The sequence below is a fragment of the Ceratotherium simum genome, chromosome 22 (assembly GCF_057802395.1).
Source record: "Ceratotherium simum simum isolate JZ-2026a chromosome 22, ASM5780239v1, whole genome shotgun sequence".
In the NCBI taxonomy this organism is placed as follows: Eukaryota; Metazoa; Chordata; class Mammalia; order Perissodactyla; family Rhinocerotidae; genus Ceratotherium; species Ceratotherium simum.
In genome coordinates, this window is record NC_141921.1 from 35,427,377 (window position 1) to 35,497,646 (window position 70,270).

At 50.9% G+C, this 70,270-nt stretch overlaps 2 protein-coding genes across 2 annotated transcripts; both read left to right on the forward strand.

The window, feature by feature from the left end:
- Nucleotides 1-11,235: 11,235 nt before the first annotated feature.
- Nucleotides 11,236-19,198, forward strand: MUL1 (mitochondrial E3 ubiquitin protein ligase 1). The gene is made up of 4 exons (XM_004425666.3): nt 11,236-11,400; nt 15,299-15,386; nt 15,805-15,925; nt 17,184-19,198. Exons 1-4 carry the CDS (start codon nt 11,281-11,283, stop codon nt 17,911-17,913), a joined length of 1,059 nt encoding a protein of 352 aa, XP_004425723.2. The 5' UTR covers nt 11,236-11,280; the 3' UTR covers nt 17,914-19,198.
- An 11,726-nt stretch (nt 19,199-30,924) lies between these two features.
- On the forward strand, nt 30,925-34,859 carry CAMK2N1 (calcium/calmodulin dependent protein kinase II inhibitor 1). The gene is made up of 2 exons (XM_004425665.2): nt 30,925-31,985; nt 33,561-34,859. Exons 1-2 carry the CDS (start codon nt 31,820-31,822, stop codon nt 33,629-33,631), a joined length of 237 nt encoding a protein of 78 aa, XP_004425722.1. The 5' UTR covers nt 30,925-31,819; the 3' UTR covers nt 33,632-34,859.
- Nucleotides 34,860-70,270: the final 35,411 nt, after the last annotated feature.

The following is a 70,270-nucleotide window of genomic DNA, read 5'->3' on the forward strand; positions in this document are numbered from 1 at the left end:
ATGATGACTGGTGTACGTCTGTGCCCAGGATCCGGGCCCGTGAACCCAGGCTGCTGAAGTAGAGCACACTGAACTTAACCACTACACCACGGGGCTGGCCCCCTGAGTCTCCATTTTTGAGGAGGCAGATCTGAGACTCGTTCTGCTTCCTCACTTGGCTGCCTTGTGATTAAAACCCTCTCTCTGCTGCAATCCGTCGTCTCAGTGATTGGCTTTCTGGGCGACAGGCAAAAATGAATCTGGATCAGTAACATACTGTGTGTCAGGCACTGTTGAGCTGGAGATGTGGAAGTGGACAAAACAAAGTCTCTGCCCTTGTGAGCTTCCATTCTGTGGCGGACTAGTGATAAATATGCAAATTATTAAAATATAGTACATTAGATGGTAATAAGTGCTCTGGAGAGAAATAAAGTAGGGAAGTGGGTAGAGAGAGCCAGTACAGGGGAGTTAGGACAGCAGTTGAGGTTAGGTTCAGTTGGGAGTAGCAAAACAGCCAAAACAACTGTGGCTTAAAAAGACAAAAGTTCACTTCTCTATTATAGATGTCAGAAGTCCAAGGTGGCTTCATAGCCACTGCAGACCCACGTCCTGTTTATCTCGTTGCTCTGCCATCCTCAATACCTGGCTTCTACCTCATGATCCAAGATGGCTACTGGAGCTCCAGCTATCTTGATTGCATTCCAGCCAGCAAGAAGAAAGAAGGGAGTACAGGAGGATGTGCCTCTTTCTGTTTAAGAACATTCCCTAGAAGTTTGATGTGACACTTCTCTTTCTTCCCCTTTATCCAGAACATAGTCACGTGGTTATACCTCTGCAAGGAGGGCTGGGAAATGTAATTTTTATGTGTCCAGCTAAAAATTAGAGGTTTTATTACCAGGAAAGAATGGATGGAACGAATATTGGGGTACAATTTGCTGCCTCTGCCACAGGTTATCACAAGGATTTGATTAGATAATACATGCAAAGGATTTGGCATAGAATAAGCACTCAAGAAATATTAGCTGTATTTTGACCAAAGCTTTCTCAATGTATGTGTTCTTGGGAGCTATTTGTACCTAGTAAACATGGAGCAGATGGGGAAATGGGGGCTCAGGGGTCTTAAGTGACTGACCTGTGGCCACAGAACTGGAAGGCGGCAGGTCCTGTGTGGTGGACATTGAGTGGGTCTGCCTGGAAAAGAGCAGAGGGTCATATGGGGCTGAGGGTGTGTCAGGAATGACTCTGAGGAGTCCCCAAATCCTGGGGACCACGCCCCACATGATGCCGTGGTGGGCGGGGCGTGGAGGATGTGCTGCGTGAGTGCAGTCCTGTCTGGCACGCAGGCCTGGTTGGCTCTCTTCCAGGCCTGAGAGGTGATGACCACACCATGTGGCAGCTTTTCAGAGAGTTTCTCTTACTCTGACATGCTCCGCTCAAAAACTCCTTGCTGGTTACTGAACACAGTCCAGCGCTCCACAGTTCCTGCACTTTGTAGGCTTTTGATACAAATTTATTAAAGTGATTATTAAAGGACCGCCATGGTCTGGCTCTAATTTATCTTTTCAGCCTCTTTCCCCCCTACCTCTTCCTGCCCTCCGAGTAGAATCCACTCTTCTGTAACTCAATTGGTGCATTTTTTAGAAACTTCAGATGATCAAACTGTGTTATTTAAAAATAATTGTTTCAGTAGAAGAGACAAAAAACAAAAACCAAGGGCCAGAGTATTTCAGACTTAAAATACTAATTGTCCTTGTCTGCCCATCAGACCCTCCCCTCTTCTGGTCTCAGCCTCCAGCCCCTAGACCACAGGGGTGAGTACATGTCCTAGATTGGGCAACCATATTATCCCACCCCTTGGCCACAGTGATTGGTCCAGGCATGGACGTGTGACCCAAGACAACCAATGCGAGGTCTTCCCTGGGATTTTTCCTGAATGGAACTATTGGGAAACTCTCTGAGTTTTTTCCTCCCCGGTTCTGCTTGCAAGATGAAGAGCTTAAGTTTGTGCTGCTTGCAGCTATGATCTAACTGTAAGGAGAAAGATGATGGTGGTAGGAGAGAAAGCAAACAGGCAGAGATAAGCAGAGGAGTGGAGGAAGGAGGAGAGAGAGGAGAAGGGGGGAAAGAAGAGAATGAATAAATACTGGTGCATTTGAGCCCTGGATCCACATGTCCTAGAGGCCAGCTCACCACTGTGCCTTTCTTAATTAGAGTATTGTTTTCTAATTTTTTCCTTTTTGGCTTAAGCTAGTTTGAGTCGGGTCAGGGCTGGGACTAGAGCAAGGCAGGCTTGCTTGTATGAACCTGAGAATGAGTGTCTCCTTAAATTTGCACCCTAGACTCCTCACTGGCCACCCCTTAGTCTTGGCCCTGAGTTGAGTCTCAATGACTTGTAACTGAATGGATTCTTGGCTAATAAAAACTCTACTTGTATTTTGTAATTGCAAGTTAAAAACATTATATAAATTGATCAAATTGGCCAAATACATCTAAATGTTAATGAGCATATCCTGAAGGACACAGACAACTGGATCAAAGCCAGTGGGTTTCTAGGCTAAGAAAGTAAATCGTAGCCCATTTCACAACTGCCAACAACTGGCTTGGCTATAACACAAGCTATTAATTAGGGAACATGGTTGTGTTGGTTATAACTCGGTCAGATGTCATTTGTAACTTTCTCAGAGCTCCCATCACTCTGACTTGTCTTACGACTGGTGGAATGGACACTGAGAATTCGCTCTCCTTTCTTCGGGTAACAGAGCCTAGAGCTGTGCTTGTTGTATAGCAGGCACTCAATAAATATTTGTTGGATTGAACTGGACAGCACTCGGATCTCTGACCATCCCTCACCCCATGCTCATCTAATAGTGGGTACATCACTGCTTCTTGGCTAGTCAGTCTTTCTCCTCCCCTGGCCTCAGTGATGGGTATGTGACCCAAGGGAGTTCATGAGACTCAAATCCCAGGACTTTTGTTGAAACTATTGGGAAAGAAAAGTCTTCTTCCATTGGGGTTGCAAAGCTGTGAGGACATGGGTCTGGGCCTCCCAGTGGCCATTTTGTGACCTGGGGAATGACTGCCTAACAATAGAACTAACAGAGGAGTGAGATGGAGAAAGGTGATCCTGATGACATGATTTGAGTCCCTTGACCCAGCCAACCCTGAACTTTTCAGTTATTTGAACTAATATGTTTTATTTCTTGCTTAAGTGCATTAGAGTTGGGCTTCTGCACTTGTCACTGAAAGAGCCCTCATTAATGTAGTTATTTTTTGTGTGTGTGTCTGTTAGGATGCTCTTGGTGGTGGGACTTACCAATGGCCAATTCACTGGGATTACACAATAAGTTATCTCATTGACAAGAAGTTCAGGGATGGAGCACCTTCAGGCACAGTTTGATCAAAGCTCTGGCTCCAGTTCTCTATGAATCTTTTAGCTTTGCCCTTCTCCATATATTGGTCTTGGTGGCAGCAAGATAGCTTCAACAGTTGCATTGCATCCAGATACATGGGTCAGAGGCAGAAATGCGACCGTCCCTTTCAGTCTGTGTTTTTTAAGAGGAGACTTCCTTGAAGCCCTCAGCAGACCTTCCCTCCCAGCTCATTGGCCAGAACTGGGTCATGTGCTCATTCCTAAGCCAGTCCCTGGGAAGGGGAACGGGACCAGCATGATTGGCAGGGCTTAGGACAAGGTCCACTTCCCTGCAGCACATGGTCCCACAATGGACCCTACATTTGTCTCTGCCTCTCCAGTATCTACAGTCGGTTTTCTCGTCAGGTTCCACCCCACCTGCCTCACACAGAGACAGCTTCCTCCCATCTTGAGGAAAAGCTCTTTTTTTTTTCTTTTGTGAGGAAGATTAGCCCTGAGCTAACATCTGTTGGCAATCCTTCTCCTTTTGCTGAGGAAGATTGGCCATGGGCTAACATCCATGCCCACATTCCTCTATTTTGTATGCGGGATGTGGCCACAGCATGGCTTGATGAGCGGTGCCTCGGTCCACACCAGGGATTCAAACCTGCAAACCTCATGCCGCGAAAGCAGAGTGCGCGAAGTTAACAACTATGCTACCGGGCCGGCCCCAGGAAAAGCTCTTCATTTGACTTTGCACCCTTTCTAGCCACCACACTGTTTCTCTATGTCCTTCTGTCAGAGTTAGGTGGGCTCAGGGTTGGCAGAACTCAGAGGAAGTTGCTGAGGTGTGCAGAAGGGCTCTATATTCACCTTTTCCTCAGAATTGACAAAGGCTCAGGATGGCAGAACCGGGACCAAGGAGGTGATGTGCCAGAGATACAGATGGCCGGCAACAGACTCCTTATGAGGCAGTGAGTTTCCCACCAAGGGAACTGCTCCAGTGAGGGCTGGATGACCTTCTCTGAGTCAATGCAGAAGGGCTCCTCCTACTGGGAGTGAGTTTGGCCTGGATTTGTTCATTCATTCATTTATTTATTCAGCAAACATTTATTGAGCACCTACTATATACCAGATACTGGGCTAAACACTGAGAGGGCAGCAGTTCACAAGACAGATAAAGCTCCTGGGCTCATTCAGCTTAGAGTTTAGCAGGGGAGATGGACCCTAAATGAAAATTATACACATAAATGTATAATTACAGCTATGGTGGGATGGCCCCCAAAGTCCCTTCAGATCACAGATTTATGTTCTATATGTAAAATGCTTAACCAGTGCCTGCCACATGGTAGGTTCTCAGTAAATGATATTACTATTGTTATTCCCTAACCAGAGAAGCCTACAACAATGTTTTCCTCCTCTGAACTTCTGTATTATTTATGTCTGTGTATTACTCATTTTTCATTCAGCCATAGTTTTATTTTATCATTAAACTTTTAATTTGTTTACCTTGTGACTACAGTAAACATTTTTTTTTCAGAAACTACAATATTAACCCACCAAATGACAGTGAACAGATTCAACTAGTTAACAAACAAGAATTGTTCAAATTCATCAACTTCCTGGCCTATATTTTGCAAGCCAAGAACACAAATAATAATTAAATGGAGAAGAATTCCTAACGTGTCTACAGCAGTTTCCCGCACATCATCTTATCTGGGTCGATAGTGTCCTGTGCAGAAAGCAGGGCTATCGCCCCCTTTTTCCAGCTAGAAAACAGGGGCTCAGAATGGGGAAATGGTTCACCAAGTACCTGGGGAGGAGAATGTTTCTTTCTCCAATTTTCAATAGAATCCCGACTAGAAGACACCAGGGAGTCATCTAATTCTGTTTTCCCATTTTACAGATGAGAAACTGAGACCCAAGACGGTGATGGGACTCCCAGAGATCACATGGCTTGTAAATGGCAGAACCATCTAGGACTCAGCACACCTGACTCCCAGGCTGTCCTAATTCACCCTCTGTCTATACACAGGATGCTATGTAGGAGCTCCTGTACTTTCCAGGTGAGGCTGGAGGTAAAGGGAGTAAATAACAGGTGACAGTCACAGAGCCTGCTGACAAATAGCAAGCCTGAGGCTTAACTGGGCCCCTGGATACAGCCCAGCGTGGGCCACAGTTAGCCCAGCGCTCTCTTTAAATCTCCAGACCCTCACCTCGCCTTCCTCTCCCTCCGCTAGGCGCCAGGCCCTTCTCCCTCCCTCTTCTGCCTTCTGCATGCTGTGCTTCTTGTGCCCCCTGGTGGCTAAAAGTATCCACTGCAGCATTGACCACCCCTGTTCCCAGAGAAATTTCCAGAGATCACAGAATTCCAAGATTGAAGGGCCCTCAGAGATTATTTTGCAAATAATTTCCATTTTTTCTCCGGTGGTAAAACTGACCTGAATCAGGATTAGAACCCAAGAATCCTGGCTTCCAGATCAGTTGCCCAAATGGGCTGTCATTGACTAAATCTTTGAATAGGAGTAACGTGTGTGGTTCAGGGTAAGAAATGACCCCAGTCAACCACTAAGTTGTTTTTAGCGAACAACATGAACTAAATAAAAATCGGTATAGTTTAGTGCTTAAGCATATAGCTCTGGAGAAAGATGAAGTTGGATAAACCCTGCAACTTCACCTCACTGGGCCTCAGTTTCCTCATCTGTAAAATGGGGATTAAAATGGTACCCAACTGCTTTGTAGGGAGATATGAGAATGGCATGGGATGGAGCATGGAAAGCAGAGTGCCTGGCGCATCATATACAAAAATGAACTCAGAATGGATCACAGATCTAAATGTAAAACCATCAAACTTTCGGGAGAAAGTCTTTGTGATTTTAGGTTAGACAAAGATTTCTTAGATGCAACACCAAAAGCATGATCCATAAAAGAAAAAAACTGATAAATTGGACTTCATAAAAATTAAGAACTGCTCTTCAAAAGACAATTTAAGAAAAGTGAAGCCGCAATACTGAAGAAAATATTCACAAAACATATATTTGATAAAGGACTTGTATCCATAATACATAAAGAACTCTCAATAATTAGAAAACAAAAAAATCCAATAAAAAATGGGAGAGAGATTTGAGCAGATACTTCACTTACAAAGATATGTGGGTGGCAAAGAAGCACATAAAGGATGTTTGACCACATTAGTCATTATAGAAACGCAAATTAAAACCATTATACACCGATTAACTGTTTAAAATCGAAAGGCTGATCATATCAAATGTTGGTGAGGTGTGGAGGATCTGGAACTCTCAAACGCTGCTGGTGGGAATGTAAAATGGTACAACTATTTTGGGGAACTGTTTGGCAGTTTCTTAAAAAGTTAAACATACATCGACCATATGACCCAGCCATTCCCGTCCTGGGAATTTACCCAATAGAAACGAAAGCATATGTCCATATAAAGACTTGAACATGCATGTTCAACGCAGCTTTATTTGGAATAGTTAAAAACTGGAAACAATCCAAATGTCCATCAACAGGTCAATGGATAAACAAATTGTGGTGTATTCATACAGTGGAATACTATTCAGCAATAAAAAAGGAATGAACTACTATTGATATACGTGACAGCATGGATGAATCTCAAAACAATTATTCTGAGTGAAAGAAGCCAGAGAAAGGAGAGTATATACTGCATGATTCCATTTATATAAACTTTTAGAAAATGCAAACTAATTTATAGTGAGAGAAAGCAGATCTGTGGTTGCCCGGGGATAAGGGGGACAGGAAAGAGGCATTACCAAAGGTTACTGAAAACTTTTTGAGGTGATGGCTATGTTCACCACCTTGATTGTGGCAATGGTTTCATGGGTGTATACATCTGTCAAAACATCAAATTGTACACTTTAAATATGTGCAGTGTATTGTATGTCGGCTAAGCTGTTAAAAACAGAAAATTATAGTGCCTGGTCCATAACACACTGTCTTGGGGAGTTTCAAGATGACAGAGTGACAGGTCAGTCCCACTCAGGCTGGCCTTCTCCTGTGGTTCGTGGTACTGGTGAGGCCAAGGCCCACCCCTCCATCCTCACAGGCTATTTTGCTTCCCACAAGATCTCCCATCTTTGTCTGCTGCTGGAACCTTTGGCCAGTCAATGGTAAGTAGGTCCCACTGGTCCAGAGGAGACTGAGAGAGAAAGTGAACCCACTGGGTGTGACATCCCCCCACCCCGGGTGCAACCTTCTTTTGGGAACTCCTCAAAGCCTACATCCTTTTATGAGCTTCTGACAGCAGTATCCGCAGGGATGGATGGTGGATCCGCTCACTGACCTCTAGACAACTTGGTCCCTTCCTCTTCATCAGACTTTTCACAAACTGCCTTGAATTGTAACTGTTCTGGTGCTTACCCCATCTTCTCTACTAGATTGTACCCTAACACATTTCCTTTTGGCTAGGGCTGTTGGGAAGCTCACAGCCAAGGATGGTGCCCGATTGTAATGATTAACTCATCCTAAGTGCCTAGCCCCAGGTATTTTCCTGCTCCTTTTAGCTGGTTCTTGTTAGTGATTGAAACCAATGGCATAAGTCTGGAACTCATTGCTTCCAGTGGTGGCGTTGTCCTTAATACTCCCATCTCTCCCAGGTTTACTCTCCCTAGATTCTCTGCCTGGTGCCTTAGGAACTTACTCACTTTCTCAAAGTCAGAGGCTCATCTTTAACTTGTGCTTCAGTGAGGACAGCCATTCTGAGCTGGGAATGGTTCCCTAGGGACATCTGGCTGCAGCTGAAATTGCCCATCTCTCATCACTCCTAACAAGGTCCACTTGCTGTAAATTTCAAAATGTCCCAGTAGGACTGTGCTCAGCATGGCTAATGAAGGATTTCAGCCTTTGGCAAAAAAATGGCAGAGTTATTTACCTTTTTTTTGTGTGTGAGGAGGATCAGCCCTGAGCTAACATCCATGCCAATCCTCCTCTTTTTGCTGAGGAAGACCAGCCCTGAGCTAACATCTACTGCCAATCCTCCTCCTTTTCTTTTTCCCTTTTTCTCCCCAAAGCCCCAGCAGATAGTTGTATGTCATAGTTGCACATCACTCTAGTCGCTGTATGTGGGACGCCGCCTCGGCATGGCTGGACAAGCGGTGCGTCGGTGCACGCCTGGGATCCGAACCTGGGCCGCCAGCAGCGGAGTGCGCGCACTTAACCGCCAAGCCACGAGGCCGGCCCCTGGCAGAGTTATTTAAAACCAAACTGTTTCGTTTAAGAGTATTGGTCTTTTAACGAGCTCCCAATGAACCCATAAAAGGGCTTGGAGAATAAAACAAGAGGGCCCCACATAGTCAGAACCCATAAACCAGGACCCCTAGCAGTGGAGACACCCCACCAGTTTTCAGTTTTATGGCCCTCTTTTGTTCTTTCTCCTGCTGTGATCTAAGTACACAAGGATTTTGATGATTAAAAAAACAGGTTAGATCATGCCCTGCTGGTTCTCAAACAGCTTTACCAGATCTCATCCCCAAAATGATGAAGTTTAAATTTTCGGTTTGGCATTTAGGAACCTACAGGATCTAATCCCAACCTCCCTTTTCAATTCCTTGCTCCCTGCTCTCTGTCACACATCCTGGGCTCAGGCTATTCCAGCCAACCCTTGGGAGCTTTGCATTTTTGCTCATCTTGTTCCTTCTGCATGAAAAGTCTTTCCCAGTCCCGTCCCACCACTCCACCCTCCATTCTGTCTACAGAACTCAAATTCCTTCGCTAATGAGGAGAGTAAACTGCATCCCCCTACTGCACGCTGCGAGGCACTTTGTTGCCCTAATTCCGTTGGGCCTGGGACAACAGGTAACTCTGCCTGTGTCTGCAGCAGACCGTCTACAGCCAGAGGGCAGAGCCTGGCTATAGACAGTTGTATCTCCTAGTGTCCAGCCAGAGCCCCAGACGCAGGAGGCCCTTGTAATCGTTGGTTGTGGAGTGCCTAGCATGTTCTTCTTCCTCTTTTTTAAATTCAAGTTTTATTAATTCAAAATATGCCATACATTCACACTCAGAAAGTAAAAAAGAGTGAAAAGTGGTTCTGTTCGCCAGCCACTCAGCTCCCTTCTATGGAAACAACCAACATCATCAGCTGTTTATGAATCCTTCTGGAGATACACAGACGTATATATTCTTCTGCTTTTTTTTAAAAAAATAAATGGGATCGTACTCAGTTTTGCAGCTTGCTTTTTCACTTTGTTATGATCACACACATATTTTTAAAATTTATTTAACCCATTGACTGTTGATAACATTTAGTTTATTTTCATTCTTTTTCAGCCATTATTAAAAACAATGCTGCAATGAATAATCTTGTATATTGGTCACATTCATATGTATGAGTATTTACATAGGAAGAACTTCTAGAAGTGGAATTGCTAGGTCAATGAGTGTGGGCGCTTTTAATCTTGATCAGCTTTGCTTAATTGTTCCCCATAAAGAATGTCCAATTTTACACCCACAAGGAAGGTACTATCGGAGCCTGTGTCCCCACACCTTTGCTAAACAATGTGTTATCAAACTTTGACAAGTTCCATAAAAAGAATTTTTAGATCTCATTTTAAGTGTGTGTGTGTAACAAATTCATGATCATCCCTTGGTTTGAAAATCATCGAAGGTATCAGGGGGTGTTAACAATCTGAAAATTCTAACCCTGTGTTCATAGAAAGTACTTCTTATTTGACTCCAAGCATAATTAAGGAATGGGGGAGAAAAATGTCATGGAAAGCTGCTCTAATAAAGAGATTTTAGTTTTGTGGAGCACTTTACAGTTATTTGTTTTTGCTGGGAAAGATTCACCACGAGCTAACATCTGTTGCCAATCTTCTTCTCTTTTTTTTTCCTCCCCAAAGCCCCAGTACATAGTTGTATATTCTAGTTGTAGGTCCTTCTAGTTCTTCTATGTGAGCTGCCGCCACAGCATGGCTACTGACAGACCAGTGGTGTGGTTCTGCACACAGGACTGAAACCAGGCTGCCAATTTTGGCCAACGGATACATTCCTGTATTTTCAATTTAAAGCATAACCTGTAGGAGACACTAGATGAACACATGCTTTGCAGGTTGATGTTTTGGATAAAATTTTGGGTATCTCTTGATTACTTTAGGAAGATTAGTAGAGAGGTCAGAAAACAGTCTCTGAAATCTGCTTTATAGCTGTGTTGTGAGAATTAAATAGGATGATACTTGTAAAACTTTTGTCAAAGTACCTAACACATAATAATCACTGAATAACTGTAGCTATAATTATTAGTTAATAAACAGTATGTTATACATGGGGATGGCAGATTAAGGGGCTACTTGGGTGATATAATCTGCCCTCTTGGAGGTAAAGGCTCCGTAGTCCGGTAAATTCCTCTCTAGCACTCATTAGCAGTGTGACTTGGGGCGCATCCCCTGGCCTCTCTGGCCTCAATGTTCTCATCTGTAAAGTGAATAAAATCCAAATCTCAAAGTTTGCCCTGAAGCTTAAATGTGTAATACTCCTAAGGGCTCACTACACATTGATTCTCTTCTTTCCTCCCAACCTAATGGCGGAGACATCGAACAGCCCATCATTCAACCCAATAACCCCAGGAAACCAGAGGGGACCAGGGCGACGAGGGCGAGTCACTTATGGCCGGTGCGCCGCGTATCGAAGGCGAATGGGTCGCGGAGCGAGGAGCAGTCGTTCAGCTTCCCCCAGTCACGCCCCACACCCGACTCCGAGACTAGGCCCCCGCGGGGGCCGCAGAAGCCCGGCGATCACCCTGGCAACACCGCCTTCCGGTCCGCTCTGCCCGCCCCACTTCCGGTTCCGGCGTCGCGCGTCATCGCCGGGCGACCGGCAGCGGGTTTCCGGGCGGGGCCGTGCGGGCGGTCCCGGGCGGAGGGCGGGGGTCGCGGGGCCGCAGCTCGGGGTCGGCGCCTGCGGCTGGGCGCGGCGCAGCCATGGAGGGCGGAGGGCGGCCGTCGCTGGGCCAGGTCCTCCTCCTGGGCACCAGCTCCGTGGTCACCGCCGTCCTGTACTCCGTGTACCGGCAGAAGGCCCAGGTCGCCCGGGAGCTCAAGGTCAGTGCTGCAGCCGGCCTGGCCGCCGGCTCGTCTCTGCCCGGGGGCCGGCGAGCCCACGGTTCGCCTTGGGCCGCCCCGCCGTGGGGAAGTATCCGGAAGACGAAGCGGGCTCTGCGGAGAGCTGGGATCAGGATTCGGGTCTCCAGAAAACGACTGCACGGTCCCTTTCCTTCTAAGCCCCTCTCCTTCCTCAGAGTGAATCTTGACGTCATTACTTTATTGGGCAAATGTCTACTGACACCTGCTGTGCTCCAGGCTCCGAGGACACCGCGTGGAAGCCCCTGCCCTCCTGGAGACTCCGTTCTCGTACAGCCAGGCGGACAGGGAGCGAGTAAATCAGATGGTGTGGTAGAGGGATCAGTACTACAGAGCGATGCAGGGAAGAGAGGAAATGCAGTGCTGGAGAAAGGGAGGTTTGCTGTTTTAAATAAGGTGACGTTTGAGCAGAACCCGGGAGGTGAGGGAGGCCATGCAGATGTCTGGGGAAGAGCAGTGCAGAGAGGGAACAGCAAGTGCAGAACCCTAGACTTTACCCATTTACCTCACCCCCCAGCTCCTTGCTTCTACACTCTTCCTTTTTATAGCAGAGTTATTTTTAAAGTAACACTCTCTTTCTTGCTGCTTTACTTTTTTTTTTTTTTTTTTTGCTGACGAAGATTAGCCCTGATCCAACATCGTTGCCGGTCTTCCTCTGCTTTGTATGTGGGACGATGCCACAACATTGTTTGACCAGTGATGTAGGTCTGCACGGGGGATCTGAACTCACGAACCCAGGCTGCTGAAGCGGAGCGTGCAGAACTTGAACCACTTGGGGCCAGGCCCCCTCTTGCTTCTTTATAGCTTACACAGCACATTTCCATCTTGTTATTTTCTCTTCACAATAATTTTTTGAGATAGATAAAATTACAGTTACCTCCAGATTGTAAGCCAGGAAGTTGACATTCAGAGGAAAGTTCTTACAGCTAGTCAGGTTGGAACTTAAACTTAGATCTTCTGATTCCAAGTGTAGGATTTTTTTCTGATTGACCACATGGCTTTGTTGTGAATGTCTGGCTGGCCCACGAGAGGTGGACCTCTTTAGGTCAGAGACAGAGTCTTATTTATCCTTCTTCGTCCCTTCTGGGTTCTAACTCAGTGCCTGACAAGTGGTAGATGCTCAATAAATTGTGGGTTCATTTTGGCTGAAATTTCACAACACAACAGTTAGGGCTTAATTTGACATTTATTTGAAAGAAGGATTCCTAAACCTGACTAACTTCATCATCATCAGATCTTTTTTTAGTAAGGGCTTAGAAACAGGTGTGTGAGATGCCTGCTGTGAGAGGAGTTTTGGAATCTGGAATGAACCAGGTTACCAAGCAGTTGAATTTGTGGTGTGAATGGCATCTTAGTGAGATTCCAGCTGCCCTGTTGTTTGCCTGATTAAATAACCAAGTTACTCCCGAAGTGATTGGCTATGAGTCTAACTGACATTTCACTTTCTGCTTCTGAAAGTCAGAAATCAAGTTGGCATCAAGTTGGCTGGATGTATGAACTCCCCACGACCCATCTTTGGGTGATCTTAAAAGCTTTGCCAATTAGTTCATAAATGAGGCTGAAATAGCCCCTTCCTGGAAAAAGAGTTGGGACTCCTAATATTTTAGATTCTCTTTTCTTGATCAGATTACAAAACTTCCAGAGCAGAGTTTGTGACTTATCCTTGTGTATCTTTCACAGTGATGGGAATGCATGTTTTTTGCGTACCTGTTATGTGCCAGCCCTTGGGCTGGATTCTTTCACATCTTAAGGTTCATTTAATCCATATGGAAATCCTGTGAGATTGTTTTCTCCATCTGTTACTGTTTTGGAAACTGAGACTCAGTTAACTTAAGTGGTCAGAGTCATAATAGATGCATTGACACTTAATTCAAACCCAGGTCTTTCTGACCATATTCCTCCTCCCTTCCTTTAAAAAATTCGAACAGGCTGTCCTGTGGTGGGTACTTTACTAGCTGTATGACTTTGGGCAAATCACTTCACCTCTTGGAGCCTCAGTTTCCTTATCTGTAATTGGGGCTAATAGTGTCTACCATATAGGGGTGGTGTGAGCATTAAATGGGTGGGTTTATTTATTTATTTATTTTTTGTGAGGAAGATCAGCCCTGAGCTAACGTCTGCCAATCCTCCTCTTTTTTTTTTTTTTTTTGCTAAGGAAGATTGGCCCTGAGCTAACATCCGTGCCCATCTTCCTCCACTTTATATGGGATGCCACCACAGCATGGCCTGACAAGCAGTGCATTGGTGTGCGCTCGGGGTCCGAACCTGGGAAGTCCGGGCCGCCGAAGCGGAACACGTGCCCTTAACTGCTTGCGCCACCGGGCGGCCCTGGTTTATGCATGTCAAGTGCTTAGCATAGTGCCTGGTATGTGGTATATCTAAGTGCTTGTTTATTCACTAATTTGCTCATCCAGTACAGACTGAGTGCCTGCTGTGTGTCAGGCACTGTTCTCAGCACTAGAGGGCAGCAGTGAACAAGGCTAACAAGGTCTAGCCCTCCTGGGGAGAGCCGGCCTGATGGCCTAGCAGTTCAAGTTCAGCTCGCTCTGCTTTGGTGGCCTAGGTTCGGCTCCCAGGTGCAGAACCACACCACTCATCTGTCAGTAGCCATGCTGTGGCAGCGGCTCACGTAGAAGAACTAGAAGGACCTACAGCTAGAATATGGAACGATGTACTGGGGCTTTGGGGAGGGGGAAAAAAGAAAAGAGGAAGATTGGCAACAGATGTTAGCTCAGGGTGACTCTTTCCCAGCAGGAAAAACAAAAAAAGGTCCTAGCCCCCTAGAGTTTAATAGTTGAGTGGAGGGAGACAGATAATAAAGCAATAAATAAACCGTTTGTTGTTATTGCTGTTATTTTTATTATCTTCACAGTGTAGGTGGTTAATAAATTTTTATTGACCTTGTTCCTCTCATTTACTGTCTAGCAGTAGCTTAAACTTAGAGTGAGCTTAATATGTATCCAGACCCTCATCCCCTCTTTAGAGGTTACTTATCTGGCGTCCTTAAGGTTTGTTGATGGGAATACCCTGAAAGCAGGAACTGTCCTTCCTTCGTCCCTGAATCCCTAGCACCCAGCACAGTGCCTGGCACCTGGATGCTCAGGAAATGTTCATTGATTTTATTCATGTTCTCTCATTTTTGAGGCAGTAGTAACAGGCTTGGTTGGTTCCCAAGCAGAGCAGGTTGGAAACTATGAATGGGGAGGGATGGGAGAACTGGGGGTTGTTAGCGGAAGATGGCAGCAGAAATGACCTCGCTCACCTGATTACGAGAGGGAGGAAAGGCAGACTGAGAAGTAGAAGAACAGTGTTTGGCACTGGCTAACAGAGTCTTGCCCTGTAAAGCAAAGGCACCCCTGTATCATAATGTATGATGCAGCGCATGGATTGATAGAGCCATGGTGATGGTAACGCCTACCATCTCCCGGGCCCCTACCAGGTACTAGGCACTAGTTTAGATGCTTTCCTCATAAGCCCTTTGGACGCACGGTTCTGTGTTGTCAAGAAGAGATTAAATTTATGTTCAGCCTGTGGTATACAGAGTACCTTTTATATTTTCATTAAAAAAAGTTAAAATGAAAAGGGTGTCTGTTTAGGTTAACTGGAGGAAGAATGTACGTGTGGCACCCCCCTTCTGCAGATGGCAGAGAGCGAGGCACTGCCCCCTGCCTGTTTATGTCAGAACTTCGGGGATACAGCTTTGGTATCTGATTCTCCGTAGTCGCCTTCAGGAAAACCTGCCTGACTTCCTAATTCTCTCAACGTGAAACAAGTCAATCGTCTTTTCCTTTTTTGTCCTTTAAGTTCGATGGAGCGTGTCAGTATTCAACAGTCAATTGAATGTGTTGTTTGCCTTTAGGGAGCTAAAAGAATCCACTTGGGTGAAGACTTGAAGAGTATCCTTTCAGAAGCTCCAGGAAAATGTGTGCCTTATGCTGTTATTGAAGGTATGTTTATGTATTGGTAAAATGAAAAAGAACTCCCTTCTTCCAAAAGTTTGATAAAGATCTACTGGCCTGATGTTAAGGGGCTTTTGTAGCCTTGGGGCAGTGGCCCAGAACTTGGACTTCGGGGTCAGAAAGACCTGGGTTATTGCTGTGTGATCTCGGGGAAATTACCCAAGCTTTCTTAACCTCCATTGCCCCATCTCTAAAATAATTCCTACCCTACAGGGTTGTTGTAAAACTTAAATGATGTGATCCAGGTAAAGTGCTTAGCAGAGTATCTACAAAACATAACTTATGGTGATAATGCTTTCATCATTTTGATTGATTAAGCTAACTCAAACTAAAAACAAAATTTAAATTAGCTTAAAGGAAAGGTTAGAACAATTCTTCAGAAATAAAATAATTTGTTTCTATTTAGGAGCTGTTCGATCTGTTAAAGAAACGCTAAACAGCCAGTTTGTAGAAAATTGCAAGGGGGTAATTCAGCGGCTGACACTGCAGGAGCACAAGATGGTGTGGAATCGAACAACCCACCTTTGGTACGGATCCTTTTTCTGCTGGCCAACAGCCTTGCGGTTGGTCAGTTCAAATGTTGGTGTCCGAGTACTGTTTCCATGTCTTCAGCTTCTCCTGAGACAGGGCGTAGACCGGTTTCTTAATGCCGATAATATTCTTGTGTGTGGTCTGAGGACCTCTTACATCGGAATCACCCAGGCATCTTGTTCAGCTGCAGCTTCCTGGGCTCCCTTCCAGACTTACTGAACCAGAATTTCCAGGATGTTGGCCCAGAAGCTGCTGACATGCACACTAAAGTTTGAGAACCACTGATTTATGGCATGGATTATTGATTTCAGTATTTGTTAAAATAATTTTGTGCCATTACCTGGAGTACCATTTTTCCAGCTGATCCTTGTGGGGTTTTGTTTTGGATTTTTATTTTATTTTATTTTTTGTTGTAGTGAGAACACTTAACATGAGAACCACCCTTCTAAGAAATTTTTAAGTGCAGTAATACAGTATTGTTAACAATAGGCACAAAGTTGTCCAGCAGATCTCTAGAATTTATTCATCTTGTGTAACTGAAACTTTATACCCATTGAACGGCAACCCATTTTCCTCTCCCCCCAGCCCTCACAACCACCATTCTACTCTCTGTTTCTATGAGTTTGACTGTTTTATTTTAGATACCTCATATAAGTGGAATCATGTAATACTTGTCCTTCTGTCACTGGCTTAGTTCAGCTAGCATAACGTCCTCCAGGTTCATCCACGTTGTTGTTGCATATGGCAGGATTTCCTTCTTCTTTAAGGCTGACTAATATTCCATTGTATGGATATGCCACATTTTCTTTATCCATTTATCCGTTGAAGGACGTTTAGATTGTTTCCACTCTTAGCTATTGTGAGTAACGCTGCAGTGAACAAAGGAGTGCAGATAGCTCTTTGAAATCCTGATTTCAGTTCTTTTGGATACATACCTAGCAGTGGGATTGCTGGATTGTTTGGTAGTTCTATTTTTAATTTTTTGAGGAATTGGATATTTGTTTTAAAGTGACAAAGAGAAATAAGTGGGAGAGGTGAACTGTGATGGTATTTGTTGCCTACTGATATCGCCTGAGAACCTGAAAAATTGAGCTGCCCTATTGGGAGGTGCTTGGATAATAGTGATTTCTGTTGTACTTTTACAGTTACTTCACACTTTATCCTGTCCCCTTGGCATTTAGGAGATCTCTGTCCCTGCCTGGTGTGAGGTATTTGCTATCCTTTGTTTTATCTTGAGTTCTCTTACTGTTTTAGGAATGACTGTTCAAAGATCATTCACCAGAGGACTAACACGGTGCCCTTTGACCTGGTGCCACACGAGGACGGCATAGATGTGGCTGTGCGAGTGCTGAAGCCCCTGGACTCGCTGGACCTGGGCCTGGAGACTGTGTACGAGAAGTTCCACCCCTCCGTCCAGTCCTTCACGGATGTCATCGGCCACTACATCAGCGGTGAGCGGCCCAAAGGCATCCAGGAGACGGAGGAGATGCTGAAGGTCGGGGCCACCATCACGGGGGTGGGTGAGCTGGTCCTGGACAACAGCTCCGTCCGCCTGCAGCCGCCCAAGCAGGGCATGCAGTACTACCTGAGCAGCCAGGACTTCGACAGCCTGCTGCAGAGGCAGGAGTCGAGCGCCAGACTCTGGAAGGTGCTGACGCTGGTGTTTGGCTTTGCCACATGTGCCGCCCTCTTCTTCATCCTCCGAAAGCAGTACCTGCAGCGGCAGGAGCGACTGCGCCTCAAGCAGCTGGAGGAGGAGTTCCGGGAGCACGAGGCGCAGCTGCTGAGCCGAGCCAAGCCCGAGGACAGGGAGAGTCTGAAGAGCGCCTGCGTCGTGTGTCTGAGCAACTTCAAGTCTTGCGTCTTCCTGGAGTGTGGGCATGTCTGTTCCTGTGCTGAGTGCTACCGCGCCTTGCCGGAGCCCAAGAAGTGCCCCATCTGCAGACAGCAGATCACCCGGGTGATTCCCTTGTACAACAGCTAACGGTCTGGACACCCCACAGTTAGACAGGGGAGGACCCCCCTTTCAGGGATTTTTATCTCGAGGCCTTTAGAAGAGCAGTGGTGGGGCAGCTGTTCCCTCCAGGTGTGGTTGTGTGATGGAGGGAGGGAGGTGGGGAACTATCCCGATCTCACACGTCCAGCAACAGGACATTGCCTCTCCAACGTGAGAGGGGACCCTTTCCACCACAGCGTGAGAATCATAGCCCCACCCTGGGGTGGGTGTGTTGGCACGGCGTCCCTTCCCAGCAACCAGCCCAGTGTGTGTGACTGAGAACACCTCATTGCTTAAGTGCCAAAGCCAATGACCTTCAGCTCTTCTGCTTCTGTGTCTTCTGGTCCTTTCTGGTGAATTGTTGATTCCTGTGGACTTGAGCCTTGAATGACTCAGCCAGAGGGGAGGCAGAATTGGGCTCTGAGTGTGGTGTATGCCTCGCAGAGCTGCCTCTGAAGAGACTCTATCATAGTCTTTCTTCCTTTTGCTTACACCCCAGCAAAAAATTGTCAGGCTAGACATGTCACTTGTGTCCCTGTCCCCTCACCTCCTTGCCTCCTAAATGTGTACTTATGTATGTCAGGACAAAAGAAAGTGGAGTCCAGCATCTGCCTTCCACCTAAAAGGATGGAACTCTGGTCAGCAGAAGGGAGAAGGGTCACTTGAAGGGACAATTGGAATGGTGGTCATTCGGCAGTCCCCAGCAGTGGTGAAGACAGGGCAGCTTGGCTGCAGCCCTCCTGGTGTCTCCACTGACCCTGGCACGCCTCTGGCCATGATTTGGACCTCCTGAGGCCTGAGAGGGCTGAGGGGGGGGGCTCTGGTTTTCCCTGCCTGAGATGAGCTGGAAAGGCCTCACCACCCGAAGGAAGTGATAAGGATACTAAGGACGCTGCTGCCCCAGCCTCCTGGCTTTCTCAGCTTCTCGCCAAGAAACACTAGCCAGCCAGCATCCTAGCACAGAGCCTTTTCCAGGCTCCCTCCCCGTCCTTTGAAAGTTAACATCCCATGGGTGTAGTCACGTTGCCCTTCCCACATTACTGTCCCCCGCCCCCTTGAGTTTGTGGGTGAAAGAGAAGTGCGGGAGCCTCTCTCACCACCTCTGAGCAGTCCAAGGTCCTGTACACAGCTCTTTCTTGTTTCCTTTCCTGGGCTTTGACTATTCATCCCCTGCTCCTCCTTTGTGCGGGGGAGGTGGGGGTGCTCTCAGGGGCTGACACCAGCTCTATGCAGTGTCCGGTGTGGACAGCACAAATTAAACAGTTATAAGCAAGTGTTAGCCTGTTGCTTTGTCAACAAGTGTTCACTGGCTGGGCTGAGGCTTCCCTGGGGTGGAATTGAATCCCACCGTGACAGAATGAAGTGGGGACCTTGAGGTCTCTGTGTGTGTCCTCTCCTCAGAGAGGTGGCTTGGGGCTCTCCCACAGGGTGTGCAGCTTGGTGATGCTGAGGCCTGGGGAAGGAGTCTCCGGCCAGCCCGAGAGGGGCTGTCCTGGAGACGTGCCCATAGGTCACGCCTGGCCTAGGTAAGATGTCTGGTCGTGTTTGAAGAAGTCTGTCCTGACGTCCTGAACAGTGGGGCAGGGGGAGAGTGGGATGGGGTGGGGTGTTGGGGCAGCAGGGAGGAAGCGAACATTTAGTGAGTATTGTACTGTATGCTCTTCAAACTTTAATTCAAAGTCAGTGAGTCCTCACAAAACCCCTGCAGGCTCTCATGGTATCTGCATTTTACGGACGAGGAAATAAGCCCAGAGAGGGGAAGTGCATGGGGCTGACGACACACTGCTAGTAAGTGGTGGGTCCGAATCTCAACTCCAGGCTGTTTGCAAATCTCTGGATCCTCTTGTTCACCAGCAGTGGGGCTGACTAGTTCCCACTGTGCTCACAGGAGCACCCCACAGGATACTTGTTCCCCAAGTCAGTGAGGAACAGGCAGAAGTTGTGGTGAGAATGCTCTTGGCAATGCTGAGTCCTGTCCAGTGAGGTGTTGAGACCCTGGTTTTACAGAGGTGCCTTGGGGGCGGGGCAGGATGAGAGGGTGGCTGATGGGCCCGACCTCTGAGTGCCTTGAGAGCTCTGCCCCTTTTCCTTGTGCCCTCATGTGTAAGAGTCCAGGTGGTAGTGGAGGATGAATGAACTGCCTGTGGGGGGTGTGTGGTAATCTCTCAGAGTTCAGCCCTTGCCGTTGATTTCATGAGCAAATCTGATCAAAGTGACTGGAAAGAAGGGAAGACAGCTTGCCCCACCCTAGCCCAACTCAAACCCCAGGCAGACTTGAACTCTCCTGTCTCGAGTGTTCCTCCAAGCTGAGCTGAGTTACCAACCCTGGGAGACAAACAAGAGCAGTACACTGTCCCCGCCTCAGCAAGTGGCACCTGCTTGGGAACGTGGAGAGGTACGTTCCCAGATTCTGGATTTGAGGTCTAGGCTCGGTCCTGGCCTGGCTGGGATTGAGACTCACGTTCTCGCTCCCTTCTGGCGGTTCTGACCTTCCGTTTTAGGAGCCTCCTCTCCAGGAGGGCTGAATGGGGCCAAAACTGACACGTGGGGCCAAGGCTGGGAGAGGGTGTGACGGAGATGAGGAAGTAGGAAGTTGGTTCTGAGCTGGCCTTGGGATTGTGAATTTTGATTCTTTGCTACATTCACCCTTCTGCTCAGTCACTTGACTCTAAGAGCGTGAGGCAGTCATCATCTGGAATAACGGCTCCTGGTGTTGTGAAAGTCTGTGCTGGGCATTCAGTATGCATTACTGCTTGTGGTCCTACAAAGTGGGTGTTGTTACCCCACTTTACAAGTGAGGACAGTGAGGCTCGGCGGGGTTACATCTTGCCTACAGGCACATGTCATGAGCCAGGCAACTAGGCTCCTCCCAGGTATCATTTCTAAGACTTAGGGCAAACCAGCAGGGGAGGCCAGTTCACCCGTTTTAACAGCTTATGTGATTTGCTCCAGGCCACTGAGGTCTGACCTGAAGCCTACACCCTTTGCCTTTTCTCACATTGAGCCTGAGAGGCTAAGAAGGGAAGTGAGACAACCAGCACCTGAGAATCAGCAGTCACACCCTGGCCCCACAGATGGCAGGTGGGGGCTTTGAGGCTCCCCAGCTCATCCTGGTGGCGCAGGAGCTGGAAGGCAGGTCTTTGGAATGCTAATTCACTCAGAATTATGATGGAAAATTCAAAAAGCAAACAGTAATATGTGGACAAATTAAAAAGCAAACAACCACAGCATGACAAACTGGGCCAATCTGTGACACCCTTCCCAACCCTGGTCCTAGGCCGTGGAAACTCCAGTTGGGTGATGAATCTGATGCTGGTGAGCCCACAGGGCCTCTGGAATGCTCAGAGGAAGAGCCGGTTGAGTTGGTGTCATCGATGGGCAATTATTTATCTAACAAACATTTGCTACATGTGTATTCTGTGCCTACGGATGGGAAAGTGGATAAGACACAGTCCCTGCCCTCAGAGGGCTGCGTTGTCTTCTATTGTATCCTAATTGTTTGAAAAGGAATGAACCTTATCAGACAGGTGTGGCGACTCTCAGTGGTTGGGAATATTTGTGGTTTACAGAACCATTGTAGCTGGAAGGGGCCTTGGAGATTGGCCTGCAGATTCCCTGACCATTCAAAATAGATGAACCGAGGGCAGTATATGGTTGCTGAAGGGGAGCCAAGCAGAGAACACATACCCCACAGAGCCTAGAAAGATCTGTTTAAAACACCAACCTGACCAGGTCTCTCCTCTACTAAAGCCCTTTCCCGGGATCCCTGTCATCTCCAGCCTCACGCCCTGGCTCCTCCATGGCTTCTGAAGGCCTCTGTGACCCGGCCCCTGGCCACCTCGCCAAGCCTCTCCGCTTCCCCTTTGTCTCCCACTTGTGGTTCCAGCAACACTGAGCCGTTGAGGTTCCTTGAACATGCCGTGCTGTTCCCTGCCTCACAGTCTTTGCTCTTGCTGAGTCCTGCCTCTGGAAATCTGGTCCTTTCTTCACCTTGCTAACATCCACTCACCCCTGAAAACTCAGCTTTAGATGTCTCCTCCAGAAAACCTTGCCTGATTCTCCCCATCTAGGCCAGCTTAGGTGCCCCTCCTCTGAGATCCATAATCTGCCTCTTCCTGCTCTTAACCATATTGCCCAGGTCTTGGGCAGGAACTGTATCTTATTTCTTTTCCTTCTCTAGCACAAGATCTAGGTCGTCACTCCACACGAATTGGAGCTAACATTAGGGCTTGCTCTTTCCCAGGTACCTGCTAAGAGCTGTGCATGATTGATGTCATTTAATCCTCACCAGGAGGTATGTGTTTGTATTATTCTTATCCTAAAGAAAAGGAAACTGAGGGCCAGAGAGGTTGAATGTCTTGCCCAAGCACAAGAGAGAGACACGATTTAAGCCCAGGCAGTCTGACTCCAGAGCCCAGACTCTTAATCATTGAATGTCCATGGAATGAATGAGTAAACTAGCAAATGATATGGGGCCAATAATCCTGGAAGGCTGCCTGGGGGAGTTGGTTTTGGCACCAGAGATAAGGGCCATGACTTGGTTGTGAAGAGTGAGGGAAAGGCCTCTCTTAGGGCCTGGGAGCCAAGAGGGATGAATTACATAGGAGAAACATCACGTCCAGTGACCTGTCCAGAGCTCTGAGGACTCCACACAGGGAAGTCGGGGCAATGTCATCACATGGTATTAAATGGTCTGGACTGGGAGCCCCAAAGCCGGCTTTCTCTCTGGTCCTGGCTCCATTGCTGTGTGATCTTGATGGAGTGATTAACTTCTCTGGGCCTCAGTTCTGTCTATAAAAGGAGCAAGTTGGATTAGAAGCTCCGAGGCTCCATTCCGCTCTGCCATTTTGCATATCTGTGAGACAGCCAGTGGAGGAGGGACCCGGGAGGGCAGTTTTGAGGCCCTCCTCCCGGCTGCTGGTCCGAGAGATGAGACGTGGACCCTCCTCAGCCTAGCTGCCCACCACAGCTCAGGACCACCTTCTCAGAAAGCCGGGAGATCAGCACATTTTCTCTCTAATTGGATAGTGCTAGCTTATCCATTTTGAATGAGATAAGTCTCCATGTGTGATGTCCTGGATTGCTCCCTGGAGTGCTCATTAGTCACTTCCCTTGCAGCTGCCTTATTGTTTTCCAGATGCCAGCCGAGGGACCTGGCATTTCCCTTCCTCAGGAACAGGGCACATGAGGCCAAGCCGGTGACACTGACATTGGTCAGAGGGGCTGACCAGGCGGGAAGGCCTGCCTCGTGAAATGACATGGCCCTCCACTGTTGACTTTACCCTCTGTCCCTGCCAGGGCGTTGTCTCACAGTAGGCACCCCAAATCCAGATTCCTCCGGGATTGGGCCACACTCTGGAGGGCCACAACTGAGCTCAACAAGCATTTATTAAGCACCCAGTGTGCCAGGCACCTTGTATCTGTAACCTGAATGTTCTCTAGGTGGGGGAGGGGGTACAAATGAGGTCATGTTAATATTAATGTCCAACTTGCCATCACTGCAGGCCTCCCACCCCCTCCTAGTCTTCCCTGGTTATTTAAGGTGCTTCACGGGGTGGGGCTTCATACGTCTTTGCAATACGTTGTCTCATAGTCTTCGTCTCTTCCTACCCTTCCCCACCCCGGGACCCAGGATGGGATCCCTCCTAATGCTGCAATCTCTACTCTGACCTCCAGGTGGCGCTGTGCCCCCACGGTTGAGGGCGGCTGGCGGACTTGGAGGAGAAACCGAGGTTGTGCTTCCGAAAGCCTCTGCAATTTCTCTTCCTTGAGGGGTGAGGAACAGGCCTTGGAGGCCCCAGAGCAACTCTGAGGAGGACCCTGGGCTGCTGATCCCAGGAACAGCTGGGCACAGCCCCGAAAGGGGAGAAGCAGGAATTTTCTCTCCAGTTCCTTTCTTTCTCTGCCCAACTCACCAGGAAGCTGGGTGCAGATGTGAAAGTTTTGACAAACCCAGAAAATTCAGGGGGAAAAAAATCCCACATTTCTCCCCCTATAATTTTCCAGGCATTCACATCTTTAAATATACTAACCATGATTTCTTTCAACAAAAACTAGTTATGCATAATGCATCACATGTTCTTAAAATACCCAGATGACTTCACACTGGTAAAGGAGGCTTAAAAAATTCTATGGCATAGATTTTGACTTTTTCCCCAGAAGATTTCTCTCAGTGGAGAAATCCTGCTTCTCCCAGCCTGGCCTGCTTTCCTTGCTCTCATCTCCTTTGGTCCTGTCTTTCCCTTTTGCTCTCTCCTATGAGTCAGGCTCCTCTGTCCCTCTGTCTTCCCACTTCCCCTTCTCTGCTGCCTCTTGTAGGAGGCAGAACTGTCAACTACTTTACTTGGTAGTTCTGCCTCTTGTCTGCCCTGTTTGCCTCTTGCCTTTGAGTGTGTGTAAGAGTTTCTTCCTCTGCATGTGGCTCTGTCTTCCTCTCCGAGGCTATTCTGTCTGCTGCTGTCTGATTCTGTCTGCTTCTGTGAGTCTGTCTCTCCTTACGTCTTTCTCACCTGTGCCTGGCACCTGCCCTCCCAAACCGGATTCCCCTCTTCTCCATCCCCGGCTCAGCCCAGGGCCTGGCAGGGCAGGGTGGGGAGGGCCTCTGTGACCAAGCAGTGGCTACCCCTCTGGTTACATAGGAAGTTCCTTTCCTGGGAAGAAAAGGCCCTTCTGTCCACCCCTGCAGGCCCTGGAGGGCTCTGGGCGGTGGGAGTAGCTGCATGGAGCTCTCGTCTTAGTGACCCAGTCAGCACCTCGTCTGATCCTCACAGTCTCCCTTTGAGGCTGACCCGGTACCTGCTGCTTACAGCTGAGAGGAATTCTGGCTCAGAGAGCGGAGTGACTGCCTCAAGGTGACACAGGTAGGAGGGGTGGAGCTGGGATTGAACTCGGGTCTTCTGATTTACCGCACTCCGCTCGCTCGTCTCCAGGTCCGGTGGACGGGGCTCCGCGCTGGTTGTTGGGAGACCTGGGGTCTCGGTCCTGGTTCTGTCTCCAGTGGGGCACCTCATCTTCCTTGTCTGGGACTCACTTTTCCCCACCGTACAGTGGGAAAGTACCCCTTCTCTGCCAACGTTACAGGGTTACCACAGACGTCAAATGACATCGCATCCGTGGGAGGGGAAAGTGCTTGAATAATAGCACGTGGGAACCGAGGGTCCAGAGCTGTGAGCAGTCCCCTCCGTGGGAACCTGGGCTCAGAAATCAATGGCCACATTCTCTGCTCAGAGTTGAGGCCCCACGGTCTGACCCCAGGTTTAGGGGAGAGTCAGGGTGAGGGCCTCTGGGCTTAAGGTGTGAAAAGCCCTTCTCTTGTCACAGGACACTGGTGAGGAGTGTCATTTATAGGATCCAGTCCTGCGTTCTTCATCTGAGGGGGCTTTGGGATTGAGATCCCCTGGAAATTGTGTGCACAATTTTCTGCATCTGGGAAAGAGAATCCATCTCTTTCATCAGATTCCCAAAGGAGTCCTCGGCCTACAAGAGGTTTGGCCTCTTTTATCTACACCCGTCAGTTTCTTTGGGCAGGCGAGGTGCAGAGACTAGAAGAGGCTTGTCCTTGGTCTCCTGACGCCCAGGTGTCCTCAGGGAGGCAGTGTCACCCAACAGGTGAGAGCTCGGCCTGGAGTCAGACCTGCTGCCTCTCATGGGCTGTGCAGCTTTGGACTCGCCTCTCGACCTTTCTGGCCTCAGAGCCCTGCGGAAGGTATAAGATAGAGAAGACGTCACAGCCACCATCTGAGGTTGTGCGTGTAGGATGTATGCAGTGATTGGCCTGATCCCGGAGCATGGTGAGCTCTTACTAGTGACTGAGGGGTAAGAGCTCAGGGTCAGAGGGCGGTAGCTGCCCTTTCTGAACTTGGTGGGGTCAGCTCCTCCTTGGTCCCCTCTAGCGGTCACGGTTTGGCTCAGCTCATTCCTCTGGTGAGTCGGGGGCTGGTTAGTCAGGGGCCTCCAGGCCTCTCAGGAGCCCTGGACACGAGCAACCCGGCAGGCCGGGTGAAGAATTCAGAGCCCAGGCTTTGGAGCCAGGCCGGTTCCCAACCTGCCGAGCCTCCACCATGTGTCCGTGGGGCTAATGTCCACCGCCCTTGTCTGCCCCCAGGGTTGTGTGGACACGGGAGAGCACCATGGTGCCAGGCCTGTCTGCCGTCCTCTCCTCCTTCCCCGGGCCGAGAGGGCCACTGGTTTCCAGGGAGGCACGGAGCCCCCGTACTGGGGGTTGTAGCCAGAGCCATTCTCTCAGAGTTCCCAGGACCCCTCCCTCCATCCTCTGTGCGAGGATGTGGAGTGACTGGAGGTGGGGAGGGCACAGCCAGGACACCAGTTATTCCCCTATCATGTCCTGGTGAGATTTGCCTCCTAAACTCCTCCCAGCTGTCTTCACTGTTGCTTGAGTTTTCCCGAAGAGCCTGTGGGACTCTCACTTTGGGGGTTGTTGGTACAATAAAAACTTAAAAAAAAATTACCCTCTGATCTTTTCATTTATTTTCTTTTAAAGAAACACAGCAAACGTCACTGTTGAAAAAAGCCGTTTTATTTTCTGATGAATGTGCCTTGCTGGAGCTCCCCTCGTCCCCCAGTTCCGAGAGTGCAGGCGATGCAGTGGTCTGAGGGAGATGGGAGCAGGAGACCTGGGCCCCAGTGTCCCAGCTGTCGTGGGAGGAGGGGGACTAGAACTCTTGGGTGGCTTCACACTGAACCGGCTGGGGCTCTGGGCATTCTCCAGAAACCCTTTGGGGAATATGGGGGGCCCAAAGGGTGGGATCCTGAGTCCCTATCTCCCCAGCAGCTTGCCCTTTATTTTTTATTTATTGAGTTTTCTTGTAAGATTTTATTTGAAGAAAAGGTCTAAGTGATTAAGCAAATAAACAAAGAGAAGCTACTACTCCTCAAGTTGTTCTGGGGGAAGGACTGTGCCTGCCCTGAAGTCCTCAACAAATGTTTGCAGGATGACTGAAAGATGCATGAGTTCTTCTCTTGCTGTTCCTTGATTCTAGGTCTACACCACCCCCAGTCAGTGAACACACTTTCCTCTCACTGTGTTTGTGAGCATTTGCATGTTGTGGGGAGGTGGGGGCAGAGGCCCTGCCTTGCAAGGCAGGTGGGGAATTGGCTGCACCTGGTTCCGGTCACCCAGTTGAGAGGGGTGGGGTTTTTATCCAGCCTTGGCTCAGAGTGGTGGGCCCCTGCTGGGAGGCCACTTAGCCTCTCTGGAGGTGACCAGCTGGCCATTGACACGGCACAGCATCCTGGCCTTCCCTGCTGACCATCTAGGGTCTGAGCCAGCCCTGGCAAGCCTCATCAGTCCCAGCCTCCACCTCTATGGGATCCTGGGCCTGAGTGGTCAGCAGATGCCCCGCACCCAGGGCTGAGGTATCCAACAGCCACATTGTTCTCTAAGTCTCGCCATCACTCTCTGATGCTGCTGCCCATGCCTCAGTTTACCCATCTGGATAGGAGAGAGTGGAGGGGAACAAAGGGAGCGAATGCATGCCAAGCAGACTTTCCCTTTTTCTATCTACCAAGACTAGTGGTGGGCTCTGGGCACAGCAGGGGCTTGCAAATGCATATTCTAAACCCTAGAATGTCTGTGCTGGAAGGGCCCATGGAGATGGTGCAGTCCTGTGGTTCTCAGCTCTACAGAGTTCCAGGGTTGGTGAAGGAGCTTTCAGGGGAGGTTTGAGGGGGAAGCCCCCCACCTTTGCCTCAAGCAGGTTTTATCTACTTTAGATTTGGGAGAACTGGCTGATTTTGCAGCTGAAAAAAAAGATGTGATTTTCTCCAAGTTTCCCATTTTGTGGTGTAGATTCAGAGGCCTAGAGGAGAGAATCAGCTTATTCAAGGCCACAAAGAGAGTCAATAGCTAATAAAAATAACTACATCTATTGAGGACTTACTGTGCTGCAGGCATACGACATATGTATGATCTCCTTCCCCAGAACAAACCACCACATAGGAATAACAATTATCCCCATTTGACGTATGAGGAAACGGGCACAACGAGGTGAAATGATCACGGAATTAGGAAAGGACAGAGCAGGGATTTGAACTTGGCTGCCCCAGTGAAGGCTGCCCCCCTTCACCCTGGGCTACTGCACTAGACTGTGTACTGCCAGGCTTCCTTGCTGGTTGGTGGGGAGGGCAGCCTCCACTCCTGCCTTACTTGGTCTATTCCTCTGTCTGGATCTGGCATCTTCAACACAGCCCTGGGAATCTGGCTCAGAGCCAGCTTCGGCTTTGTGGGGGAAGGCAGGAATGGAGTCCCAAGGCATGTGGCTGCACCCAGGTCTGGGGATCCAGGATAAAGGGATGCCCCACTGAAGGCTGGACAAAATGGAGGACTGAGTAAGGCCTTTGTGATGGAGACAGTTGCGAGGTGGAGGAATGCCATACTGATTCACACTTTCCCTTGCAGAACTTCTGTGACCCTGGAGACATCACTCAACTTTCAGGTACCTTATCTGTAAAATGGGCCTGACTGTCCCAGTCCTGCCACTTGTGAAGGCTAATGGAAAGTCTCTAAGGAGGTAATAGTCACGGAGATGCTTTTCTAACTGAGAAGTGCCAGGGAGGGGTGTGTGCTTCTGTAAGGGGTGGGTGCTGAGTTGGGAAGGTGTAATGCCGCCACCTTTACCTTTACCCTCATTTGGAACAAGGCAAGATAAACATAAAAACAGAGGGGGATGTAAACAGATGGCTGCTCTCACATGCTGTGCGTGGAGGGCTCCGTCAGCCCTGTCTGTGCCTCTCTGCTTACCTTCTGTACAGTGGGACTGTGGCAGGCGCCCAGTGTGTAAATTGCATCATAACTCAGCAGCCAGGAAAGAGCCAGGTGAGTACGAGATGTGTAGGGTGGTCCCAGCCTTGCATGCTGTCACCACTGCGGGGTGTCCCCTACAGGGACCTGGAATCACAGCTGGGAAGAGTGGCTTCTCCTGGCGCCATCCCTAGCCTGTGACCTTGGCAAGTCACTTATCCTCTTTCTGCTAACATCAGTTAAACACGGATGCAGCGTCTCCTCTTTCTACCTCAAAAGGTATTTATTTTGAGAAGCACGGTCCATAATGGATGTGAAAAGGCTTCGGGGGAAAATACAGATAGCACGATACAAATGTAAGCCTCTTGTTGCAACTATATCATCCTGCTTGTTATGCTTTTGTTTTCTCTTCCAGCACTTGGCCTGGTGCTAACCTCGAAGCAGACAAGCAGTAAAGCCTTAATGAATGGAGATGGGCAGCTTGTGGCGAGGAGCGGAGGGAGGCTGCAGACCTGCTGCTTCTGCCATTGACAAGCCATGGGATTTGGGGCAGGCCCCTGACCCTCTCCAGGCTTCAGTTTCCACTGTAGATGAGAAGTTGGACTGGGTCATCTCTAAGGATGCTCCCAGCTCTGCCGGCTCTGAAACGGGAATGAATGAGGCGCTTCTGTTCTTTTTCACTCATTAAGTCATTTCTCAAATGTTTAGTGCACATCCACTCTCAGCCAGGCACTGGGAGCCTGATTCATTTTGTTTTCATAACAGTCCTGCGAGGCACACAGGCAGCTAACTAGCCACATACTCGGTTTTACAGCTGAGATTATGGGAGTTCAGAGAGGGGACATGACTTGCCTAAGGTCACACAGCTGGCAGACAGGGCTGGGAGTCAAACCCAGGCCTGAATCCAAAGGTCATGCCCATTCCATCTGCTGCATTGCCTCTGTTTCTCATTTCTCAGCCCCCTTCCTCCCCTCTCCATAAGGTGTCTGGCTTCTGGAGGCCAGGGGACCCTTTTACACAGTTTGGGGAGGGCGCTGGGCTGGCTTCTCTCAGGGAGCCCCTCTACCAGATGTTATGTCACTTACAAAACACTCCCCTTTCCCTCCAGCCTGCCACACACGGAGTTCTAGGTTTAAGGGGAGAGGGAACCTGAGGGTGCTCTTTCACTATTGATGCGACCCCCTGCAGGACAGCAGGCTGAGCCAGTTGATACCTCACGGGGGACCTAGATGTGTTTCCCCGCCCCGCCTTCAGCAGGTTGCACGACCTTCGGATGTTTGCCCCTTTCTGTGGTCAGGCTGGCTCTGCTGACTGAAGGCAGTCTCCAGGGGGAGAGCAGGTGCTGTTGGCTCTGGGCGAGGATAACGAGCCCTCCTCACGCGCCTTGCCCCCTCAGAGTTACCATCTGCCTAGCAGATGCGCCTCCCAGGCCTCTGGGGCTGCCCCAGTCTCCCTCCCCGGATCAGGAGCCCGCTCCTCGGCTCAGAAGCCACAGTCTCTCCCCAGGGCTCATGGCTGTTACTGGAAGGGAGGTCCCCGAGGGCAGAGGGCTGCAGGCCTGGGACGTCCCCGGCGGAGGCAGCGGACGCCAAGAGCGAGGCATCCCGGGCGAGCCCGGCGTAATGAGGCGCTCCCCTCTCCTCCGGGAGGCGGGGCTGCCCCTCTCTTCCCCACATCCGCCTCCACCCCGAGGCCCCGCGGGAGCCCGAGTCCAGAGCCGCGGAGGGGAGCAGGGCCTTCCAGGGCGAACGGAGTGGGGGAGGGAGAGTGTGAGGCCCAGGGGGCCGGGCTCTGAGAGTCTGAAGTGGGGCGCAAGGGTGGTGAGGAGAAGGGGCTCCCTGGTTTGCGCCTGGCGGGGGAGGCCGTGTCCGCAGGTCGCTCTGGTGTCCTCCGACCTTTGGCTCCAGCATCTGGCCCCCAGCGAGATCAGCATCTCTGTGTCCTTCTCGGCATGTGCGTCGTCGGTCCCCTGCCCCCTCCGCTCCCGGAACCCCCACTCCCCCAGCTCCCCGCGGGAGGCAGAGCAGGCGGCGGGTCGGGCGCGGAGCCGCCGCGCACCGGCTCGGGGCCGGGTAAACACCCCGCGGGGGGGCGCGGGGCCGGGGCGGGGCTCACCGGGGCCCTCCGCGCGGGCGGGACGGCGGGCGATGGGGGCGGGGGCAGGAAGCGAGCCGCGGCCCGGGCCGGCCGGCGCGGCCCCGTGACGTCGCTCGGCTTCCAGGGATCTCTCCCCGAGGCCCCGGGTCCCCTCCTCCCCGCCCTCCTCCCGCCCCCTCCCCGTGCCGCGCCTCCGCGCCGCGGCCGGCATTTCTCGCTCACAGCTCGCTCGCGGGCTGGCTCCTGTGTCCCAGCCTCCTTCTCCTCCCTCTCTTACTCTCCTCCTTCCCTCTCCGGCCCTCTTTCTCTCCCTCCCGTTCCTTTGCCTTCTCCTCTCCTCTCCGATCCAGATCTAGTCGTCCCCTCCCCCCTTTCTCCTCCTCCTCGCTCCCTCTCTCTCTCTCTGTCGATTCCACTGCCTCCCTCTCTCATTCGGTCTGTTTTTCTCCCCGTCTCCCTCTCGATTTCTCTCTCCCCCCTCCCTCCCTCCCTCCCTCCGGGTATCCTCTCCCCACCCCGTGCCCTCCCTCCTCCCTCGCTCCCCTCCCCCTCCGCCCCTCGCAGCCCGGCCGCTCGCAGCTCCCAGTCAGCCTCCCCGAGCCAGCGCCGCCGCCGCCCGCACTCGCCGCAGGACCGGCCCGCCCGGCTCCCCGGGGTGCGCTCTCCTCGGCCCCGCGCCCTCCGGGCTCGCTGGGACAGCCTCCTCCTCCCGGCTCGCGGCCCCGCCCGGCCCGGCCCCCGCCCAGCGCCCGAGCGCGCCGAGGATGTGAGTCCTGCTCGCCTCTGCCGGAGCAGCAGCCACTCGCGCGCCGAGCCGGAGCGCAGCGCAGCGCAGCCGCGGGCGCTCGCCGGGTCGCTCGGGCGGGCTGCGCGCTCCTGCCCTAGCGGCGTCCCCCGGCCCCTCGTCGGCGCCACCGCCGCAGCAGCCCGCGGGCCGTCTTCGGCCGGCCGCCCCCGGCCCCAGCGCCGCTGACCCTGTCCGCCGCGGGCGGGGACGCGGGCGGAGGAGGCGCCGCCGCGGAGCCCCCGGACGCGACCATGTCGGAGGTGCTGCCCTACGGCGACGAGAAGCTGAGCCCCTACGGCGACGGCGGCGACGTGGGCCAGATCTTCTCCTGCCGCCTGCAGGACACCAACAACTTCTTCGGCGCTGGGCAGAACAAGCGGCCGCCCAAGCTGGGCCAAATCGGCCGGAGCAAGCGGGGTGAGTTCGCGGCCCCCTCCGCAGATACCCCTTTTCTCCAGCACTGAGGCTTGGCCAAGGTTTGCTGGGGTCTCCTGCAGCCAGAGCCGGTTCCGACCCAATGGAATCCCATCATGTAGAATTGGGGGGATCCCGCACTGCGGGTCCGCCTTGGGCTGGCCGCGGGAACCCCTCCCGCTCAGCCTGATCCACGGTGGGGTCACCCAGGGGGCGTGGCGGCTTCTAGCTGCAGGGGGGGCTGAAAGGTTAAACCCGGCTCCCCCCCCGCCAAAGTTTGCTTTTTGATTTCTGTGCTCCCCTCTTTTGCGCAGTGTAGTCGCAGCTGCACCCGCTCTACAACCGCGAGGAGGGGGTCCCAGGGCTCCCCAAGGGACGGCACGGGGAACTGTGTTTGGGGTAGGGCCCCATTCCTGCAGGGAAGGCGAGGGGCTTTCGAGTCGCACGGGCTTTTTTCATTGTTACTCGGCAGGGAAGGGGGTTTGCTGAGCCTCGGCGCTCGGCCAAGAGCCGGAAAAGCCCCGGAGCGACTGAGACGCAGAGAGGCTCCGAGAGGAGCTCGGGAGGCGCGGGGACAATGAGGGAGACCGACAGCTGCCGGGAGAGACTGAGACGCAGAGATAGGGAGGGAGGCGGGGGGCGGGGAGGAGACCGAGATGGGCAGAGACCGAGACAAAGCTCGGGAGAGGGAGCCAGAGCGGGAGAGCCAGCGAGCCGGGGACGCAAGTCTGGAGAGGACAGAGAGGCAGCTGAAACAGTGAGGGTGACCGACACCCCAGACACAGAGAGAGACCCAGAGCCCTCGACAGGTGACCGTCGCGTCGAGAGACTGATGGGGGGACTGAGGAAGGCGAGGTAGGTAGAGATGGTGAGAGAGGTGGAGGACGCTGGGAGAGGCAGCCGCGGAGAGGCGGGCGAGCCCCAGGCAGGCGGCGAAGGGAGGCTCTGACCTCTGCAGAGGCGGGGAGAGCGGGGAGGCCGAGTCCGCCCGCGGGCGGCGCGGAGAGGGCGCGCAAGAGGGGGGAGCCTGCCCCGGTGAGGCCAGAACCCTCGACGAGCTGCGCGCCGTGGGAACCAGCCCTTGGCGTCCCTCCTCGCTCCCCGCATCTCCGCACTCAGCCTTGGCCACCCGCGCCGCTCTCGGGGCATCCCCGAGGGTCCTACACCCGGAGACCTTGGCTCCTCCTCCTCTCACTCTTCTGCCCCGGAGCCTTCTTTCTAAATAAATGTGGCCGGGGCGGGGCGGGAGGGGGGCGGTGAGGACGCGGCCAGTGCGCGCCCTGGCTGCAGCCAGGCTGCGGGTTTGCGCCCTCTCTGCGTCTTTTTTCTTAGAACCTAGGTGGGACGCAGCCTGCGGGTGGGGGGAGCGGTTCAGAGGAAAGCCGCTAAGGGACCCCTGGCGAGGCAGAAAAGGGCTGTGTCTGCGCGCAGGGAGCCCTCCTCCCTCTTCCTCCTCCAATCCTTCCCCACCCCCACCCCCGCCCCGCCGCACCGCTCCCGGGCGTAACGGGAAACGTCCGAGACCCCAGGCGAGGCCCAAGTGCGCTCACCTCTCCTTTTCTCTCCTTTTTTTTGCAGTTGTTATTGAAGATGATAGGATTGATGACGTGCTGAAAAATATGACAGACAAGGCACCTCCTGGTGTCTAACTCCCCCAAAGACAATGAGTTAAGGGAGAGAATAAGAATAAGAACGGCGATAAGAGTTATTGGCAAAAGGAGCATGAAAAGAGAAAGCACTTTGAAATTTATTACTAGCTTGCTACCCACGATGAAATCAACAACCTGTATCTCGTGTCAGGCCGGGAGACAGATGAGGCGTGAGGAGGAGGAGGAGGAGGAGAAGGCTCTGGGCTCCTCTGCAAAAATAAAAATTTTAAAAAATTTTAAAAAAATCACTATATACACATAAAGAAATAAAAAAGAAGTCTCAGTTGCAGCTATTTGTCAAAATTAATATCCATTTCTTTTTATATACAGTGAATATTGCGCAATTATAGATCTGGATTTTAAACCACTTAAATAATGAAGCCGCCACACCGGTTGTTTTGAGGTGTTGGCATTCTTTGCTGATTTGGCTGTTCCCAATGTTTACATTATTTAATCTTGCAAAAATGATTCTGTGCACTTGGATGTGAAATGCTGTCCAGTTTTATTTTTTTATGTTGTTATCCTTGGATGTACAAAAAACCCAGAAAATGATCTCTCTAGATATTCTGTTTTATTTTGGTCATCCTTTGAAGTTATCAGGAATGTGTTTAAAACAAGAAGAGAACTTTTCTAAGGAATGATACCTAGAAAGAATCCTTGTTTTATTTTAAAATGAATCGTAAAGCTTGTGTTTCTTTTGTTGCTGCAAGCTATTTGCCCAAGTTAATGCAAATGGACACATTTTATATGTCAGGAAAAAAACACAAAAAACAAAAAAAATGCTTGAGCTTTTTCTAACCTCTCCTTGCAGTCTGGTGTGTGAACAGCCTGTTTTTTTCTCTAATATTGTGTCAATTTATTCTCTTTAATGGACTGTAAAAAAAATGTAATCACAAGAGTGCCAAATATCTTGAAATGCCGAAAGGCATTTTGGTTTCCTTTCTCTGTGCTCTGAGTCCACGTAAAGGAATGCTTGGAGTCTCTTTTCTGTTATTTATAGGGGTTCTCTTAAGGCACACCAGCTGCCCGTTTTGCATGGTATTTGCAAAAATGCCTCCTGCGTGAGGAAATCTTTTACCATTTTTTGTTTGCAACTTTGGACCTCAAGAGGTTTCTTCCCCTCCCCTGTTCCCTCTTTTCTTAATTCGATATTCTGGATGTTGCACCTAATTTAACCAGCACACAGGGCTATTTCTCCAATGTACAATAAAAGAACTGTTCCTGTGTCTCTCCTCTTTTCTCGGCTTTGGTTCAGGGGTTTGCTTTTTGTCTGCTGGTGGCGAACAGAAGGCAACGGGAGCTTTGGTCTGTGAGGCACAAAGGCAGTGTGGAGGGCCCCGTGGGTTGGGCTCAGATGGTAGGAAGAATGATTGGCCATCCCCAAAGAGCATGTTCATTCAGTTTGGGTTTGCATTGGGATCCCCTGGATTCCCTGAGGTTTCTGCCATTCGGGTTCGGGGAGAAGGGCCGGTGTGTTGGGAGGCAGTTAGTTTTGTTAAGAGCAAAGTTTGGAAGCTGGCAGACTTGGATTCAAATCCCAGCTCCTTTGCTTCCTAGCTCTATGGACTTAGGGAAGTCCTTTCACTTCTTCAAGCCTCAGTTTCCAAATCTGTGAAGTGGGGATAGTGTAGCTCTCACCTCTCAGGGTTGTTGGGAGGATTCACACAACATCCAGCACATAGTAGCACTCAGTGTCATGTGCCCATGTAAGTCTTCATGGAGGCCACCAGTCCTGAAAGGCAGGGCCGGGAGGAGCTCTGCTCTTTCCCCTGCATCTTCGCCTTCCCGAGTCCATAGGTCCTTGCCTGAGGGATGAGCCTGGTCCTCTGGGGCCCACAGCTCTGCACGGCTCAGGCTTGCCTACCCAGCAAGCAGCTTTCCGCCAATCATCGCCCGAGAAGGCTGGTTATGAAAAAGTTCTCAGCCCCGTGTTGGGCTCAGGCAGTTAATGGCGGTGGTGCAGGCCCCTGGGGGAGGAGGGGTTGGAAGAAGAATTTTGGCTGAAGAAAGGCCAGGAGAGGTTTTTCTCCCGGGCTGTTCCACATCCAGGAGCCCCAGAGCTGGGAGCTTTTAATGTGTTTGTTGTAAAACTGTCAGCCGGGGAGTCACAACACAGCTCACAGTGACAGGAGCCTGAGTGTGACTCAGACATCAGGTAAGACAGGCCCCGGGGTTGGGGGGAGGAAGAGGGGCTCCAGAGGGCCTGTGGGGGAGGGGCATGATGTCTCATCCCCCTTCCCAGGCAGTGGAGGTCCAGAGCCCCAGGAGGACCCAGCAGGAAGCCCCTCGTCTTATCAAGTCATCATTAGGAATGGCGGGCAGGCTGGAGCTAGAGGTGCCAGCAGGATGATTGGGGATGCCAGCTCGATTTGCCCAGGAGTGTGACCCTGTTCCCAAACTTGGCTTTCCTCCCTGCTGACCCCAGAGAATCCCAGGGTTTTGGAGCTGAGGGGCCTTTGAGCCCCAGGGATCCCAGCTCTCTCCCCTGTGCTTTGCTCCTGAGAAGGCTGGGGGGGTGCCTCAGAGAGTTAGGGTCAGGGCGCATCTTCTGTGCGGCATCAATCTGCCAAGATGGGGAAGAGCCACATGAACAGATTCTTTCAGAAGGCACCGGCTCTGTCCGCACCCAGGAGTAATTATCACTTACCTGATCAAAGCACTGTGCAATTACAAAGAGCTTTCCCTTCCATTCTCTCACGGAAGCAGCCCTGCAACCCTGGAAACCCACAGCCATTAACTCTCTTTAGCGAGGAAAGTGACACCCCATAGGGGCTAAAAGGACCACACAGCATCCACATTAATTGAGCTTTTACTGTATACCAGGCTCACCACAGTCCCGTGAAGTAGGCATTATTATTATCCTGATTGTATGGAGAAACCAGGGCTCAGAGACGATAAGTAACTTGTAGAAGGTCACTCAGCTAGTGGGTGGCTGAAGCAGGACTTGAACCCAGAGCCCATGCTCCAGGATGGGGTTGCTGAGTCATCTGACCCCAGACCCAGGCTCAGTGCCAGCAGCAGCCATTGTCTTTCAGCCTTAAAGATCCTTTTGTGAGTTCCTTGTTTTAAGGCTGGGCTCCCCCACTGTTCTGCACAACAGACAGCTGCGTAAGGGCTGTGAAGGGAGGCAGGGTTTGGATATGGTCAGCTAAGCCCTGGAGAAGCGGGGAGCGTGGGAGCCCTCGGCCAGGGCTCCAGGGCCATTTTAATAAGTGATGTATTAACATGTTCTTGCGGGAGGCCACCCCAGTCAGCCAAGGCAGCATCCTCTGCCTGGGAAGTCAGAGTCTGCCTTTCCCTTTCCCGGGGACTCCATTCAGCAAAAGGAAATATAAATCTTCTAAATATACTCTAACATCAGGGTAAATGTTTGTAGAGAAGGTACTTCGGGAACTGGGCAGATATCAAATTATACCAAGTGCAGGAGCTGTTTGAAGTATCTGGTCAGGTAGCGATAAATATGAAAAAGGCCATTCAAAGTCCAAGGTGGGGGAGGGTGTCTCGAGGCGTGTGTGGATGGAGCATCCAGGGCTGCCTTATTCCAACTTCACTAATTGAATGCTTGTACTAAGCATCCTTGTCCCTGGATTCCGCTTCTGTGGCCTGTCCAGGCTAACAGCCTGAAGGAATATCAAAAAGCAACTCCAAGGGAAAATTGGCAAATTAAGTTTTAAAAGAAAGAGACTTGAAAATTACTGCTGTCTGGAGGCCACAGATGAAGGAGTGAGCGTGAGGTGCCTCTGCAGACAGCAGGCAGCAAACGCTCAGGCCCTCGGGGCCCGGCGGAACAGGCAGATATTAGGGTGGCTGGGGTGAGAGCAAAGGGTGTGGATTTGGGCCTTAGATGACTTGAATTTGAAGGCTCTCTCCTATACTTGCTAGATGTGACTTGGGGGCCAGTTTCTCAAGCTCTTCGGGCCTCTGTTGCCTCTTCTATAAAACGGGGCTGATGACAAAGCCTACAGCACAAAGGATTAAACAGGAACCCCTTCCATCTCCCGAGCACAGGGCCTGGTGCGTAATAAGTGGGAGCCATTGTATGAACATATATGAAGTGTCTACTATGTGCCAGGCAATGGACTGTCAAGACCTAGCAAACGGTTCTTGTTGCATGAAGCTGCTTTGCAGATGGTTTTGGTCAGCCCAGAGCTGACACCCCAAGGGTACTGAGGGGCAGTGGAGGCATCACCACAGGGTGAAGGGATGGAGCAATCAGCTTGCCTCTCATTATCTCCATCAGCGCCCCAAAGCACCTAATAAATACAATCCTAAGTAAATCCACGTGCTTGCTCTTCAAAGGCAGTGGCACGAGAGGCCTCCTACCCCACTTCTAACCAGATTGCTGGAAGTCTTCCTTCTCCGGATGGAGACTAGCAGGTACTGACTTCTTGCCCTGGGGAGGGAAGAGCTTGGCTTTCCACTTGGGTCCCCCCTTCCTCCTTCGACGGGTCCCCCTCGAGTTTCATTCATTTGACGAATACCAACTCAGCACCTACTATGGGTCAGGTCCCTGGCTTGGCTAATTGGGTACACAATGACGGGAAATGGGAGTTTTTCCTGGGCTTGAAAATGAGGATAGTTCCCATGGAAATGAGATTGGGAGCTAGGGGCTTGGATACCCCCAAAGGCAGCAGCTCAGATCCTTAATGCCGGCAAAAAGAGGGAACCAAAGAGAAATGGGTCTTGGGGATTGCCTGAAACCCAGACATGTGACCCACTTGTTAAAAAATGAACTTTACTTTAGAATAGTCTTTGATTTACAAAAAAGCTGTGAAGATAATACAGAGTTGCCATAAAGCCCTGACCCAGTGTCCGCTATTGTTAACATCTGACATGACTACGGTACATTTTTCACAACTAAGAAACCAACATTGGTACATTACTATTAACTAATCTCCACAGTTCATTCAGATTTCATTCGTCTTTACCTAATGTCCTTTTTCTGTTCCAGGATTCCATCCAGGATACCACTTTAATTTAGTTGTTATGTCTCCTTAAGCTCCTCTTGGATGTGATAATTTCTCAGACTTTCCTTGTTTTTGATGGCGTACTGCTCAGGTATTTTGTAGACTGTCCCTCAATTGAGGTTTGTATGATGTTTTTCTCATGGTTCAGCTGGGGTTATGGGTTTTGGGAGGAAGACCACGGAGGTAAAGCACCATTCTCATCACATCGTATCAAGGGTAGCTGCTATCAGCATGACTGGTCACTGTTGATATTGACCTCGATCACCCGGCTGACATAGCCCTTGTCAGATTTCTCCACTGCAAAGTTACCCCTTTCCGTACTGTCCTCTTTGGAAAGAAATTTTTATGTGTAGCCCACTTAAGGGGTGGAGTTATGTTCCCCCTCCTTGATGGGGGAGTAGCTCCATAAATTACTTGGGATTCTTCTGCGCAGGCGATGTGAGTGACCCACTTTTCAGCCGTTCAACTTTGCCCTTGTGTTGGGCAAGCCCACTGTGGTTTAGATGTCATCATGAGTTCCAGGCAAACCGGGGAAAAACAAAAATGCCCGCAAGGCCCAAGGTGCTGCCCGACGACCGACAGGTGGAGTCTTACAAAAAAGAGATAATAAAAGAAACCTTAATAAATAAAAGCAACTTCCTGTGGAGGGGAACTGTCACCCTGGTTAGAAACTGTGCAGAATTTTCTCTTGGAAACCTTCAGGCAGCTGCTCTGGTTTATAAAATCTGCCTATTGGAGGGAAGGAGAAGGAAAAAAAAGGTTGTCGTTATTCCAGCTACAGAGATTCTCCCAAACCATATGCAAAAATAAATCCTCGGCGACCGGGCTGTATCCAGGGAAACCTGGCAGCTGGGCTGGAGCTTGTGAGGTGGCCCCGGGGGACAGAGAGCCTGTGTCCGCGGGTCACAGCCGCTTCTCCAGCCGGACCAAGAGTCCCAGAAAGACAGCCCCGCCTCCAGGGCACAGGGCCCCCATCCAGCTCCCCTCCCCCCTGTTCTGGGATGAGGATTTGGTTTATCTTGTTACCCCTCACATTGGAGGGTTTGTCCTTAACCCCGGAGGCAGCGCACACCCACAGGCCTGGAGCAAGGTCCTTGACCCAGAAACAGCTGTTTTGAGGACAAAGGGTCAGTAAAGGGAAAGGGAGATCGGGGAGGACAGGCCCAAGGGAGGAGGAGGACCTGGGAAATGTGCCATGGGAAATCCTAACAGTGGCAGGGGGGCGGGGGGTGGGGGCAGGCAGTGATGACAGGAAGTTGTCAGGGAAAGAGATGTCCTGTAAGGCAGAGAGCCGAGTGGCTAAGGGCTTAAAGAGCTTGGGCCCAGGGAGTGTTTGGGTAGAGGAAACTAACTAACCAATTAATTAAATCTATATTCATTCAACAACTCATCTGCCAGGCGTAAGGGTGGGGTGGGGCGGGTATGGTGCTTGGCTCTGGGGAGACAGGGCTGGGTAAAGCAAGGGCTTTTCTGGACTTCAGAGACCTCAGTGCCTGGTCAATGACCACTTGAGGACAGTGAAGCTTCAAGAAGTCAGAAAGGAGGGGTGGGCCCACGGGAAGTTTAGGAAACCCATGAGGAACTCCAATAACATGCCAAGAGCGTCCACAGTGGTTGTCTTAGAAAGGATTGGTGATTGCCTTACAATCCCAAATGTGCCAGTAACTTGCTGTGGGACTGTCACAGCGCACAGGTATTGTGCTTTTCTGGGGCTCCATTCCCAGTATGGAAAACAACATTTATGAGGTGCTCACTGTAGGCCAGTAACTGTTCTATACTCTTTGCATTTAATTCATCTAATTTTCACAACAACCCCAGGAGGTAGTTACTATTATTATTGTCTCCATTTGACAGATAAGGGAAACTGAGGCACAGAGCAGTGAAGTCACCTGCCTAAGGTCGCACAGGTAGAACGTTGTGGAGCTGGGATTGAAACCCACAGAGGTTGACTCCGTGAGTCCCTGGTTTCACCTGCTCCAAAACAAGCAGAGGGTCGGACAAGACGACTTGCTACCGCTTCCGGCAGGTCAGAACGCGCAGGGTTCTGAGCCTAAAACGCCCACCCTCCCGTGGGGGAAGGGAGGCTGCGGATCCGGTTGGCGTGAACCCTGGACCAGGCCAGCCGGTTGCCATGGGGACGGCTGGGCGGGGTCGCAGGCGGCGGGCCGCGGCTGGTTGCCCCGCGGGGCAGTTCCGGGGAGCCCCCGCCCATGGCAGGGAGTGGCCCCGCGGGCACCTGGGGCTGAGTTTTCCAGGCAGACAGAGCGGCAGTAATTCTCCCCTCTCAGACGGGGGAGACCACAAGTCCCCTGCAGCCGTCTGAGCCTCCTCCGACCTGAACTCAATCCCCCACGAAGCCGCACTTATCTCCAGTTCATCTATGTGAATTATTTACTGTGTCTGGCTGCCTCCCCGGCGGCCTCCGCCCTCTCTGCCCCCGCGGCTTTTTCACATCCTGGTTTGCAGCAGCCCCTCTTCCTCCCTGTCCAAGAAGTTCACATGTCAGGCCCCAGGGGAACTCCGGGCAGGAACTTCCCACCTCCTTCCGCCTTCACCTAGGAGGAATCCTTGTCTTGTAACCAGAGGGAGCACTGGGTTAGAGTCTGGAGCGCTTGATTCTCACAGCAATCCCGCCAGTCAGGGATGGGATATATGAACCCCCATTTCACATACGAAGAAACCCAGGCCAGAGAGTTTGAGTGATCTGTGTGCAGTTGGAAGGACCCAGAAGTGGAAACAGCCTGATTCTGGCTCACATTCTTAACTCTTAACCACTCCTAACCCTGATGCCTTGTTGCTCCTTAGCTCGAGGGCCTTTCACCAGCACTCAAGAGGCTTGGGCGCCAGTCACACCTGTGACATGCCATATGCACAGGGCGGTGAGCCAGCTCTCGGTGCCTGCCCCTGTGCTGAGTCATGGGGACACAGGGATGAGTCACGCACAGCCCCTGCCCTCAAGTTGCTTCTGTCTGGCGCCGGGTAGGAGTCAGGGACAGGGAGCAGGCAGGACAGATGTTCACAGCTAATTATAATACAAGATGGAGGGCTGGTACAAAACAACGAGTTCTGGGGCCGCCAGACCATTCCATGGGTAGGTGGGACTTCAGCCGGGCCTTGGAGATGGGGGTGGGCGTGAGAAGGGCAGTCTTGGTGTAGGGAGGACCGTGAGTAGAGGGACAGACACTGGAAAGTTTGGGGTTTGCTTGAGAAAGGGCAGGTCCTCGGGGGAATGGTTGCAACAAGGCGTTTGTGGTGGTTGCCAGGGTTGGAGGGGAGGGGGCTTCAGGTCAGATCCTGAGGGTTCTTGAAATATGAGCTCAAGTGTCAGTTTAGAGCCGTGCTTCTCAGCATGGGGCAATTTTGCCCTCCAGGGGACATTTGGCAACGTCCGGAGACATTTCTGGTTGTCACCACATGGGGAGGGGGTAGCGCTATTGGTGGTGGGTAGAGACCAGGGATGCTGCTAAACATCCTATGGTGCACAGGCCAGTCCCCACAACACAGAACTATCAGCCCCAAATGTGCTGAGGTTGAGAAATCCTGGTTTAGAGTGTGTTTAAGAGCCTTCATCACTAACCAAAGTGAGATTTTGGGCAAGTCACTTAACTTCTCATGCCTCAGGTCTCTCCTCTCTAAAATGGGCTGATTATATGGGCTAAGGTTTGAGGAAGGAGCTGCCATCTTCTTCATGCTTACCATGTGCTGCTCACCGCAAATGCTTTACATATATTATCTCATCTCATCCTTATAACCCAGTGAAGAGTAAACTACTACTAATAACCATAAACGTTTGTGGGGCCACTTCTGAAGTGCCAGGCCCTGTGCGAAGCTCTTTACAGATAGTATTAATTTATTTAATCCTCACAACAACTCCGTGAGGTAGGCACTGCTATAATCTCCAGTCAACAGATACGGGAACAGAGGCACTGGAAGATGGAAACTTCTCGAGGGCAATGTCTGTCTTGTTTTCTGCTCTCTCCTCAGCATCTAGAACAGTGTCTAAAGAAATATTTGTCTAGGAGGAAGTGAATAAACCCTCATGGGCTTCAGCGGGCCCACGACCCTCCTGCCGTTGTGAAGACGCTGGCACGCAGAAAGCCTGCCCGTCTTGTTTGGAGGCCCAGCGGGACCTTCAATGCCCTGTTTTCTGGCCGAGGCCTCGGGGAAAGACCCTGGGCGGTGTCTCTGGGCCGCTGGAGCCTGGCTCTGCTCCCACGGCTGGCAGGAAGGGACGTTGTGTGGGGCATTCCTGAGATGCCCAGAGGGCAGCAGGGCGGCGGGTCTCCCTGGTGTTCCAGCTGAGCTGGAAAGGACTGGCACCTTGGACTCTGACCAAACCGGGAACTCAGCACAAGAAAGTGTCTAGCGCTGGGACTGGACTTGTCCATGCCCCTGGTGAGTGGGGAGAGATTTCAGATTTAATCTACCCCTGGTCCTGACGTTAGGAAAGCGAGTGCCTGAGGGCGTGTGGGAAAGTCAGACACGGTGTTAGATAATCCCCGAGCTGCTGTGCAGCCTGTGGAATACAGGCGTTAGGTGCACATCCCAGCCAGGCCTCACAGCAGCCCGCAGAGGTAGCAGTACGGTCCTCACTCCATGGGCAGGTGTGAAACCGAGGTGTAAAGAAGGGGTAACTTTTCCAAGTGCACCTACGGGGAGGCTTCGGGCTCAACCTCTCTGATGCCTACACTAACCTGAACCCTAAGCACACGTTCCACGAGTGACCTGGGGCTGATTTCTTCACCTCTCTGACCCTCCTCTGTGAAATGGGACCCTGAATCCAGCCTCAGAGGATTGCTGGAAAGATGCAAAGGCGATAATGATAGAATACCCAGCGTCTTCCCTGAGCTTCCTGGGGATCCATTAAGTTTGAGCTTTGGGGTGGCCCCGGGGAGCGGTGCAATAGAGGCAGTATTGGAGGAAGGGGGGCCGAGGGTGGGCACAGGCTTGCGGGGAGGCCTCTAAAGACTGCCCTGTTCTGCTCTATGAAGCATGGCCACACCCAGCCGTCTCTGTGGGTCCCTTCCCATAATGCTGTGCTGCCCTTGGGCTGCAAAGTGGGCAATGCTGTTCCGTCAGCTACAGGTGTGCCTGGAGATGTTGACTTCCCGGGAGTGGACTGTGCAGCATTCTCCCTATTTCCTGAACAGTTAATGGATCAATGACAGTGAAAGGAGCAGATGGGGTGTGGTCTGCACTGCAAGCCTCCTCTCCTTTCACCTCTACATAAGCCTGCTACACCCTGGCCACGCTGTTTTTTCCAGAATGTCATACTTTGTATGCCACTGCATTTTTGCATATGCCGTTCTCTCAGCCTCCCACCCCTTTCCGTCTAGCCAAATTCTGCTCATCCTCCAGATTTCAGCTGAGATGTCACCTCTTGCAGGAAGCCTTCCCTGAGACCCCTCCACCTGAATTAGATCCCTCACTTAGGCTCCTGCAGCCGTGTGCTTCCCTCTGTCCAACACTCATCCTACTGAATGTCATTGCTGGTCTGTCCTCCTCCATCAGACTGTGTTTTCCTCTCGGGTGGCACTGGGGTTCTCTTATTGGTCTCCATATCCCCAGGGCTTCACACAAATGCCTGGCACGTAGCAGCTCCTCAGGGAATGTTGTTGAGTTAATGTTATAATAATAACAATCTCTTGCATATGTAGAGCTCTTTCCCAGTTTCAAAAGCCTTTTTATGGCAATTATGTCATCTGATCCTCGCAGAGAACCTATCATTTGAGGGTTAGCATCAGTGTTTCTGCTTTACAGGGAAGAAAACAAGGCTGGAAGAGATTCGGTGTGTTGCCCAGGTGGCCGGTGGGACAGGTGCACTGCCCACACTGTCTTGCCCGAGGCGAGCATGGATACATTTGTGATATATTTGGTCCAGGGTGGGAGCCTCCTCGGAGTTCTAATTCCAGGCTTTCCGTCTTGGGGTGGGGAGAGGTGGAGGGCTAGGAATTGTTGCTTTCAGGTCCTGGTGAGGAGCCGGGACTAGCTGTGTGGTGATGATGGGGTGGGTGGGCGTGAACCTATATTCTGGAAGGAAAACGGTGGGAAGCAATGGCTTTCTTCTGTGAAGGTTTTTTCACCACTGTGCAGCTGCAGGTATAGAACACTGAAAATTCAGAAAAAAGAGATCCAAAATAGGGAAAAGACTAAGTAAACTGTAGTCCATCCACTTGGAATACTTAGCAACCATTAAAAATAATGTTTCTGTCGTTCATGCATTGACAAGGGAAAGTGCATATATCATAATGTTCAAGATAAAAAGGAGAATGTAAATTGGACCTCTGATAGGAGAACAGTGTTGTGGAATGGTTTGAATCCCACCTCTGCCCCTTAGTGGCTATGAACTTAAGCAAGCTAACCTCTCTGTGCCTAGGTTTCCTCATCTGTAAAAGAGGCATAGTAATAGTCCTATTTCGTAGAGCTGTTGGGAGAATTAAATGAGTTAATACATACAAAGCACTTAAAACAATGCCTAGAATATATTAAGTGTTAAGATTAGTTATTATTATTAATTGTTATCATCTCAGCTATTGCAAATATATATAAGAAAAATAAAAAGACAGAAGAAAAGGTCAATGGTGTTTTCTTTCGGATGAAGGTTAATGGATGATTTTTACTTTCTTTTTTTCCACTTTCCTGAATTCTCTAAATATTTTACAATGGGGATGTATACCTTTATTATCACAAGAGGATAAACTGTTTCCCCCCAAACCACAGTAATGGGGAGACAGACTCAAGAGCACATTCCTTTTGGACTCAAGAGGGGTGACCGCAGGGAGTCACCTCCATAATTAACACCAGGGATGCCCTGAGAACACAATCATGTCAATATTTTTTTTTTGCCTGGGTCAGCAGCTCCGAGGTAATCTTTCCCCAAACAGATCAGGCTGCCCCTTTCATCTCTCATCTGCTTGTTTAATAATTTTATATGATGCTTATTGAAACAAATAGCTGAGTTGTTTAAATACCCACAACCATAAACTGTCACCACCTGAGGACAATGAGCATTCCCCAGGCAGGGTGCATCAGAGATGAAATTAAATCATTCTGACCATCCCTGTCATCATCACACTCTCCCTCTATCTAGTGAGACAAGGGCATTTACAGTGAGGGAAACGCCAGCTGCTATGTAAGCGGATACAGGCTCTGTCAGTCAGCTGGCTGGGCCTGCAGCCTGCCAGAGGAAGCTAGCCAGCCAGCTGGCCAACTGGTCAGCAAATGACTGTGCTGAGCACACAGTAGGCATTCAATAATTACTCCTCGTCAAATTCATTGGAATTTTGTGATGTCCGGCAGATGTGTATGACACTATCCTAGACATTGTCTTGTGTGCTGATAAGGAGAGGGGGTTGCTAAAGGATGGTCTCCACCTTTAAGGAGTCAAGGCCCATAGATCCTTTCAGGCCCTTCTGTGAATTGCATGAGTTCTGGGCTTTTGGGATGGTGGTCTCTGACCTAAGGGTCTATGATAGACCTTGATTTAATTTTCTCCTAATCCTTCTTGGGATATGGGTTTATGTGACCATGGTAACCACCATTGCAACATCTTACCACTATTCACCTCCCCATGTCCCTGTTTTTTCATCCGTCTGCCCATCTGTCCAACCATCCATTTCGTCATCCATTCAACTATCTATCCATCCAACCACCCATTCATTCAGCCATCCATCTATCCATCCAACCATCTATCCATCCAACCATCCAAGCATTCAACCATCCATCCATCTATCCATCCAGCCATCCAGGCAGCCTTCCAACCATCCATCCATCCATCCATCCATCCATCCATCCATCCATCCATCCATCCATCTGTTATGAAGCAATATAATGATGAGTAATTAGACCCTAGGGTCAGAGTACCTCGTTTTAAATCTCTTTGTGGTCTGGGAGGCAGAGAGATGACCAGACACTGAGGTGACAGGACAAGTTCAGGGTTCTGTGGGTACAGAGAGGAGGGATCTGACACCCAACTGGAGCCTCAGGGGAGACTGCACATCTGGCACCATTATTGCCATCATCATCACCACTGGGATTCCTTTGACCAGTGGTGGGGCCTCAGTCAAAAGGACTCTTTGGCAAAGCTGGCTTGTAAACCTCAGTCTGGTCTCTGGCATGCCTCCTCATCCCCAGCATGCTGACCGCCACCCCTCCCCATTATCCACTCTGCTGTCTTTCTTGTCCCTGTTCTCCACTCTTCCCTGGCTCCTTCATCCCTACCCCCTACCTGTCAAATGCACCTGTCCCCAGAGCCCTGATTCTTGCTAGATGACAACTAATTAGGTTGATAATCCAGCTTGCATAAATGAGCCAGTGGGTATTAACATATTCTTGTGACAACCCTTCCTGGTAATATTTGTCATCACCATCTAGTAAGTGCATCTAGTAAGTGCATTTACTGTGCACTATGAAACCACCTATTGTGAACACTGACTGTGCATTATTCAGCATCAATGGTGTGCAATTATCATCTATACTGATCACCAAATGTGCACGTTTGACTCTGTTATTTAACTTCCCATGTGTGCCTTTATTGTGAATTTCAACTGGGTCTAGATTTCAGCTTTCTGTAAAAGACAGCATGTTGGAGCAGGGAGGGTGAGGTTGCATTTGGACAGGTCTGCGTTCAAATCTCACCAAACCTCTTGCTAGCTCTTGGGAAGTCATTTAACATCTCTGAGCCTCAGTTTCCTTATCTGCTAAACGGAGATAGTAATACCTACCTGGATGATTTACAAAAGGTCATTGCAAACCGTGAAGCCCCACGTTAGTGTGCGAGTCATTCTAGGAGCTTCAAGTGCTCTGCAGATGCTCCCCCTGCTGATACAGAGGCCCAGGTGGCTGGAGATGGAGGGAGCCTTGGGAGTGGGCTGGGATCTCCAAGACTACAGCCCTGGGCTGGCTGTGGTGTGGTGTCCAGGGGGGTGGCATATGACCACAGAGTGGCTTAAGACTAGTTGCTATCTGATTGTCCTCCCCTGGGTCTAATTACACAGGGCCTTGCAGGAAGTCTTACAAGCTGAGGGTGAAGATTTCACCCATGCCAGCATCCCCCAGGGTCTCTGTCACCATCACTGGATGCCCTCTCTTACTTTCTCCCTTGGGGATTCACATCATCCACCCCCACATCTCTGTGTTCCTTCCCTGAAGGAGTGGTTTGGCCTCCCACCAAGTACTCCAACTCTCTTCCTTGAGTTTTGAATCAGAAAAATGATGGTCCTCCTATAGTGAGACCCCTCAGAGAGGCCTTTCCCCCCATGCACTAATCCATTCACACATTCATTCAGTGCATGTTTATTAAGTCCTACCATGTTCTGAGCCCTGCACGTGAAACAGGGTGTCATGGATGACTGGTGCTGAGCTTGGATGCATCTCATGAGTGGTTTAATGTGCTCCCCTCTCCTTTCCAAGGGCATGTTCACAGACTCAATGAGCTTAGGGTCAGTGATGTGGGTTGGGAGTAGTACTTGATCATAAAAAGCATTGGACACACCCACTTTGATGCTTTTGGGTTCAAATATCATGTCAAAATGTCACAACTCTCATAGACCCTTGGAAATGAGGGAATCAGGAGAGTTGTTGCGACTAGGAGATGCAGATTTGAGATCATGATCTTGGAAGCAACGGGTCAAATGATGGGGGTGGGTGTCATTGCCTGGGCTGGGGTTATAGAGAGAGAAGTGAGAGGAAGTAGAGAAGAAAGGAAGGGCTGAGGAGAGAACCCTGGGAACAGTCCAGTGAGAGACTGGGAGGCCAGAGGAGGCATGTTTTGAGAAATGGGTGTAGAACCGGTTGGGAGGAGAGCTTGAAGAAAGGGTGGTGGTTAATAGTGTCAGAGGAGATCCAGGACCTGGTGGTCATCTGGGCATTGGTGACCTTCGGTATGGTCACCTCTGTGACGATGAAGCAGCAACCAGAACATAGGGAGTTGGGGGTTGGAAGAGGCGGGGCACAGAGGCGGGGAGCCTTGGCCATTCTGTGGAGGGGGTGGACAGTGAAAGGGGAGGGCTGCTCTTGGGGTGGGAGACAGCTTTGGGTAGGATGCGGTTTGAGGCAGAAGGAAAGGGCCTACTTGGTGCTGTGAGTAAACTCGCTGTGTACACAGTGTTTGTTGGCCGGCCGTCTTTTTATGTCTACAGCGCCTTCTTCTTATTCACCAAGTCCTGCTAGCTAATGGGTGCTAGCCCCCCTCGATAAGTGCTGAGCAACAGCTGTGTGCTAGATTCTGCTCTATGTGCTGGGGATACAGCTGTGAAAAGATGGACAGGATCCTAGCCTTCAAGCATCTTCCCATCTAGGGTGGTGAGAAAGACGATGAGCATATTATAACTAGACTAACTTTTGGCCCTGACGAGGGCTCAAATGGAGATAATATCCATCGGACTTTAATCAGAGAAGCGGCAATGTTACGAATGGTGCAGAATAAGGCTTTATTATAGGGGTTAGACCTTATTCAAGGTGGGAACTCAGGCAGTCTGCGCAGGCTGCTGCCTCTGCATCTGGGGTTAGGCCTGAGTCGCTATAGGTCAGCCAGGCTGGCAGTCGGAAAGGAAAGCTCGATGTGGGTGAGAGCAAGGACAAACTGGAATCCGCATCCGCCTCTGTCCACCTCCAACTTCGCTGCCTGGACAAGCGGGCACCCTTCACCATGGAGCTGCACGCACACCTGGCCCAGGACTCGGAGACGTTGAAGGGGGAGATCTGGTGGAGCTGGAGGAGCCCCTCGCCGTCAAAGTGGGCCAGCAGATCAGCGACAGGGGTGCACCTGCCCCGACCTTCAGAGCATAATAGAAACACATTGCTGCTGCTTCACTCTCCCCTTCCACATCTCCTGTAGAGGCCTCTTGCTCCCAGCACCATCCAGGGGAGGGAATTTTGGGAGAAGTCATTCCAACACAGTTAGTTGCATGTGTTAGCTGCACTGACACAGTGCAAAGCTAGCACAGAGATGAAGTAGGATAGTGTGGCAGAGAGTGACAGGGGTGGGGTGTTGCTTTAGCTCAGGTGGGTGGGGGAAGGCCCCTCGGAGGATGCAGCATTGGCGACAAGACCTGGGAAGAGAGCTTGGCATGTCCCAGGGACAGGGAGAAGGGCAGGGTGGCTAGGGCCTGGAGATGAGGGGAGAGGCCAAGATGAGTCTCAGAGGGCACAGGAGCCATAGCGGGTAGAGCCTCGCGGGCTGTGGTCGGATTTGATTTTGGTCTCGGTGGGAAGAGGTTTAAGCAGGACAGTGATGGGTGATTTAAGCTTTTGAAAGCTCACTTGTGATGCTGGTTGCATGAGGGACTGTGGGGGGTGGTGTGGAAAAGACTGGAAGTGGGCTGGGGGGTGGGCAGAGTGGGGCTCCTACAGTGGTCTAAAGAAGAGATGATGACAGCCAAAATGGGGGTGCTAGCTGTGGGAAGAGAGAGAGGTGTTTGGATTCTGGGTCCATTTGGGGGATAGAGATAGGATCGAGGTGGGTTTGTGATGAAGGATGGAGGTATTAAGGTCCTTGAGAATAACAGAGTTATCATCCTGAGCTCCTGTGGTCCTTTCTCTAGTGGCTTCCTTGCTAGTGGCCCCTGCCCTCAATAGCTATGAGAATCCATCCCCTGTACCCACTTCTGTCTCCTCCCCCGCAACATACAAGACTGGCCCACCCCCACTCCCCCACCCCCGCCTTGGCTGTCTGTGCCTTTGGGTTCCAGTCACCTGTCAGCACCCCCACTGTCCTGTGACTTTAAGAAGGGAGAGAAGGGACAAATGAAATCTATCTCCTCAAAGTCCTGCCCTCATGAGAGGCAGAGAGAGAAGATAATAAAAGCAAGAACCAGCCTGGGGGGAAAAAGAAAAGATTTTTATCCACCCAACTCTGCAAGTTCCCCTCTGGCTCTGAGAAACCTCAGAAGATTGCTCTCCGAACATATGAGTAATACTCGGCAAAAGCGCTGTCCTCGGAGCAGAGGGAGAAGATGGAATGATTCCGTGTTTGATTAGAATTTATTTCCAACCTGCAGCCTCCCTGGTGCCAGCCTCCCACGCGCGCCGCCCCTGCAGAGCTTGGCCACCGGGGAGGCGAGGGGAGGCAAGAGGAAGGAGGGGAGGAGAGGGGAGAGGGGGGAGAGGGGAGGCAGAGGGATCTGCAGGCTCCGGAGAACTTCCAAGTGTCCTCTTGACGGCAAGGACACGGAGAAGAGATGTGTCCTCCACTTGCTGCCCCCAGAGAGGCTGCTGGTCTAGCACAACTGTGACAAAGAGCCGATTGGGTTTACTGGCGTCAGGGAAGGGATGGTTGACTGGAGCAGCCAGTCAGGCTTCGCTACTAGCTTGCTGTGTGATCTTGGCTCTCTCGTGCACCCTCTCTGGGTCTCAGTTTCCTCATCTGGCTTCGACAAGCTTTCAAAGACCTTAGTGGCTATGATTTTAGGACAATTGCAACATGCCTGTCTGGGAGCTGGTTTGGTTCTCACTGGGTTGGGTTGGGAGAATCAAACTGGGGAGTGATGTGGGGCGGAAGGGAGGGGTCAGGGCAAGACTGAGGATCGAGACTTTGGGGCAAGGGCTCTCTCCTTTTTTGGGTCGTCTCTAGGGAACTGGGGTAGATCATACCGAGTGACTCTCCTTCGCACATCACTTCATTCATTCGTTCATTCACTCACTATTTGTTATTCACAAGCTACATGCCCGAAGCTGGGCTGGGTGCAGGGAATAAGGCACAGCCCCTGACCTCTCATGTGGTGGAGGAGGGGCAAAGCACAGGGTGCTGGGGACCCAGAGGTCAGAGAAGGCTTCCTGGGGAAGCTGACGTCTAAACTGGGACACAAAGGGCAAATAAGGGGAAGCCAGGAGAGGAGGTGGGGAAGGGGAGCACCAGGAAGAGGTGGGGGGTCTGTGCAGAGGTGCGGGCTGAGAACAAGCAGAGATGTGGGGAGAGTGAACAAGACTGAACACGCCCGTGTGATGGAAAGAGGTCCCAGGGTGGGGCAGGGATGGGTTCAGAATTCATTCTGGGGCCATGGGAGCCGTGGAAGGCTCTGAGCAGCATCTCTCCAGGAAGGTGTCTGGCCAAGAGCATTTCAGGACTGTGGGTGTCCACATGAGACTCCAGGCTTTTAAGGCCCCTGGGGCTCCCTTCGCCCACCCTGGAAGTCGACAGTTATGGTTGAAACATGTGGAGGGGGAACTAGACCTCTTCAGCATGGATCTGGGGCTTCAATGAGTAAGAGTTTGGAGAGACAGACTTTAGCTCCATAACGGAGTCTCTCAGTGCTCCATCTGGCTGCCCTAGTGGGAGTGAACTCCCATCCACGGAGTAGCTGGGTGGCGATCTGTCCAGCTCTGGAAAGAAGAGTGATTGAGATGGACAGACTTTCACCTTGGAGCGAAGAGGCATGAGCACTGGAACAAGCACAGACAGATCAGGTTTCCCAATATTGGCCCTGTCATGCACAAGCTGTGCATCCTTGGGTAACCTCTCTGAGCCTCAGTTTCCTTATTTGTAAAATGACATTAATAGCATCCACTTCCTGGAGTGGTTTTGATAGCTAAACAAGATGATGATGATGATGTTGATGGTGATGATGGTGATGTGAACAGCTAGTATTTATTGAGTCCTAAACCCTTTTAAAGGATGGTGAAGTGCACTGCTGAGGTCCCCCGTTCAGGACCAAGGCATCCATCCCCCAGTTTCCAGGAGTGTTGCCTCCTGAGAGCTCACTGTTGAGTGCCTCCTCAGAACTGCCCTCAGCCCAAGTCAAGGTCACACCCCTTCGCTGGGTGCAGCCCCCCACCCCGTGCCCTGGCCTCGGTGTGGGAGAGCTCGAAGGGCGATCCCTGCCCCAGAGAGAGCAGGTCAACTTGTCCTTCTGCCCAGCCCTGCTTCCTGCACCCGCTCACAGGTGCTTTCCCAGGACCCCTCCCTGACAAACCTCCTGCGTCCAACTCTTCTGACTCCTGAGGCTGTTTCTCAGGATTCTGATGGAGGACACAGCCCTTTGCCCCTACTAGGTCGTATAATCCTCCCACAGCCCCTTGAGGGAGACACTGTGATTAAGCCATTTTCACACACAAGGAAACTGCGGAGTAAAGGGATGAAATCTCTGTTTGCAGCCACACCGGGTGGTAAATGCCAGAACTTGGATTTGAACACAGGGTGTCTGACTCTACAATCCAGCTTGTAACCACCCTCTAGAACCTGGCCTGTCACAGCAGCTAGCAAAGCTAACACGCTTTCCTGCCCTGAGAGTTCAGTGGGGATGACTCTGGACCGTTGCCTTGTGCTCTGAGACCCCACATCCCCCTCCTTCTCCCCATCTTGCCGGCGGCCGTGGTAGTAGCAGCAACAGCCGTCTTCGCGAGCCTCCCCTGCGCGCCAGCATCGTACTGTGGAACACAACACCTCCCTCGGCCACCCACTCCCCAGCTGCCGATGTAATACCATTGTTACCACCGCCAGGGTGGGTGTCTTCGTCTGTGCACTGCCTCACATGTGGTTGGTGCCGCTGGGGATGCTGCTGGGAGAAGAGATTTGGAATCTGATCTTGGCTCACCCTGGAGGAGCGAGGCTCTGGCCACGCCTGGACCTGTGATGAGCAGTGTCCTGGCCCTGAGGAGACGTGGGTCTAGTCCCAGGACCCCCACTGACCCAGGAGGGGTCCCTGTGCTTCTCTGGGCCTCGGTTCGCCACCCAAAGATGGGCAGTGGACCCTTAAGGGCCCTTCAGAGCTAGTGTGACGTAGCTCACCTCCACGTGGATGCCCCACACGACTTTTGCTTCTTCGTCCCTCACACCCTCTGAGTGTCCAGAAAGCCGTCTCCTGATTCACTGCTGTAGGGCTTTGCAATTTGTCAACACCTTCACAGACATGGTCACATTTGAACCTCACAGCCCCGCTGTGAGCCTGGGTGATCGCCTTCCTGTGTCAAATGGTAAAGAGAGGCTCAGAGACGGGAAGCGGCTTGCCTCAGACCATTCGATCTTTTGAAAACTCTTGAAATCCCCTCCTTTTTAGCCTATAAATAAAAATATAGGGCCGGCCCCGTGGCTTAGCGGTTAAGTGTGTGCGCTCCGCTACTGGCGGCCCGGGTTCGGATCCCGGGCGTGCACCAACGCACTGCTTCTCTGGCCATGCTGAGGCCACGTCCTACATACAGCAACTAGAGGGATGTGCAACTATGACATACAACTATCCACTGAGGCTTTGGGGGAAAAATAAATAAATAAATAAAATTATAAAAACATATATATATATATATGTGGCTGAATGTCAGAATTGAGAGCTTTGAAATCATCCCGTCGGATCCTTTGGTTTGACGGACGGGGACCTGAGAGTGCTCTCTCTCCCAGGTTGCTCAATGACCAGTGGCAGAGCTGGGTCCAGGGCTGAATCTGGGGCTCATTCAATTCTTCTTGGTTGGGTATTTTTCAAATTTTATGCCATGAATTGTTTCCCAATAAGCCTAAAATCTAAACCACTAATGGGAAGGTAAATGCCACACAAGCTCGTGGACGTGTTTGGTCCCTGTTTCTGATTGCCTGTTGGGGGTGGGGTGCAGAGCTCAAAGGTGACGATTGGGCCCGGGTCACCTTGTAACACACAGCTGCCGGTGTGCACAGTGGAGAGGGCTTTGTGTGTTTATTTTCCTATCACTGTAGCACAGGCGGCCCAGGGAAGAGGTGAGGCAGAGCAGCAGGGACAAAGAAATGTGTGTGTTCTGGCAAATTTGGGGAATTAACTCTGAGGTTGTTCCAAGGAGAAAATGATGTTTTGAATTAGGAGTTATACATCTGAGCTCACTGCCTTTTAAAGAACACATTGTTTACTTAACCGTTCTGTTTACAGATTTATTTATACCTGGCTCAGTTTCAAAAAGAATCTGAGGTGGCTAGTTATTTAATTAGATTGTGAGTTCCTTGAGGGCAGGAATTACCTTCGTTATCTCTCTTCTCCGGACAGGCTAACTCCTGCTTGCCCCAACCCCCCACCCTCCCCTAGCTGGATTCTGTGGTTCTCCTTCTTGTAATAATCTGTTTCTGTATTTTTGTTTTCAACTGAACTGTGAGCTTAATGAGGGCAGGGACTATGTATTACACATCTCGGTATCTCATCCAACCACCTATCCATCCATCCAACAGCTAAACATCCATCCAACCATCCATGGTCCATCCGTCTTTACAATCATCCATTCATGCAACCATCCATCTATCCATCATCCATCCATCCATCCATCCATCCATCCATCCATCCATCCATCCATCTATCCATCCATGTACTCATACAACCATCCATCCATTCTTTCAAAACCCAAGGAAGTTGCAGAAATAAAGCCAAACAAGATGAATTACAAGTAATTATCCTTTGCCCAGTGTTCACTTTGTTCCAAGCACCTTGCTGAGTGTTGCACATACATTAACTAATTGAGTAAGTGAAACTAAAATCTCCCAAAGACTCCACGAGGTAGGATTATTACCACCATATTTCAGATGAGGAAAATAAGATGGAGAGCATTTTAGTAACTTGCCCAAGGTCACATGGTTGGTAAATGGCAGAGTGATCTTTAAACCCGGGCATCTGGCTCCAGATCCCGTGATCTTTTGCTTCACCGTGGTGGGAAATATTTCTGGGGGAATGATTTAAGCTGGCTTGTACATCCTCCCCCCAGCAACCTAAACTTTCTCACCCTCAATCCTCATCTCCTCAAGCTCTGACCATCCCCCCATTCCCCCGCCCCGCCCCTCCCTTCCCCCATTCCTTCCTAATAAGGACTGTGGTTCCTGATCTTAACCCTGGGGAGAGAGGGAGAGAGGGAGAAAAGGCCTGAGGGGGCATTCCATCCTGGCCAGGTCTGAGGTGAGGAAGAAGACTAAACTCTTCGCAGGCAGCCCATAGCCCTCTTCTCCCATCGCCTCCTCTGGGGAGGATGGGGCAGCCTGAGGTGTGCAGCTCTGCTGTGAGTGGGCAGCGATGAGTCAGTGTGACTGGGAGGGCCAGGGAAGGCCAATCCATGCTAAAAGCATTAGATCGTAGAAGCCCTTGGGGCTTTGGAGAAAGGAAGTTTGGCTGTTCCAAGTCCACGGAAAGCCAAATGGAGTTTGCAGAGAGGACTCCTCCCGAGCCCATGGGGCTTCTCCACCTGATGCCCTCCAGGCACCTTAAATTCCCCACGTCCAGAATTAACCCCATTTCCTTTCTGCTCCACCTCCTCTACCTGCTTTCCGCCTGCCCTTCTCTCCTGCTCTGGAACCCACACGACCATCCACCCTTTTGCCTGTTGTTCCACTTCTCTTTTCCCACTCCTTCAGGTAACAGCACCCCTTTTCTTGGGATAATTGGTCTTCTCCCATTCTAGTTCTAATAGGACCAGCCCATCAGCGTTCTGCTTCCTGGCCGTGGGAGTAGGAAACATCCCAATTAGGCCAATCATAGCTCCCCAGTCCTCAGGCCATAGCCCTAGGGGCAGAGATAGCCACGCCTGACCAATCCGAGCTCTTCCTTGGGATTTTTCTAACCGGAGCTGATCAGGAAAATGTCTTGTCCTGGATAGTTACAAGGTTTTAAAGATACGAGTCCTGAGCTCTTTGCGGATGGATAGAGAATGATTCTAAGACACGGAGAGGAAGAGGGCTTCCTGAAGATGCCTGAGGCTTAGGTTGCAATTGCTCCTGAAGTCAGCTCTGCCTCTGACTCCCCCTCAGTTTGTTTTCAGGGCAGGGGTGAGTGGGTGAGTAATACATTTGCCCTTTTCCCTCATGGTTTGGTTTTGTTTCCGTCACCTGCAATCAAAGAATCCTGGTGATCATGTAGCTCAAACCAGCAACTCAAGTATCTTCCTTGGTTCAGCCCCATCCTTTACCCCCTCATCTAATCAAAACCAAATTTCTTTGTTTTTGTTTTTTATTTTTTGTGAGGAAGATCAGCCCTGAGCTAACATCCATGCTGATCCTCCCCTTTTTGCTGAGGAAGACCGGCTCTGAGCCAACATCCATTGCCAATCCTCCTCCTTTTTTTCCCCAAAGCCCCAGTAGATAGTTGTATGTCATAGTTGCACGCCCTTTTAGTTGCTGTATGTGGGAAGCAGCCTCATCATGGCTGGACAAGGGGTGCGTCGGTGCGCGCCCGGGATCCAAACCCGGACCGCCAGTAGCGGAGCGCGTGCACTTAACCGCTAAGCCACGGGGCCGGCCCCAAAACTAAATTTCTTAAACTCTACCTTCTGATGAGCTCTCAACTCCGCTCACCTCTGTACGTCCCCACAGCGTCGTGGTTTATGGGTGACTGTCTCTCTGGGTCCAGGCTCACCCCCTCCAATCTCTCACTTTAGCCGGAGTAATCTTTGTAGCACACAAATCTGACCTGGTTATTCCATGGCTATACACCCTTCAATGGCTCCCCCATTATTCCCAAGATAAAATCCTAGCCTTTACTAAAAGACTTTCTAGTTTGAAATAGTTTTCGATTTATGGAAGAGTTGTTAAAAATATTACAGCTTCCCTTAATGGTAACATCTCACATAACCATGGTATGTTGGTTAAAACCAAGAAATGAACGTTGGCACAACACTATTAACTTAATCTCAGATTTCATTCCGATTTCCCTAGTTTTTCCAGGATTGCCCTTTTTCCTATTCCAGGTTCCGATCCAGGATACCAGGTTGCACTTAGAAGTCCTAGCTTTTCAACAGGGCACCAAAAACCTTTTGTGATCTGGCCTCTGTTTACCTACCAGCCCATCTCTAGCCCCTTGCCTCACCCCTTTCTGCTCTGGCCACCCTGAATTACCTGCAGTTCTATGAAGGGGCCAAGCCTTTCCTTACTCCTGGGCCTTTGCATATGCTGTTCCCTCTGTCTGAGGAGTCCCTACTCCCTTTCTTGGCCTAACGCTTATTCATCTTTTAAGAGTCCATTCAGTTAGCTCTCCTTCTAGGAAGTCTTCTTGACCAAACCCAGTCAACCCTTGGGTTTCTCCAGGGGTTGGAGAAACTCCCCCTCGTCCTGTGCTCTCTCCACTCCTGTACTTTTTATCCAGGATTTTGATGAGCTGTTTCCTTGTCCTCTTCATTGGTTTGGAAAACCTTGGGGCCGGCACCCTGCTTTATTTGTCTCTGTGGGAAGTCAATGAACGCTTGCAAAATGGATGATGTTAGGAAAAAGCCAATACCCACACAAGTGATGGCAATAGCTCAGAGGGAGAGATCGGCTGACCAGGGGAGGCTTCAAGACCTGAGTCTTGCAGGATGGAGTAATAAACTAACATTTATTGAGCACAGGCTGTGCACCAGGCACTGTTCTAATCACTTTACATATACTAATTGAATTCTTACAAAAACTCTATGAGGTAGGTACTATTATTCTCCCCATTCTATAGATAAAAGAATAGAGGTGAAGCAACCTACCAAGATGCACAGTTATTAGAGGCAGAGTGGGGATAGACCCTGAACTGCTCCTGCTTTGCTAGACTTTGGTGCATGTGTATATGGCCTGTGGAGGGGGTAGGAGGTAGTTTTCCAGGCTGGGGCAACTGGTAAACCAAAACTGTTTTTAAAGGTAAGCATGGGTGACTGAGGATCTTGAAGAGGTTCTGCTGGGAGGTTGTGTTGCTGGTTACCCTTGGGGGTGACAGATGGGGCGACAGCTGTTTGGAGATGCGGACCTGGAGAAGGGGAGTGACTGCATCCTGGTGGTGGGGCCACTGATGTTCTCTGGAGTGTAAGTTGCCCAGAAGCTAATTAATTAGGAAGCTCTGAGAACGGGGAGAAACCCAAGAGGAGAATGTCCCAAGGAAGGAAGAACATAGAGGCCCAGAGAAAGTGGAGCCACCTGGGCCAGGTGGGCACGGAGTCAGGAAGAGTCTGCTAGAGTGACATCCTCATACGAAATTCCATCAGGATGGATGCTGTGGCTCAGCGGGGCGCCTGTAATCTACCACCGTGTTTATCGTTTATGGCCTGAGATTTCCTCCGGCTGCAATTGTACAGCTTTGTACCCTAAATGGAGCTGCAACTCCTCACATTAGTCATGACTACTATTTGTTCAGTGTTTTATAAGAAAGGCCTTTTATACTCTATTTTCAATTCATCCTCTGATGCCTGCACAAGGTAGGCAGGCATTATTTCCATGTCCTGTTTACAGATTAGGAAATGGAGACTTAGTGAGGAAAATGACTTGCCTAAGGTCACACAGCTAGAAAGGGACACAATAAACAGTGAATGAATGAATAAATAAGAACTTAAACCAGGCCTATTTGAGTCTAGTTTCTATTACGTCTGAGAAAGGGAATTTAGTGCCTAGAACAGGAGCACATGGCGCCTAATGGGGGTTCAATAAATAGTTGTTGAATGAATGAATGAAAGTGGTATCAGAAAGAAGTAGGAGAGAAAGACTCTAATAACACAAAAACCTACCATTTATTGAACGCTTAGTTTGTATCTGGAATGATGCACACAATACATCATTCAATCCTTCCTTACCACAACTTAACTAAGACTATCACTCTCCCCATTTCACAGGGCAGGGGAGGAGACTCAAGGGATTAGGCAAGGTGGTCAGGGATCCCACAGCCAGTGAGCCGTATAGACAGGACGAGAGCCCGGGTCTGATGTGGAGCATTTTTGCCTACCGTAAACCATTAGATGGTCACCTACACAGACAGACACAGACACACACAGACACGTACTCACACACAAACATGCCCACAGACACACATAGACAAAGATACACAGAGATACACACCTAGACACACACTTGGATACTCACAGACACAGGCCCACGAGTTGTGGTCTTTGGAGGAGATTCCCTGGTGCCTTGGCTAGTGTCTTACATGAGTGAATCCTGGGGAATCTTCTTTTTAAGAGTTCCCTGGCTGATTCCAATTCCAGTCCCTCCAAAGAACACAAAGAACCAAGCTTTCTGGAGAGGAAAAAGCTCCCTTCCCCCACTCCCTTCTAGCTTTTCTGAGAGGATGATGGAAAATCCAACTGGGAAGGGGCCGGAGGAAGGCAAGAGTGATGAAATCGCAGGGAACTAGGAGGCAGTTCCCACTGGAATCAATTGCTTTGCATAGTTTTTAATTCTTTCTAAAAAAGGCAGGTGATGGGTGCTCTGGCTGGCTGGGCTGTGGGGCTCTCTGGTCCTTAGGGGCAATCAGCTTCTTTTCCTATGGAACATTACTGCCTTCTAACCTCCACTCGCACTGCAGCCCCATTCTCTATGGAAGCGGAAAGAACCCTGGGTTAGGAGTCAGACTCAGTTTCAAATTAAGCTCAACCTCCTTCTGACTGTGTAACCTTGGGCAACTCACTTTGCCTCTCTGAGCCTCACTTTCCTCATTTGTAAAATGGGGAGAGTAGTACCTCCCTCATAGATTATGGGGAGGATTAACCAAAGTAATTTCTATAAAATGCCCAGCACTGAGCCTGGCACAGAGCAGATGCTCAGTCAGTGGTGTTCCTTTCCCTTCTCCCACCCAGCTCTCTTTCTTCCCTGTTTCCATGTGGCTGGTCCCTTGACAGTCACATTGGGGTCATAGTCATATCCCCAGCCCCTGGCATAGGTCCTGGCACATAGTAGATAATCAATAAATGTGTGTTAAATGAATCGTTCCAAAATCCAGATCTGCTCTTGACTCTCCTGTATCCCCAAAATTTGTCAATGGATCTTCGTTTCCTTCAGAAGAGCAGGCTAAGCTACTAGCTGGGTATTTGAAACTTCTCATGATCTGACCCCAGAATCACCACCTCCCAGTACTGCCTTTGGCTCTTAGACCTGGTGACTGGGGCCTCTGCCCTGGGCCTGTGCTTTAGAAGGTCCCGATCTGGCCTTCCTCTGGCCAGGCCCATCCCCAGGAGGCAAGCAGTTTGCAAGGCCGAGGAGGTGTGTCCACCCAAAAGCCAAACCTCCTCTTCTGGGCTATGCTCTGGCACCCAGGCCCCCAATTCCCTCCTCAAATGGCCCTGAGTTAGCTTCTAGGCCCTGCAAAGGCATCTTCCCTGGGTCATCATCCTCCTGCTGTTGGACCACACTTCTGGTGTGTGTGTCCCTAAGCCCAAGGGATGGCCGAGGGGTGGCCACTTGTCAGATCTGTGGATGGTGCTTGGCCACGTTCACATGTGACCCACCTGTGCAGGTGAGGCCCCTTGCAGAGTGGGATGGAATCGGTGTTGGGAAGAGAAGGGGGGGAGGGCTGCTCCTGACACAGGCCCCCTGGGCCCAGCAAATGTGAGGGGTGGGTTCAGTACCCCCTACCTTCTTCCCCCCCTGCAGGAAAGAGGTGCTCAGGTGTGGAGGCAGGGAGGTGCGACTGTGGGTTTGGAGACATCTGTGTTGGAGACTGTCCTGTTCTCTGGGCCCGGAGCTGTTGTAGCTGTTGGCACCACCTCTGGGCAGGGACAGGCTGTTCTGTTCATGGAGAGGGAACGTTCCGACCTGGGGGACAAAGTGGCTATGACTGATGTCAGGAGGTCCTGAGGAACCTCTCCCTGGCCCTACGGTGGGACTCTCATGCCGCCTGTGGCTCTGGTCCAATTTTTGGCTCTTCCCAGGAGCTGGTGAGGTGGGACCCCTGCAGACAGGGGACAGAGAGAGCAGGGACAGTAGGGAACCCCAAACCCCACCCAGGGCCAGGGCTTGCTGAGTGGTTGTGGGGGTGGGGCACCAGGAGCAGCCCTGATGAGGGGCTCGGCCAGGTCCCAACTGCTCCCTGCCTGGCTTTACTCACCAGTTTAGTAAGAGCCTGGCATCAAGGAGGCCCAGACTCAGACCCCACACAGATCCCATAGTTGACCCAGAGAAGGGGGTGGCTTGCCCAAGGTAAAGAATGGCAGAGCTGGATCTTAAACCCAGGATCCTCCCTGTCCCTTGTTTGGTCACTTTATTGAGGTATAATTTATGTACAAGAAAATGCGCCAATTTTAAGTGTACAATTTGATGAATCTGACAAATGTATACGGTTGTGTTGCCATCATCACAGTCATGATACAGAACCTTTTCATCACTCTCATGCCCCTTTGCCACTGTCCCCTCTCCCATCCTCTGGCCCAGGTAACCACTGATCTGTTTCCTGTCACTGTAGAATTTCTCATAGGTGGAATCATATGGTATGCGTCTTTTGTGTCTGGCTTCCTTCACTCAGTACAGTTATTCTGGGACTCATCCATGTTGTTGCTTGCGTCAGTACATTCCTTTTCCCTGCTGAATAGTATTCTATTGTATAGAGGCATCACATTTTCTCCATTCAACAGTTGATGGCCATTTGAGTTGTTTCCAGTTTTTGGCTATTACCAACACAGCTGCTGTGAGCAATTGCATATGGGTCTTTGCATGGACGTATGTTTTCATTTCTCTTGAGTGAGACCGCTGGGTCACACGGTAAGAGGATGCCAAGTGGTCTGCAAAGGGGCTCTCCTAGTTTGCATTTTCCCCAGCAGCGTATGAGAATTCCAGTTCCTCCGTCTCCTTGCAGACACTTAAACCTGGGACTCCTGCCCCCGAAGCCCAGGTGGTGGTGAGACCATGAATTGAGAGGGCAGGTGGGTGCTGGAGGTGGGGCTGCTTATCTCTGTGCAGATCTTAGGCTGTCAGAGTAACAAGAACCTCCAGGGATGCTGAGCTCTGCATTGTCATTTTACAGATGGGAAAACAGAGGCCCAGAAGGGGAAGGGGGCCTCTACTAGCTCTATGGTGATTTGGTGCCGGTTGAGCTGGGAGGAGGCGGTGGAGTGGAGCAAGATTGAGAGCAGAGATTTTGACGGTGGATTAGCTCCAGATTCTAGTCTTCGCTTAACTGATTACTAACCTTTCTGAGCCTCTACTCTTTCTTCTGTAAAATGGGGACAAAAACAACCTCATAGGATAGATTGGGAGGATTAAGTGCCTGGAGCTTGATAAGTTCAAGAAACATTTATTGAGCACCTACTGTGTACCAGGCACTGTTCTTGGTGCAGAGGATACAGCAGAGAATGAGATAAACACAGTCCCTGTGCTCAAGGAGATTACGGGCACTGGGGGAGACAGATTACAAATAAGGAAACGAACAAATAAAATCAATAATTATAAATTGTGACAAATACTATTTGAAGGAGCCAAACTGTCATCTGCTTCAGACAGGGTGATCCGAGAATCTCTCCAAAGAGATGATATTTAAGGTGGGACCTGAATGATCGGGAGGAGCTGACTGTGTGGGGAAGTGGAGGGGGTGGTGTTCCAGAGTGTGGCAACAACATATGCAAAGGTGTAGAGTTTGGAAAGGACTGACCGTATTTCAGGCATGGAAAGGTCAGGGAGACCCAGGTAGAGATCTAGGAGAGAGTAGCGTGGAGACACCAGAGAGAGATGGCCTGGGGCCCTGTGCTGGGCCTCTCAGGAGTTTGGATTTCATATGAAGAGCAGATTTATTTTAGACACAGTGAGTGTTAGCTGTTATTATTCTTCCTCTTCTTTTCCATCACTCAGGGGTCTTAATTCCCAGTTCAAGCCTCATTCCAAAAACCCGATGTGGGCAGGTGCAAGGCTGGGGTCTGCAGCCAGCTGAGCCTGGGCCCCCACTCCGACCTCTCCGGCAGGCCTGGCAAGCCGAGTGGCACCAGCTGGTGGGGTGGGGGTTGGGGGAGACCATCTGCTGTTCCCTATTGTCCATCGGCCCATTGTCTGATCCATGCCCTCTGTTCTGAGGACAGTGGGTGACAATGGGGGAATGTGATCTTCGGGCTCCTGTTTCCTGGCCTGGCCCCTCGCCCCCACGATGACACCAGGAGAATGCCCCCCTGGGGCGGAGGCAGGGGCTCTGCCATGTGGGAGGCAGCACCACACTCATCCCTCATCATCTCCCTGGCAACCGCAGCTGCCAAATTGTTGGTTGGAGGGTTTTTTTTAGCGTCCCGGGTGGGGGTTTTCTTCATGCATCCCCCTGAAGAGTGGGGTGCTCTTGGGAAAGGATCTGCCTATCACCTCCTGAGGGCCCCAGCTCCTGGCCTGGTGTCTATGGACTCCTCAGGCCACCTGAGAGCCCCGAGCAGGGACACGCCAAGTCAGACCAAGCACGTGCTTAAGATGCTGGTAAGACGGAGGCACCAAAATAAACTTAAACGATATTTGAGACAAAGCGTCAATGTTGTCATCATCCAAAAAATCAGAACGTCATTAAACTTCTTTGTGCTCATTTTATGCTTTAGTATTGTTTTTATTTGGACTTACATAGTGGGGGGGGGGCGGTGCCGGGCACCCTATTCTTCCTCTCGCTTAGAGATTCTAAAAGTCTGGACCCAGCTCTCAGGGAACGTGAAGGGAGAGGAGCAGACCCCTGGACAGCTACCCTCATCCCTCCAGCGGAGAGATTCAAGTCTCTCAGGGCGGCTTGGAGAGCCGACTTGTCAGCAGCAGGTGAGGTCTGCTCTCTGGTGTTCCAGAAGCCGAAAGGGCTAGATAGTGATAATAACAGCCAATGTTTATTGAGCATTTACCATGTGCTAGTATTTGCTTACATATGTTAACACAATTAATCCTCATAGCAAATCCAGAAGGTGAGTACTATTATCATCATCCACATTTTGTAGATTGGAACACCGACCTGCAGAGAGGTTAAATATATCACCCAAAGTCACACAGTGATTGGGTGACAGACCAGGGTTTGAACCTGGGCAGCCGAGCTCTTACATTCTTTATGCTCTCTCTCTTTCTCTGTCTCTCTGCTACCCTGATTCCTGGAGGGCTTGTTCACAGCTTCTCTTTCAGGAGATGAGCCCCATCCCCAGCCCCGCTCTAGGCCAGAACTCTGAGGAGAGAAAAATAAAGAGCCAGGTACCTCTCCAGCTACCCCGACGACCTGGCATAGCCTGGGGTTGGGAGCCAGATCCACCTGGGTTTGTGGCTCTGCTCTGATGCTTATTGGCTACGTGGCCTCGGGTGAGCCACTTCATCTCTCTGAGCCTCCCTCTCCCCTTCTGTAATTTGGGATAACGATCGTGTTTTCCTCCCTGGGTTGGTGTGAGCATAAATGAGTTAATGTATATCAGGCACCTAGAACAACGTGTGCCCCGTAGAACGTGCTCCATAAATGCTAAGGGTGATTGTTATTATTGCCTTTGCCTCCTTTTAGGGCGATCACGGGGCTGCAATAATGGGTGAAGGCACTTTGTACGTGGAAGACAAGGGCACAAATGTCAGGGCTTGGGGTGACATATAAATATGGAGCGTTCAGTCTGGAGAGCGGGAGGGGGTGGGGGCTGAGATGAGAACCATCTTCCCTGGGTGCTAAGTGCCAAGTGCCAGCTCTGTGGGATGGTAGTGGGGGCCCCAGCAGCTAAGAGGCAAGGGAAGGCAGCCAGTCTGTACTGCTCCCTGAGCCAAAGGAAAGATCCTTGGGCTGGGACCCCTGTCATGTTCCTTTTCCTCTCTGGACCTCAGGCTCCCCATTTGTAGAATGGGTGGCTGGGGACTAGCTAAGCTCCCTGTCCCAGCTCTGATTTTCTATGACTCTGATAGAATAAGAGGATGTGTAAAAATGAAAGTGGAAAATAGACACATGGTGTGGTAGATAGATTGCAAAAGTATGCCCAGTTCTTCCCTTTTCTCTGTAATCTCACCATTTACAAGATGACTTTGCAGCTTCTCGCTTCGAGAAGTGGAGTCTCTTTCCCCAGCCCATGAGCTGGCTGTCCTGGTGATTTGCTACGGCTCACGAAAGTGGAAGAGGTGGCAATGTGCCAGTTCCAAGTTTAGGTCTCAAGAGGACTTGTAGCTTCTTCTCTCTCTCCCTCTCATCTCGTCCCTCCATCCTTCTGTCCTTCCTTCTCTCTCACAATCTCTGCTTCTCTCTGACCCTCGTGACTGTCATGTCAGCAATTCTGGGTGAGCCTGCTGGAGGATGAGAGACGTGTGGCCCGGTCACTGCCATCATCCTAGCTCACAGCCAGCTAATTGTCAGACAGGTGAGCTCGAGACCATCCTGGACCAGCCAGCCCCTAGTCCACCCACCAGCTGTCGGCAGACACATGAGCAAGACAAGCTGACATCAGCTGAGCCTGGTCCAGAGCAGCAGAACCAGCCAGTTGACCTGCAGAGTAGTGAGAGAAAATAAATGTTTACTGCTGTGTGCCACTGAGGTTTTGTGGTCATTACATAGCATTATTGAGTCAGTAGATAACTGATAACACGTGGTCAGTGGAAAAAAGTGTGGCTTTGATCCTCTGTGTGACCTCTGTTGGGGACTGTCTGTTGCTCTCCTCATAATGGTTGGTTGGGTTCTTTCTCAGCTGCTGTGTCCTGATCTGTAAACTGGGGATCCTACCAGCATCTTCCGCCTAAATGAGATGGTGTGTATAAAGGGCTTGACTCGGAGCCCGACCCAGAGGATGCTCAGGAAATCTCAGTTTTGGGGAGCCACCTGCTGCTTCTGGTGACGTGGAATCTCAGAGCTGATGTCCCTAGGAGACCAGTTCTAGTTCAGCTTCCTCAGATTAAAGATGGGGAAACTGAGGCCCAGAGTGGGACTTGCTCAAGGTCACACAGAGTCAGACATTCGGATCTCTACCCTGGTGCTCCTTTTATGGTGCTAGGATGGTCGTGCCCCGAGATGTACGTGTGTTCTGGCGTTGGTGGCTCAAAAGAGCAGACCAAGCCAGACTCTGCACCCCGTCCTGCTCAGGCCAGAAGGGAGGACGGGGCTCTCCCAGGGCGGGGAAGCCTCTTACTGATCTTTCCTGTGAGCCCGTCCAGTGCTGGTGCAGGAGAGGTCCCAGAGAGATGGGGCCAGGACTCGGACCATGGAACTCACTACATATTGGGGTCAGAAGTTTAGGTGACCAGTGACCCATGTGATACAGGCCTCAGTGTGAGCACAGAGGGCGGCAAGGCCAAGGTTATCCATGGGGTATTCCCCCGGGTATCCATGGGGAAACTGAGGCTCAGGATGGCCAGGGCCCTGCCCAGGATGCCCATTTGGGCCGAGGTAGAGCCGGGCCCAGGAGCAAGGCCTAGAACCCAGGCCTCCTAACTCCCAACCCGGGGCTTTCTGCTCAGCGTCCTCCCCGCCTACCTCAGGCTCCTGGCCCTGTGTGTATGACTGAGAGAGAAGGCAGGAGACAGGCAGGATGGAGCCTGCCCCACCCCAGGCCTCAGTCTGGCTCAGGGAGCCTCCCTGGGGTTGTCCTCCAGCCCCACCCCTGTCCCCGGTGATTAGAGGGCTGCCGGTCCTGGCTGCAGCCCAGACACTCCCTCCTGGGCCCTCTCAGGGGAATGAGTCCCTGACTTCACTGTCTGTAGGGGCCGGTGCAGATGCTGAGTCAGAAATTCCCGAGCCCCAACCTGCCTCTGTGGATGACCCTCCAGGTCTTAGCTTGTCTCCAGGCAGGAGGCAAGGGGTTCCCTGCTTCTTTCTGCTCCTTCCTTGGGCCTGCCGTGCAGGGCTAAGGGTGCCATGTGTGTGTTTGCCACTGTGTGTGTGTGCCTGTGCTATTCACATGCATGCCGTGTTTGTTCTGTCTGCTCACTGTGTACATGGCAGGTAGGTGTGTGGGTGTGTTTGCATAAGTTCCTACTGGACCCTTGAGTATGAGTTCTGTGCACAAGTCATGCACAGTGTGTGTGCATGCACTGGAGAAGTAGGGAGCCCTTGGGCAGGTGCACAATGTGCTCACGTGCTGAGCACCTACTGTATACGCTGTGTGCACTGCGTGTGAACTTTGAGTGTGTGCATGTTGTGTGTGCATGTGTGTCATGTGTGTACACGTTGTAATCACACCATCTACCATGCCCATTGTGAATGCGCACAGTGGTCGGTCCTCTGAGAACCACGGGGTGGGCTGGGGAAAGGCTTCAAGTTTCAGTGTTGTGCGCATGTCCTGCTGATCCACTAGCTTGGTCCGGATCCCACTTCTATGGTGCTGCTCCCACAGCTCAGACAGGCCCAGCAATCGCTTGTAGGGAGCTGGAGGTGGGTGGATCACCTCAGGCTGTGTCGTGCACTGGATGCTGGTGCCGCTCAGAGACCTTGGCACCTGCATCTCCTCCTGGTAGAGAAGGGGGAGGCAGGTCCTGGGGGCCTCTCTTGGCCAATCTGCCCTTTGATCTTTGGCTCCCAAAGATCTTTTGCCTCTGAGATCCCTGCTATCCTTGAGGGTCCTACACACAACAAATCCTTGAACCTTCGTGCGGGGGTTGTGGGCTCCTGGAAGCCCTTTGGTTGTACTTGACCTCACAGTTGGCTTTGCTCCAGCCAGGGAGTGAGGAGCCAGGCTGTCTGGAACCCAGGTCTGTCGGCATCCAGGTCCTGGGCCCCCAACCACCGCCCCACCCTGCCAGGGCACCTCCAGAGACTCCTGCACCACCTGATGGTTGGGGGGAGGGAAGGATAACGGAAACTTGCGTCCATCCACCATGTGCCCTCATGTAATCTAGGCATAAGACACAGTGCGGTCTCCTCACCCCCGTTCCAGGGCTGCCATGGCAACGCAGAAGTTGGCTTGCCATCTGCTGCCTGTGGGGACCTCAGTCAGGCCTTTGCCATGCTAGGAATTAGTGTGGAGAGGCAACTGACCTGCTCTAGGGCAGCCATTGGCTACATCTGGCATCTCTCAGCCCTTGAGTGTTTGGAGATGATGCAGCCTGGAGTCCCTCTGGCTGTTGAAGAAGAGTGGACATCGAGAGAGCCCATGGGGTTAGCCTGGAGCTAACCTCTCCTATAACATCCTCTCTCAGGGCAAAGTCAGAGACTTATTCACACTAGAGTGTAGATGACTAACCCTTTCTGGGAGGGCAGTAGGTTGAGGGGGTGTAGAAACTTGGACTTTAATAGAAATTAGAAGCTTAAATTAACAAATTATCAACAGGGAAGATTTTACGCATGAGAGGGAAGTGTAGGGATATTAAATAACAAAACTTAGTTGCTAAGGTGGTCCTGGGTATGCAATGGGGCTATTGCAAATCTAACTTGTCCTTGGGTGTTGATGGGAATTGGGGAGGGACCCGTGCCTCATCTGGCCTGCATTTCTGAGGCCTTTGCCACTGTTGAGAGCTGAGTTTTTCCTACTGGGCTCAGAGAGTCCCCCTACCCCAACTTCTGGCTTCTCTACATTTGTTTTCTTTGGAAAATTTTTCTTCCTTGGATGCTCTGTGCTTAGTGTGAAAAGAGCAGTGGAGAGGAGGAGGGAGTCGGGATTCCAGTAGAGGAGTGATGTAGGGGCAGGGGGTGGTGGGGAGGGGTGGGTGGGAGAAGAGGAGAGAGAGGGAGAAAGAGGAGGGGGGTCTGGAGGAAACAGACCAGTCGCAGGGTCTGTTTGAATCCCTGATCTGCCACTAGAGGGCGCACCATTGTGAGTGAGTGACGTCTCCCTGTGACTCAGTTTCCTTATCTGTGAAATGGGTATAATAACTTCCCGGGGTGGCTGTGAGGATTGGGAAGATGCATGTGGAGTCTTGGCATGGTGAGAGCATACACCAGCTGCTTAGGAAATGGCAGTTTGCACCCCCCTTCCCCTCCTCCATGGATTCTGTGTCAGAGAGGGAAGTTTCTAGACCCCACCCCAGGCCCTCACTCTTAGAAGGAGGATGCTGTGGCATCTGAACCCGTCTCCTGCTGACCTGGGTCCCACAGTCTGCCTGAGCGAGGAACCACCTCCCACAGGCCCTAGGCAGGTCCCACAGGCCTTCTCCTAGCCAGGCGACAGGTCCACAGGCTGGGAGTAACCCACATAAATTGAGGTCGGCGTACTGTGCGGAGCTGGGATGCTAGAGTCCTCCACCTCAGGGGCTCCTGGCCCAATCCCAGGCCCAGGAACTGGGACAAAGCAGGAGATAAACATGGGAGCCAAAGGCCGAGCCCACCTCCTTGCCACGCCCAACATCGGGCCCAGCAAAGCCCCAACAGCACCCAGCTTGGCTTGGTTGGGAAGTTAAAGGGTACAGAGAGGAGGGGGAGGGGGACTGGGGCAGAATATCAAACCCTCTCCACCAACGAGCTCCTTTCTGTGAAATTCTAGCATCTGCAAATTTATTTCTGCCAGCAATTTACCTTTTCTGCAAGCAAGAGAAATCTGTTCTTGTTTATGAGTCACTGCTTTTTCGGAAAGATTAGAAAAAGAAGCATCTGCACTTGGGAATGAGACAGGAGGTGAAGTTCAGTGTCAGGGCCGGTAAAAACGAGCCCTGGCATCCAGTTAAATGTGGTCTCATTCTTGTTTAACCAGAGGCAATCATTTGTTGGCTGGAGGTACATGACTTTATTAATATCCACACAGCATCCTTTTTTTCTTTTCTTGTGAGGAAGATTAGCCCTGAGCTAAGATCCATTACCAATCCTCCTCTTTTTGCTGAGGAAGACTGGCCCTGGGCTAACACCTGTGCCCATCTTCCTCAACTTTATATGGGATGCTGCCACAGCATGGCCTGACAAGCGGTGCGTCAGTGCGCGCCTGGGATCCGAACCTGCAAACCCTCGGGCCGCCACAGTGGAGTACAAGAACTTAACTGCTATGCCACCGGGCCAGCCCCCACACAGCATCCTTTTTGATAAAGCAAACATATTCTAAGTAAATAAACTTTGAAGCTTAAAATTGAAAGCTCTACTTGACTCGACGTAATAAACTGGAAAATATGTTGTCTGTAGGAACCTGTTAGAACATGTTAAGCCAAGGTAAAATAGTCTGGGGAGGGGTTTAGCATTAGAGCCACAGCTGGGGGCTGGAGAAGAGAGGGGCTGGACCC

Bases quoted from the DNA above. Each gene is read 5' to 3' on its own strand.
- CAMK2N1 (XM_004425665.2), top strand. From the start codon at position 31,820: ATGTCGGAGGTGCTGCCCTACGGCGACGAGAAGCTGAGCCCCTACGGC. The intron at 31,986-33,560 runs GTGAGTTCGCGG...TTTTTTTTGCAG, and splicing joins AATCGGCCGGAGCAAGCGGG to TTGTTATTGAAGATGATAGG.
- MUL1 (XM_004425666.3), top strand. From the start codon at position 11,281: ATGGAGGGCGGAGGGCGGCCGTCGCTGGGCCAGGTCCTCCTCCTGGGC. The intron at 11,401-15,298 runs GTCAGTGCTGCA...GTTTGCCTTTAG, and splicing joins AGGTCGCCCGGGAGCTCAAG to GGAGCTAAAAGAATCCACTT. The intron at 15,926-17,183 runs GTACGGATCCTT...TTACTGTTTTAG, and splicing joins AATCGAACAACCCACCTTTG to GAATGACTGTTCAAAGATCA.